The following is a 72,089-nucleotide window of genomic DNA, read 5'->3' on the forward strand; positions in this document are numbered from 1 at the left end:
TTTGAGCACAACAACTATATGCAGAATCCTAGCATCACTCTCACCAAAGCTGTATAGAGAGATAAAATAACTTCTTCACTCCTAATCCCTGCTGCCCTGTTTATTAATCCAGAGATCACATACCATTTTGGCATAGCATGGTGTCAGGAGCACTTCTCCTCAGCACCAGAGGGCAGAAAGAAACAGAGAACACACCATCAATCAATCATACATTTATTTTCATATCAGTCACATCAGGTCATGATGAATGAACAAATAGACAAGGCCCAATATTGTGAGTCAGCTTGGCAGCTGGTAAGTAAGTATCCTAAAATGAAGAACCTGGAGGTTCTTCAAAATGGTTCCCCAGGATCATAAATAGTGCATTCTAGATGAAGCTTAAGCCACTTAGATACTAGCCCATTCTACACAAGATGCTGACTGTGCAGTAGCCTGTGACTACTGTGCAGCAGCATCACGTGGCAGAAAACATGACACAACACCAGCATCACAAAAAAGTCACTCAGCAGCACTACTGTTCAGTAACTCCAGTTACGGCACAGTCATTTAGCTTTTAAGTGCTCTCTGGAACCAGAGCATGGGGGATCAAGAAAATATTTCTGGCCAGACTAGAAGAGAAAAAGAGGCAGAGCTGAGGATCCTTTTATACAGAAGCCTATTATAGTTTCTCCCATTAACTTCACAAACTGTGTACATTGAAAAAGAGAGCTGTTAAAATGGGATTTTGCAGGTCTCCAAATGTGGGACGTCCCAAATGAGAAGAATGGTTACCCTTCTACAACCCTCTGATCTTTCTTTAGGAATGAGGGAAGGTTGTCTTCTGTCAGCTTCCTGGATTATTGTGGAAAGAAGTTAAAACTCTGCACCTAGATATAGGAAGCTTGTTGGCAATGGTGTAGAGGCCCACTGAGCACAGTAGTGTTATACTGTGTAACTGCCAGCAACAGTTGCCCCACTGTTGCTGGAGTTAAAGTTCTGATCACATTTCCATGATAAAACTTGTATTTTGGGTATAGTAACAAAACCAAAAAATATTTGCTTCAAGTTGAAGTGTGCCTTTCAGGACTGAGAGTAATATTCAATGTGTTCAGATGATTGAATCTGTGGTTTCTATTAATATGCATTGATATTGTATTTCTTTAAAATTCTATTCAGCTTTTGTGCATGTTACTATAATGCACATAAAAAGACCTGCTCTGTCTGATGTTTGTATTCCTGTTATTAATTAGCTGTTGTGTGCATGTAGAGAGGAGAGGTCTTTGGATCTTCATTGTCTATTCTAAATTAGATTATTGGTGCTTTTTTTCTTTTCAAATGCAATAGAGTTAGAATATGCAAATAATCTGACAAGGTCCCTATCAACAGCTTTTATGAAGTTAGGTAGCCATGGGAAGGTCCACTCATAGGGAAGGTCTACTCATATATTAGAAATTGGTTTAAAGATAGAAAACAAAGAGTGAGTATTAATGGTCAGTTTTGGGGATGGAAAGAAGTAAACAGTGGGTCCCCCAGGGATCTATGTTGGGACTGGTGCTGTTTAACATAGTCATAAATGATCTGGAAAAGGGACTAAATAGTGAGGTGGCCAAATTTGTAAATGACAAAAAATTATTCGTAGTAAAAACTAAGGCAAGCTTTAAGGAACTACAGAAGGATCTTGCTTTATTAAGGGAATGGGCAACTAAATGGCAGATATCAATAGTTACACTATAATAGTTATACCTATACTATGATGGCCTCTACATTAGCTGTTACCAACAGGAAAGAGATCTGGGAGTCATCTGGGCCAGTTTGCTAAAAACTTTAGTTCAGTTCTCAGCACTCATCAAAAAGGCAAGCAAAATGTTAGGGATTATTAAGAAGAGAAATTTAAACTAAACAGAAAGTATTATTATGCCCCTTTATAAATCTATAGTGTATCCAAACCTTGAATACTGTGCCCAGTTTTGATCCCCACATCCTAAAAAACGATACAGAAGAACTAGAAAAGGTACAGAGAAGAGCAGCCAGGATGATCAGTGGTATGGAAGGGCTTCCATATGAGGAGAGACTAAAGAGGCTAGGCCTATTCAGTTTAGAAAAAAAGATGCTTGAGGGGAGCATGATAAGGGTTTACAAAACATTAAACAGCAAAAAGAAATTAATAGGGTTTAATTTTTCAGCTCCCTTACACTACAGGAACTAGGGGATCACAAAACGAAACCAGTAAGTGGTAAGTTTTAAACTAACAAATGAAGTTCTTTTTCACACAGAGTGTAATTAAAGTGTGGAACTCATTGCCACAAGATGTTGTGGAGGCTGACAGTTTAACCAGATTCAAAAAGGGATTGGACAGATTTGGAGGAAAGGGGCATCAGTAGCTATTGAACATGGGAGTTATGGGTATAGCCTCTGAATCAGAATTTCCAAACCTCCAAGGCAAAATCACTCAAACCTATGTGGGTTTCTGTAAGCAGCATAGGTTAGATTGGGATTGAATATAACATACTCAAAGAATCATAGAAAATTAGGGTTGGAAGGGACCTCAGGAGGTCATCTAGTCTAATCCCCTGCTCAAAGCAGGACTATCCCCAACTAGATCATCCCCACCAAGGCTTTGTCTATCCAGGTCTTAAAAACTTTTAAGTATGGAGATTCCACAACCTCTCTGGGTAACCCATTCCAGTGCTTTACTACCTTCCTCATGAGAGAGTTTTTCCTAATATCTAGCCTCAACTTCTCTTCCTGCAACTTGAGACCATTGCTCTTTGTTCTGTCATCTGCCACCACTAAAACAGTCTAGCTCAGGGGTGGGCAATTACTTGGTCCTGCAGGCCACATAAGGAATTTTGGAGAGCTGTTGTGGGCTGGGTCAGCACACCTGCTCCCTCCCCCTACCCCCCCAACAACTCACCAAACCTCCCTATGTGAGATGGGGCTGCAGGTGGAAGGGAGCTGGTGTGGGTATGGGGGGGGTGCATTCTGGCTGCCCTTCTACCCCAAGGAGGGGTTCTGGCAGATGCCCCAATCCCCAAAGGGAAGCTGCCACCTGCATTCATAGCTGATGCTGGTGCCTACCTGTTGCCCACAAACCAGAAGCTAGTGTGAGCTATGGGGCCATGCTATAGGAGCAGAATGGTTGGTGGGGGGAAAGGGAGGGAAGGGGGAGACAGAGAGAGGCAGCCCTGCCCACAATGAGTGGGTGGCATGCTGGACATCAGGCAAAAGCAGTACCTGGCAGTGGGCCTGCTCACCACTTCTGGGGCCCTTCTTGCTGCAGCTGCCCAGACCCCATGCCAGGGCTGTCCAGCAGCTACTCCCAATTGCTGCCGCCACCACCCAGTGAGCCCAGAGCAGCCTGCAGGTGGTGCAGGGTGGCAGCAGTGGGGATACTGGTCTTACTCAGTAAATGGCAGTTCTTATGTTCTATTCATAATAAGAATTGCCAATAGGCATTTCTTATAAATTTTTCAATAGGAATAATCACTTTAATGTGATGATGCTGTGAATCATTGCACTATTAAATATGTATGTCTAGGCTATAACTACAGAAAAGCTGTAATGTTCTCTTAAGATAGTTATCAGATAGACCAGAGATATGGCTTGCCATCTGAAATGTGCACACATATCTGCCAATGCATTTTACCCCTTTTGCCCCTTGTGTGCCTATGATTACTCAAGTCTGACAAGTAATTTCACACAATATGGTCAGTAACATAGTGGGTATAGTTATATACAGGTATCTAAAGGAAAATAATCTACCATCCAACCGTGAAATAGTAAATTGCAAGAAACTTTAAACCAATTCTACTGTGTTTCTGTGACCCACTCCTGTGTGTTCTTTTCTATACTGATCTCCTATAGCTCTGTGCTGATCCTCTCTTGCCCTCTCTCCCTGTCTTTATGATGTCTCTTTCCATTTATAATCTCTTCTGTGTGAATGTAGTACAGCAAAACTTACTAGAATTTTAAAAGGTCTATTCTAGCAGGTTTTGCTTTGCTGCTCCCAGATTAACAACATTAACTAGAGCAACAACAAACAGCAAACAGAGAATGTGACATAATGCTCTAAAAATTCACCCCTCAAAAATAAAAAATGTGTAATTACAGTCTATGCCTGCCTATGTGGAGGAGTCAAACTAAAAGTGTCCCATTCTGTTCTGTCCTGTAGATTGTCTAGATTACGAGTCAGCAACCCCTGGCACGTGTGCCGAGCATGACACGCAAGGCCATTTTGCTCGGCACAATACCGCCAGCCCAGGCTCTAAGCAACTGCTGCCAGCCACAGAGCCCAGGCTGCTCCCAGCAGGCGGCTGGGAGGCTGCAAGCCCTACTACAAGCAGACCGGGCTCCGTGGGCTGGCTGTATCCGGGAAGCTGCAAACAGCTGCTCCGGGCTCTGGCACATCGGTGCACCTTCCAAGTTAGACATTGTGATTTTTTCAGCACTCCATCCAAAAAAAGTTGCCTACCTCTGGTCTAGATAATATTTGTAATAGATGTGTGCCTTTGTATTTGTGAGCCTGCTCAGCAGATAGATTCAGTGACTTCCCCTAACATACACTATTATTGCAATTTTTAAAAATTCAAATTCCATTCAATTTTTTTGCACTATAATAACCCACATACAGATTTGATAAATTAGCCTGATTGGTGACATATACATAACAATGTCCTTGGTGTTATGCAAGACAAAATGTAATCACTAGCAGGATGAATTTTTTGTCTAACAAAACAAAAACAAAGAAAGCTAGCTGCAACATAAATTCTCTAGAGAAGAGAATCTTTTTCTTTTCTTCCCTTTTTTTCTTTGGTTCCTGTGGTTTCAATTGTTTGTAATAATATATTGAATCTTTTAATGTAGGCAAAAGTGGCCCCTTTACAAAAGTTCTCTACAGGAGAGATTTGATGGATGAGACCTTGCAGGTTTTTTGGGTTGGAATTCAGAATAAATTGTGTGGCTGGAGCAGTGGTTCTCAACCTTTATAGACTCAAGGCACCCCTCATTAGACTGAAGGCATAATTCATTAGATTTGAGGCATGCTTTGGAAATGGTAGCCTTCATGAGTTTTTTAATGTGTGTCAATTCAAAGAATAACATGTGACCCCCTACCCCACACACACACTGAAAATGTAGCATGCTAAAATATGGGAGCTCCTGGTGATGGAGAAACTACTTCAGACATTACAGAAGAGACAAAAGAGGTACAGATACTTAGAAACATGGATTCCATTACTGACCCATACAGAGAACAAAAGTTCGCCTGCCATTAAGCCAGAATCACTGGCCAGATTCTTTGAATATTAATATATATTACTGAATGATATCTTTGCACATATAAATTATGATATCAATGGTAGAGTTAACAATTTGTGAGAATGATTGCATTTTTTGTAAAGAGGTAATAGCTTGAATCTCATACAGTTCCTTTATATGTCTTATATTTCTCCTGTATTAAACTCTTCTTTCTATACTGAAAAAAAGGTTTTAAAAAAAGAATTGGTATACAAATTAGCACAGATCTTGAGTTGTCTATCAACTCAAGGACAGTACCCTATGACTAAAGAATAGCAAACATAGTGCCCTTTTTTATAAAAGGGAACAAGAATAATCCAGGCAACTTTAGGCCTGTTAGTTTGAGTTCAGTCATATGAAAAGTCTTATAGCAGATACTTGAAGGAAGGAATTATCCAAGATATAGAAGTAAACAGAAAACAGGACAAATGATAACTAACTTTGTGGGCAAGGGAAATGCAACAAATTTAATTTTTCTAGATTAAAAAAAGTTACTTATTATTGACCAAACTGGAGAGGACAGGGATGAGTCGTAATTATGAGGTAGATAAGGAGTTGTCTTTAAGGACACTACAGCGCCTATGTTGAAAAGTGGATTATCAGAAGACAAGCAGATATCATTGATGTTCTTCAGGGATCACTCTTTGGCCCAGTTCTTAACATAGTTTAACATTTTTCATTGTAATTTTGGTGCTGGAGATAGATGAGTCCTCATGAAATCTGCAGATGACATCAAACTGGGAGTAGGAAGTATTGTCAAGAGAGAAGAGAATTAATTTACTATACGGTACAACTTAGATAATCTTGTGGAATGGATCATTAGAGACTGTATAAAGTTTAACAGTGTTGCACTTAGAAACCAAGTTTTTAACCCAGTGATTTATGAATTGACACAACATTCAGTTGATGAATAGCAGAAAGGTTTGTCTTAATAACTACTAAAAGCTACAAAACTAAATGACAGAAAAAGATTCTTTCCCAATATAAAATGAACTATTAGTCCTAGTGTTGTCTTAACTGCAAAGAGGTCTTTATTAGGGCTGTGCAAAGCTTCGGTCACTGATTCAATTCAGCGGAGATTTGGCCCAATTCAGTGGCTGAATCTCTGAATCTAAATCAAAATTGGAGACCCTTTCATCTCTCCAAATTGAATCAGAACCCTCTGAATCAATTCAGAGAGATTCAGAAAGATTCAACAATTCAGACATAGACACAGCTTTAAATGTTTTTTCTACATACCCGAAGGTAACAGGCAGTTCGTGAATGCTGAGATGCTTGAGCGCATGGAGTGTCCCATAGGAGCACAGGGTACTCCCCAGCATGCTCAGCAGCAGGCCCAAAAGTGGACCAGAAGCACTTCCAATTCATTTCTGGGTCTGCTGGGGAGCCTCCCCGCACTTCTCTGGCTCAGCAACTGGTGCCTCCTGGGTCTGGGGGGGCACCTAGGGTCCTCCATGGCCACTCACCAAGCTGGGAGGGAGCGGGGGACCCCCCCAGTGCACTTGGTGGCAGACTCGGAAGTGGACTCCTGTGGGACACTGCAACTGCCCCACCATCACAGCATTCACAAGCCGTGCCTGGTACCTCAAAGTATGTAGAAAAACATTTAAAGCTGTGTCTGTGGCTGAATTGCTGATTCTCTGAATCAGCATCGAATCTTCAGATTTGGATACAACCAAATCAAATTGGGGACAGTGATCTGAATTAACAAATTGAATTGCTGTCCCCTACTCAGGCTGAATCTGAATTGAATGCACCCTGTTTCTCACACCCCTAATCTTTATCCAATACAGGAGGAAGCAGTTCTTGCACAGCCTCAAAGGGTGGATCCTTTACTTGTTGGCTGAGTGGCAGGATGGCTTCTTGATCTTTTCTGGACTGCACGCACTTTGCTGGCAAATCTGTTTAGTTCTTATACTGTTTAATTGTATAGCTTCAAAGTATATTTTCTTGATGGGTTGAAGATCAGGGTCTGGACAAAGCTGACAGGATGGAGGGTCATTGTCCTTTGGTTGTGTTGTAAATGTTAGCCTTTTGAATCCATCTCTGGTTGTTGTGAGTGAAACTGATATGCACAAAAACCCTTGATCGCTCTGGAGGTTTATAATTTGCTTAATAATAGTATGACTTGATTGCTCAAGCCTAACACCCTAAACCGGAAGTATACTACTTGATTAATTGCAGTAGTGTTTAATTACTTGAATTGAGCACCTAGACCATGAATTGTAAGGCACTATGTAGGTCATTATTATAGGGCAGATTCCAAAATATTTTCCAACTGGCGCAGACACCTAGATTGGTGAGGAATGTGATAACAAGGGAAAGGCAATCACTTTGAAAGAGGAACTTATTCATAATCAATTTAGAATAGATGGGCATGGAGTGTACTTGATACCAAAGCCAGAGATGGGATTAACTATGTTGTTATGTTTCAGGTGGTCCCGGGCACAAGTTTACATTTTTGTGCAAAGGCACTGATATTATAATTTAGTCATTTAAGTTTTGCACATAAGTCTGGGCAAACTATGTGTCCAGCAACAGCATGATGTGCACTTTTGGACCAATAACACGGAATCTGACTATAAGATGGGGGGCATGTAGACTGAAGACAACTGAAGAAGAGGCAGACCTGGGATTATTGGTTGATTCTAAGATGATCATGAGCGACTGTGATGGGACTGTAGAAAAGGCTAATGCAATTCTAGGGTGTGTTATGCAAGGTGAAGTCAGAAAAGAAATATTTTCAAATGTATAACCCATGGATTGCCTTTCAAAAAAAACCCTTTAATTCAGCTGCAGTCTGGGTTATCCTCCTGTGCAGCTAGTGCAAGGGGGGAAGTATCAAACATTTTTCTGGTTTTGCTATAGAGCCATATACAGAGGCAGAGTAACTGAGAATTTACTTCTCTGGGAAAAATCATGACGTGGAAAAGGGGGAGGAAGATCAGCTGTATTTCATTCTGAAAGCAGGATGTAAGTGGTTCCAAAAAAATTCTACATGCTTAGGTTTTCCAGCTGAATTTATCCTGAAAATTCTAGACTATGCCTTACAACATGGAAATCATGCTTCAGGGCAAGAATTCAGGATAGACAAAAGCTATGCTCGTGATTTTTGGAAATGAAAGATCAGTTGCATAAGCTACCATGCAGGAAGTGTGGTTGCTAGAAAGGTACTGTTAAGTGTACTCAAAATGAGATTAAGCTGACAAGGAAGGTGCTGTCACAAAGTCAAGCTAGTATCAACAGTAATGACAAACAATATCAATAGTAAAAATTCAGATGAAGGCACAAGAAATAACTAAAGAAAACATAATCAACATCTTTAAAGGTGGCCCAAGCTGGTACAAAAAACAAATATTGAGGAGGGATATGATCACTCTTTACAAATACTTTCAGAGTCAATGTTAGGAAGGGAGAAGAGCTTTTTAGTTTCAAAAGCAACACTGGCACAAGATCAAATGGCTACAAACTGGCTATCAATTAATTTACACTGGAAGTTAAGAGCAGATTTATATCAGAGATGCAAAGTTCTGGAATGAGCTTCCAAGCAAAGTGTTGGGGGCAAGGACCCTGAATCACTGAACTGGACAAATTTATAGAAAAGATGTACAATTAGTAGGTGTGATATGGAGTCATATGTTTGTGGTCTCTAGATAAGGATAATACAGTCTCACAATGTAGAAGGTGGCTGATAATTCCATGCCTCAGGGCATTTGCTGGTGGGGCCAGGAAGGACTCTTTTTTCTTTATTAAAGTTACTAGCTGCTGGAGGCTTTTTTTCCTATCTCTGAGGCACTGGACTGATGATGATAGCTAAGGTTGGGAGTTCTGACTGGGTTGTGTTGATGCTCCTGCCGTTACTTAGAAAAACACAGATGTTCTTGTCTAAAAGTCTTGCTTGCTCTTCTGCTCAAGATCAAACCAGCTGCCATGTCTGGGGTCAGGAAGGACTCTTCCCCTAAGCTATATTGGAAAGGATCATGGGGGGGGTTTGCCTTCCTCTGTTTCAAAAGACATAGTCCTCTTCCTATGACCTCCTATGATTATATATTAACCCATTAGCCTCCTGTCATTGTAGCAGCAGAACATTGGCAGTGCTCTCAGTCTTCATTGCTTTTATCTATGACATGTTATAGTATGTTCCTAGTGTTTCAGGTCTTTCCCACTTCTTGTCAAGTGGGAAAGTTTGAAGTGGCAATTATGGCAATTCATTGCACTAATGATTTCCTGTGAACAGAGGGGACTGGATTTAATGGCTCAGGATGTTCTTCCCAGTCTTTTGTTCCTAAGCTGTTTTCCAGACATACTCATAAAACCTCAAACCAGCAGTTAGAACAACCTGTCAGAAAAGGTGGGGAACTTCCATTTGTTTGTCACTCGGATGACTGAACACCCTAATGAACACCCTAATCAACATAAACTTTGCATAAACTGATTTGCACAATATGGGCAAAGTTCTCTTTGTTTTGGTGCCCCAGTGACATAACCACTGATGAAATGGATAAAAAAAGGCATTTATATTGCTACTACAAGATATGAGAAAACTTACTTTATAGTTGTGTTGCATGGTTCCATTTGTGGGAAAAAAAGTTCAAACCCATGCTCATTCTCAAACTCAAAACGATGGCTTGTAAAACCCTGCTAAAAAATGTTTGTGTGTCAGTTAATGAAAAAAGATGGATGGATGATGTTCAGCGGGAATGAAAGTTGTTGGAGTAAGCATCTTAAGGATGTTCAATCCTTATGTTGAATTTTAGGACTGTCATATCCAAGATGATGTCAAGGAAAAATTATGCAGAGTTGGATCTAAAGTGGTTGCTTTTCCAGAAGGCCTGACAAAAGTGCTCAAACTACCTCACATAGCCATTCATTAAAGTTTTTAAAACATAATCTACCAAAAAGGAGAGGAATGGATGCAGGGAGTGCTGCCTGAATACACAGGAAGCAGCATAGTGAAACACGCGACTTTCGGAGAAGGGCTCATTTGGGTTAACAGTCCCTAGAAGTCTCTCATAGAAAACTATATCAAAGCAGATTTTGATTGCATGCTGAGGTCAAGATTGAAGACCCCACCAACTACTCAGAAAATAAACTGATGAAAACCTAAATCTATCTCCAAATGCTAGCTCCAAATCAGAGATGGATGAAAGCAATGCAACGCTCTATGCAACATGTTGTGTATGTTTTGCAAGAACACAGTGATGACTCCAAGTTCAACATTTAAGTGAAATGTTGAGTAATTCTATTGTTTTTGAAAATTGCATTCAATTGTACCTATTTGGTAAGTAATGATTATAAATATGACTCAGATTATTCTTATTTTTTCGTTATGATTTTTATGGGTTATCTGAGTGGGTTTTTTTTCAAGGACCCATATCTTTAAAGTAGTGAGGTTTATCTGAGAGGCAGATTATACCTGTGGAAACACCACAAGGCATTGTCAAGACCACATTTAGATTACTGTGTGCAGTTGTGGTCAGCAGTGTTTAAAAAAGTTTAAACTAGAACAAGTATAAAAGAGGACCAATAAGATGTTTAAGTAAATGAAGACTTTTTCTTATGAAAGAAGATAAACGATGTTTGGCTTGCTCAGCTTTAAAAACAAGAAACTGAAGGGGAATAGGATTCCTTTTTTTTAACAAACTGATTCGTGAGAAGAATTTTAAGGAAAGCAAAGTGATTTTTAAGCTAAAAAACACTACCAGCATAAGATCAGATAGCTGCAAACGAGCTATGAACAAACTTAGACTGGAAATTAGAAAGAGATTTCTAACTATGATAGGAGTAAAGTTTTAGAATGGTCTTGCAAGCAAAGTAGTGGGGACAAAGAACCTGAATTGCTTTAAGCTTGAATTCAATGGGATTATGGAAGGGACAGTATGGTAAAATGGGTCTTTGTTCAGCACTGAGTGTGATATATGGAGCCAAGTATTTGTATGCTGGGGCATAAAGGTAAGTAACTCAGTGGTAGGTGTCTGGTAGTTCCATGCTTCACGGTTTTTGCTGCTTGCCTGCAGGAGCCAGAAAAGAAATCCCTCCCCCACCATGAAGGCAGCACTAGTACTACGTACAAGGCATTGGTAAGACCCATTTTAGATTACTGGAGGTGGGGAGAGGATAGAGAAGGAGGAGCAGGACAGGGGAGTTTATTATCTGAAGCATTGGGATGTTGACTACAGATAAGGCTGGTGGTTTTGACAGGGGTATACTGATGCTCTTGCCCATTCTTAGAAAACCCAAAGGTTCCTAACTAAAGAAGCTTGCTCTCCTACTCAGGGTGATACCAATCACCACACTAGGGCTCTGGAAGAAATGTTTGCCCTTGATCAGATTGGAAAGGGCTATGGGCCTTTTTGCCTTCTTCTGTAACATAGGGTAGAGTTTCCTTCCTTTAGCATAGATTAGCTAATTAGTCGTCTATCATTGCAGTGACAGGGCATTTAACTTCCCAGTCTCCATCTATGGCATGTTGCAGCGTGTTCCTATGGTTTCTGGATGTTTCGTGCCTCATAGTTGTGCATGAGGGTTTGAATTTGAGGAAATCCTGGGAACACAGGGGACTGTACTTGACAGCCCAGGAAGCTCCTTTTCAGTCCTCTGTTTCTACATCTTTAAAAGGCAATTTCAGCATCAGCCATAGCACTAGGTGATACAGCCTCCCAGCTGTATCAGACTAACCTGAGGGGGTTGGAGTCACGAATAATGCCTGTCATTCAAAGGTGTAGTAATGCTGTTGTATATAGAATTAAATCATGTCTCTCAGAATCACGTATGCCTTGCAATTTCACTGCAGACCAGAGCAGGCATTTAGCGTTTTTTTGGTTTTTGAGGAAATAGAATTTCCCTCCTTAAAGGAGCTGCCATAAATCATGTCTGTCACTCCATTTTCATCTATATTATTTGCCATGAGAAGAGCCAAGCCATTTATCAGCTTGATGGTCTGAAACCTCAGGGAGTGAAGGTTGCTAGTGTCTTTCTTTCCCCTCACCTGCTTGGTTGTTTCCTGCATTTTTGTATGTGCTGCTAACTGTGGTTGGAATGTGAAGCTTCTGGCTAGTGAGAGTCGCGAAGAAAGAGAAACACTTCATTTTTTCTACATCTCACTTTGGCTGGTCCCGTTACATTTCATCTTTGATGGCTCACCCACAGCATTGCCAAAACAAGGTTGGAAATCTCCTTCTGAATCCTGCTCTAATCATTCCTTCTCAATTACTGTCCCAATCACTCCTATGCAATCCTTTCACTCAGGCTTGCAACACTGGAAAAAATGTCTGCTCTTCACAGATTCACAGAAGTTTAGGGCTGGAAGGGACCTTATGAGATCGTCCAGTCCAGCCCCCCTGCTCTGGGCAGGAAAGACTGTTAAGGTCCTTTCCCCTTTTCTCTTCACATCCAGATTAGTACAAAATCCTGCCATTTATTCACCTACCACAAATCTAAAACTCCTCCATTTTTCTTTCTGGCAAATAGCTCCATCTCCTGCCTAGGCTTTTCTCCCTTGACTCCTGCCAACCTCACCAGTTGATTTGACAATCATAATGTTTCTTTCCTTCAGAAGCAGTATCTAAAATCCTACTACCTTCCTTGATTATCTCCATAGATTATACTGGACAAGGATTTGAGCCCCCAGACCCGGTACTTTGTGCATGAAAGCTTGTCTTACATTTCCCAGCTCTATAGTTGGGAGAATAAAAGATACTACAGAAACACTGTTGTCTCTCGTGCATTTGCAGAACCACTGTGGCTATAACAATGCTCCTACCCTACTTCATAGACCATGTCACTCCCCATCTTTGAACGCTCTACAGCAGGGGTATCAAACTCAAATCAGTTGGTGGGCCATATTTCCTGCCAGCACCCAAGAGGGGGCGGTTAACACAGCTGCTAACTCTGTTTATCCCTGTCAATGATTGCCACAGATTTTAATTGGAAGTAGTGATCAAAACTGGTAAAAGTGAGGATAAGAGAGTATGTACTTCTCTGCATAGACCCACTGGGTATGGACATAATGAAATAACAGCTGTACTGAGAAGCCCTGTGGGCTGGGTGACCCACCTCAAGCCAGTTTGCCACCCTTGCTCTACAGAGATGCCTATCAACTCCAGTTTTGTTTTTATCACATATAAGACCCTGAATCACTGTCCCTGTCTGCCAGAATCCCTTCTGTCCTGTCCACTACACAACTGATCCCAGGTTTGAAGTTCCCCATCTTTAATATCCTTCTCCCACATTGTGCCTTCTTCCATTCTATCTTCCAGTACTTAAAACCACCTCCCATTCATCACACTCTTACCCTTTGTGCCTCTTTGAAATCTTGCTCTTATACTAGCATCTTTCAGAAGTAAGTTAATGTTTTACACAAAACCAAAACTTTCTATGAGATCCAGTTATTCACAGCACAAGCCCAGGTTGCAGCATATGTCCAAATTAAATCACCACATGCTATGCTAACCCTGTTCTTCTCCCCCCCACACACCTGCATCTCCCTCTTCTGTTGGTGATCTCATCATTTGTTTACTGCAAATTATAAGGTCTTTGGTGCAGGGGACTTATATAGTTACATATTTCTGTAAATCACTAAACATGTGTTGAGACGCTATAAAACACACCTTGGTAATACAATACTAATTATAATTGTATACAAATATATAGTTTTGTTCAGTCACCATGCTGGTATTGTTTACAAAGCCTGTTCAAATACTCTTATCCAAATTGAGGACCAAGTGTACAGTATTTTTCATGTTGATCCCACAACAATCCAATAAATATAAACAGTTATTAAAGTAAAAAGCATGTGCTAACTTAAAACTGACAAACAGCAAGCAATTCCTATTTAAAGTTTACACTTAAGTATTAGCTAACACTGTTAGCTTTAGCATCTATGGGTGCTTGTCCACTTTACACAATACCTAGATATACCTCACAAAAATCGCCATTTCGCTAGCTTAATCACACCTGAAAATACATGTTTTGACCTGGTTTTATTGTGTTAGTTATTTTTTAGCATGGTATATGTCTCACAAAGAAATCTTGCAAAATAGGTCTGTTCTGTCTTTGATTACACCGAGCCACTCAAGTGTCTCAGTAGGGTTGAGTTCAGTGTCTTTGTATGGGCACAACTCAGGGTAGGATTTACCCCAGGGCCTTGAGAATGGACTGAAAATCTTTACTGTGAATTTCTTTGTTCCAGTTAAAGTACCATTCTTATTGATGTTATTTTAAATAATGCATAGTATTCAATTTCATCTCCTGAATATTTGAGTTAAAAGATTGAAAAATAAAATGTTTAAGACCTGCTATTGATGGTGAGTTGGATATGAGGCTATTTCAGACCCAGAAGAGGAATGAAGCAGTGGGTTTCACACAGAACATTCACAGAATATATGAGACACTTCTATTGATACCATAATGGCTCTTTTGGACACAATAAAATGTCAGTGCCAGCATTTCAAATCCTTCATTCAAATAATATTGGATTAGTAAATCCTTCAGACTTGATACCCTGCCAATAAAGCTGTCACAATTCGTGCATTCATAAACACTGCCACTGAGATTCTATCTTCCCCTTTGTACATCCTGTTTATATTAAAACAAATGTATCACTTTAGGGTATGCAAGTACATCCAGCATTGCATAATGTTCATGGAATTACTAAAATGCTATCATAACATCTTACTGATGTTGTTCATAGGGCAGATACAGAGATTACAAAGCATCACTATTGCCAAGATGTAGTAACTTGACCATTTAAGAATGTTTTTCAACAGCAGAGCATCAATCTATGTTCAGGATTAAAGCTCTACAAAAATTCCAGCTTAAAAATAGTTTCTTAGTTTTTCCTATGGCCTCCCACACAATTCAATGTGACTGTTGCCTGAGCAAGACCTATATAATTAGCCATTTAGAATTAAAAAGTTTTAAAGGCACCAGAATATGTTTCCTTCCAAATCCAAGTAAAGTTTTAAGTATTTTTAGAGCTGGATCCTGCAGGAAGTAATCAAACATTAACCGCCTTCTTCCCATCATAGAAATAGGAAGATCGCAGAAATGGGTCTTAGAAGAAATGCACAGCCAAGGTGAAATGCTAATATAAATGAAAATGCCTGATTTCTGAATCCATAAAAAATAATACATATTTACAACTCTTTGGAATTTTACAGGAGCATAATAAAAGCAACCCAAAGAAAAAGTAGACCTTGTTTCAAGCCATGCAGTGAGAATAGCAAATGCTATTGACAATAAACAAAATGATCTAGTATTGTTTAGTGATTAATTCTGACAATATTTCGTGGTTTTTAAAACAACAAAGTAAATGTGATTTTTTTTTTTTTTTTTTTTGCTGGCATTATTTTGCTACAGTTTAAAATGGTAACTGAATTATTCTGAATTTACACTACAGGTATAAATGAGATTAGGATTGGAAGGTCCAAATGACATAGCACAAGGGTTCCCAAACTGTGGCAAGACATCTCTGGGGGGTATGTGGGATAAATTGTGTAATAGTTGATTTAATTGTCATTATTATTATAAGTGACATTTAAGGGATTAAAATATAAAGCCTATGGTAAGGGTACACAGGCAACTGGTAAATCCGGAAGGGGATACACAAGAAGAAAAAGTATGGGAACCTCTGACTTAGCATTATGCTCAGATTCATTTTATTAACCTAAGGTTTTTAACCACTTAAGGTTTTACCTGGTATCATAAGCATATTTTACAAGTGTATTCTATCATATATTGCATCACCAGAAATGGTGCTCAGAGCTGTCTTTATTTTATGCAGTTCAGCTCAGATAATTGGAAGCTAGAGGTTTGGTCACAGGTGGCATTCTATCCTCTGGCTAGAACATAATCACTTCTTGCTATATAGAAGGAGCACCTCATTAACAAGGTAAACCTTCTATTTGGACAGGCTGAAATTATCAGAAAGTTTAAACTGTACCATTCTGGAAGAGAAATTCCATCAAAGGGGGATGATCTTGCTATCCTTTCTCTCATATACCTGCCATTCAATCCAAAGTGACCTGTTCATGTGTGAGAACCATACTATTTTTTATTACTGACCATTGCAGTCTCTCCGTGCATAAACCAAGGTTATTTGATTTATGAAGGAAGTTCTGTCTTCAAAAAGGCAAAAATATTTCTAAAGGATTTTTTTTTTTTGCATAAAAGTAGTACTGCGAGCATTCTCTAGAAAAATCAAATTGATTTCCCTCTTAAGTGGAAAAACTAATCAAAGAAAACAGATATGTCTTAACCAAGCATTCATTTTAGAGAGTTTGGTTTGCTCAGTTATTTTGATGGCCACTGTTTTGGGTGTGTCCATCTGTCTTTCTACAGGGGGACGTGGGCACTGGCTGGAGGTTCTGCCACCGCACAATATATGCCACTGGCCTCAAACCTGCTCCATCAGTTCATCCTTTATCCTTTCCCCAGTCATCCATGCAGCAGGGTGCCAGAAGGGCTATTACAAGCAAATATGAATGAAAATGCCTGATGACTGAATCAGGGCTATTCAGAACAGAAGCTCATTGTAGTTAACAGGACTCAAAGGTTCTGCTGCATACTTTCTTAACCCTGTCAGAGGGGCCATTGGAGGCCACATGCACAAGGGTATATAATGATGGCATGGCTGGAGTTATGGGACTAAGGGACTTGCACGTGCATATGGGCAGATATTTGTAGGGTCATATGCTGTGAGCTGTGCCCACTTTGGACTGTGCCCAGTCTTGTAAATGAAAAATATGGTTGAGTGGCAGAAATGACAGATCTCAATAGATTTTTGAATAAGTTGTGCCTTCCATTCTATACATTAGGAGAAGACATGGGCCACAGAGATGGAAATCTCCATTTTCTATCCTTACTGATACTCTGAGCCATCCAGTTCACCTTGAGACAAATCTGGATTTGAAAATGTGAAGAGTGGAAGATAAAATTTTATTCTCTTTTAAGGGCCCTGGCAGACGTTACATTTAAGTCATGATTAACTGGTTAATCACATGTTTAGTATAGTAATCCAGCCACACATTAATGCAATTAATGGCATGATAAAACAAGGAATAAGGCACAAACTTCTTATATAAAATATGTATAATAGCATTAGGCATTTTTACATGTGATCCAAATGTGGCACTATGCTTTTAATTAGCTAGCCGCACTAAATAAAGACACCCGTGAGTCATGTGTATCAGCACAGCATGTCCCCGCACTGAGAAAATGAACTAAAGTACATCAGATATGTTTTATTTCAAAGCACACCGCTGCCATTTTCTCAGCCCAGAGATGCACTGTGCCACTGATACACATGACATGCGAAGTTGGCAGAGCACAGTTTACATGCTCCAGCAGACTCAATTAATTGAGTCTGCTCCGACGCACTGGATTTCCAGTGCATCAGAGCAGGTTCCCCACATGTGCTTAAGTGCTCTTTGTGGCTGGTTTGCCTTGTGCCTTAATTTACATCAGCTTCCAGCCTGTCAGGAGGCCTTGACACAGCTGTGCCTCAAAGACCAGGTGTGGCAGCTGATCTGTACTCTCAGCCTCCAGGGCACAATGAAGCCCTTGACTTCTCTGCACCAGGGAGGCTGAGAGAAGCAGCTAAGGGACTCCCAGCCCCAGGGGTGTATCAAAGTCAAGGGCTCTGGTGCACTCTCCAAGGCTGGGAGCAGCAATCAGAGTCCTTAACTCCAACATGCTCCTGAAGCTGGGAGTGGGGATCAGCTGACTGGCTTCCTACATGTTGGTGCAAGGGAAGCTCAGGATTATGATTCCAGGCTCACCCTGCACCAGCAATATGGTGCAATGGGGATCTGATCCCTGAACCCACAGTTCCACCCCCACCATGAACATGTAGTATGGCTAAAAGTGCAATTGTGATCATTCATCAGATCCCATGGTGCCTTTAACTGAACATCTGCCAGGGGCCTAAGATCTCTCCCTACTTAATTTAAGCAGGGACCTATTTAAATTGTGATGAGACAAAGGGTTTTCATAGCCCACTCATGGCGTGTAGAGCCAAGTTCATGGGCATTTCATGGCAGCCCCAACCTGGTAAGGGGGAGGAGAGACAAAAGGGCAGCCACCATCTTAATTGCTGCCCTTTGCACTACCCCAACAGCTGGCAGTTTCCCCTTCCCTCAGTGAAGACCACTGGCTCCCACTGAGGAGCTAGCGTTTTATTTTTATTAAGTTTTTTTGTTCTGGATTTTGTGGTTTCCGTGAAATTTGCAAAATGTGAATTCCTACCTATCACCTTTCAAAACGAACGCTTCTGTTGATGCCCTGGTTCATGCAACACCATTCCTTGACTGTTTACAGATCTAGTGATAAATAGACTGGCAAAATACATGGAGAAAATTGCAGAAAAACCTCAGCTTGTGAGAAAGCAACACTCTTGTGGAAACCATCAGGCTAGTGTTACCAAATCAACCTAGAATCAGGGTAAATTATCCTGGACAGAATTCTATGCTGCAACTGAGGTAGCTCCTTTAAACCTAGCTTTCACATCTCTACACTATATTGCTGTCCAAAGTGGATACACACTTTCTGTTGCAAGTGGCTTATATAACCCCATGCAAATAAAAGGGAAGTAGGAAAGGCAGAGAAGGGAAGTTTGTTGAGCAGAACTGTTGATAGGAAACCTGTAAGTAGTCAAGCCTAGAGATAAAAACTGGATTTTAGGCTGTCATCATAAGAACCTTTTGTCAATAAAACCAAACCCCAGGAAAAGGACGTGTTTTGATTCACTGCCACTGGTGTGCACTGTGTTTGAAGAAGTGTAGAGATGCCAGGAAAAGTATCCTCATGCATTTTTCCCTGCACCCCACAGAAGGCAGAATTTCAACCTATAAATATATGCAAATTGCAAGCAGCACTGTGAGGGCATTGTGAAATATGTAAATCATCCTTGAATTTTTGCCCAGGCAGGCCATTTAACTGCCTGATTACTCTAGCATCATTTTTTGGAAAAGAGATATGTACCATTTATAATGGTGAGTACAGCAGACCTTTACACTTAACTGTTTAAGTAGGCTGAAAGTAGAGATTTCATTAAAATCATTTTAATGAATATTTTAAAAATAAATATGCAAACTAGGCATGCTAGTTATGTTTCTTTTTCTATCAAAGTCTTTTTTTTTTCCTCATTCATAATTTGGGCAAAGCAAGAATTATCCTTCATTATCTTGCTTCATTCTTTCCGTCTCTGCCAAATTGCTCATTTGTGACACTAATAGGAAAAGTGACATTGTTTTGAGTATCCATTAAGAAAATAATAAGTTTATACAGGATATTTATATCCATAGTAGAGTAAATATAGAATGTGTTAAGAAGAAAAAACTAATAATAAAGCATATGAGGTGTGTACAGAAGTTGCTTTTTTTTCCATTTAAAGCACTTTATTGCTGTGACTTAACAGAAATGCATGGTTTTACAGCATTTTAAAAATGGGTACATTGCCTTAAATTAACCCTTGTTAAATGAGGTATTAAATTTGAAGTGCTGTATTTTACAGCACTTTACCAACCTACAGCGCTTTAGTAACTTCTGTATGCTGGTCAAATTTCTGACTAGTAGAAAAGCCCCAGGATTCTGCAGATCACCCCATGCCTCCTAGCCTGGAAAGTGCAGAGAGGCTCAGAGCCCACCCCCTGACCAAACTTAGAATTGCACACTTCTGTCATGTTTAAAAGCACTGTAACTTCATAGTGCTATAAAAAGTGTTCTAAATTACAGCTCTAAAATGTGCACAGAGCACTTCTGTACACACCTCTAGTCTTAAACAATATCCAGTAAACCAGGTAGACAAGTAAGTGTAAGGATTCTGTGTTGCTGCTTTGTAATATTTAAAAGTTTCATTTTATACTCATTTTGTCCCAAACTCTCTCTAGATAGGTTTACTAAGCAGATTTTCAGGAGAAAATTATCAGGCTTTGCGGATTTTTTGTGCTTTAAATATGCTTATGTGGTCCACTTAGGAGTAAAATAATCAGGCCACTAGGTATCAAGTGTGCTTGAGGAAGCTTTGCCCTCAAATCTGAGACTCATGTTCCTTGTGGCTTCCTCTCAAAAAGATTTTGAGTCTACCATTCATTAAGATTTCCTGTCTGTAAGAAATCACTGACAAGTTTCCAGGTCCATGCTCAAGAAGCCATTACTTTGTGTCTTAATAACTACCAGTCAATTTCTAAACTTCCTCAAGTATGTAGTTCTAAGATTGCAGTAAGACACTATGATATATTTTTTAATTTTAACCAGAATCTGGCATGAAACCTGTACTAAATTAACCAATAATGTGTCTCCTATTGGCTACAGGCAGTGTTGTTTATGATTAGACCTTTCAAAAATCTTTAGATCATGGACCAGCAAGTCTTGCTGATCTTGACAAAGGTATGCTTTGTGATGGCTTGAGTGGATCCATTCTTTCCACTGAAAGGGATCCTGCCTGTTAAGCAATTGTTTTTCTGCCTTCCTAGATCACTGATGGAGCTCCTCCCTGTGGGGTTCTTTTCTGTGGCTTCTCCCATTCAGAAAACACCAGAGGCTGCTGAGAAAGGCAATAAGAGGTTCTGGCCATGAGTATGGGAAGACAGACACCTCTACACCACTTTTTCATATTTCTGGTACAGTCTTAATACCAGGGCCTGCTGAGATAGGGATGTGGGCAGGACCAATGGTGTTAGGCTCCTGTCAAACAAGATGAAAGCAGAGATTGGGAATACTTTGAAACATCCAGAATGTGTGGTGATGGGTTCTCTGTGCTCAAAATCTAAGGGTATTCCTATTCCAATTTTGATTTGCTCCCCATGCTGTGTCAGCAATTAGAACTACCCTTTACATCTGCATTGACTAGACAGTTTCAGTCATCTCCTTGCATTGCTGGACTCACTACTGATATGGCCTCTCTGACCTCCAAATTGTTCTGTGGCAATATGCATATCCTGAGGTTATTTTTGAAAATCACTGGAATGCTACAACCGGTTGTGGCTTCCTGCTTTCTTAGTGATCTGAAGCCAGTTTAATATGGGCTAAAGCCTGTTTTCTGAACTCTACATAGGCTATTAGTTCACTTCCATAATGTTTCTATAATGCTTTACATGGTTTGTGCATAGGTTACCAAACAGACTTCTCCTGTATGCTCAGGCACTGGGACTTCTTTTCTAAAGTACCTTCAGTAATAGATTTGCAGATCTAGAGACTGGTCTCAGGGCTTTTCCAGTGTTGGGCTTTTGCCTCTGTGTTTCACCTGCTGTTTAAATCAGACTGAGATTCCAGTTCACCTTTAGTATACCATGGAAGCCTTTTTTTCTCCTTTGGAATTTGTCTGAAAGAGTAAGAATGAATAGTATGCTGAGCAATTGTCTAGGTGAACTCTATGGAACTAATGTGTGTTGGGCATATTTTGATTTTCTTAGTTAATTATGTACATGCTCCAAGGTTGTTGAATGGTCACATCTGAGAGAACTAAACTGTGATCCTACCTGTTAGCAAGGGTACAGTTCTACAGCTGAATTGTGCTCAGTGCCTCCCTGCATTGGCATCCAGATAGAAGAGACATATGGAAGCAACCTTAGGCACAATACATGAACCATCCCTCAAGCCCCACAGATGTAGTTTGAAATCCCTCCTCACTATCATAGTACCAGTGACATCACTGGAAAATGAAGTCAGAAGGAGATGTATTCTCTCTTTCAATGCCCTTCAATGGAGATCAGTTCTGCTAGGTGACAACAAAGTGGTCCCCTTCCTTTCCACCAGTCAGCTAAAGCTCTGAAATGACTGCATTCCCATTTATGCAAGCTATTATTGAAAGAGAGCAACAAAGTCCTTTCCACCACAAAAGCCCATCCCTTGAAATGGGGCTCTCTCTGTATTTTCCACAGTAAACTGGGCAGCCTACGTAGTTCAGTGAATCTGCTCATGTCTTCAGGAACTAGCATTGTAAGAAAGAGCTTGCAGGATTAAGACCGTAGCTTGGCCATCCTTCATCCAGCTCCTGGAAAACCCTAAAATTAAGTACTCCAACAGGAATATCACATAATCAATTCCAGTCAATACACTATCGTCAGCTGAAAGTAAGTGTTCATTGCAGTAGTAATAAAGAAACTGCAGTGGGACTGCATATCTTTAAGTGTTGACATGGCTTGAAAGTTTAACAGCCAGGCATCATTTTCCTTGCAGCAGATCTGCAGTCCATGTATTAGTATCATACATATAATTCATCCTGCAAGGACTCTGCTCTTCCTTTGAACTAGTACTTGTACCCAAAGCAATACCTGATTAAGTTAAAAGGTTGTCTCTGACTGCTTTCCTTGGAATATCCTCTTTTACTAACAGCTCACCATGGGAACAAAACCATCTGGTTTCATTGCTAAGTAACACACTGGCTAGGCACAGAAGTTATACATAAACCTGTTTAAGTGATCAGAAACCAGTTTAAACCTGTAACAAAACAGTTCAGGGAACATAAACCAGTTTTAAAATGGCCAAAACTGGTTTAAGATAAACCTGGTTGAATGCAATATCAGACTTAACTGATTTAGGTCAAATGGATTTATGGAACTTCTGTCCCAGACCCCTTCCTGTTCAAGTTAACTCACAGTCCCCCAACATCCCAAGATGCTTTGCAGCCCTGAGCTGGGCTGGGCTGGGCTGTCTGCTCCAGCAGAACAGGGTTGACCCCACCTCTCTGCTCCCTAGCCAGAGCACTATCACTCCTCTAACTAGCTGAGAAGGGGCTGAGGGTGGGAAGCCTGGCTCCAGATCCCAGCCAGATTCTGCCTGGCAAGGGCGGATCAGCCCCTCACAGGCTTTTCCCCCACTCCCCACTGGAGTGGAGGGGGAAGGTAGGCAGAACCTGGGCCAGGCCAGTAGAATGAGGTGGGGGGGTGGTCTTTAAGTGCCCTCTCCCACCCACACAGGACCCCAGCTCGGATCTGCTTGGCAGAGATGCAGTAGCCCCTGCCTGGCTTCTCCCCACTTACTGCTCAAGCAGTGGGGGCAAGCGGCATGGCCAGACACCAGTCCCGGGTAGCACACTGAAGTGGAGGAGAGGGAAGGGCATTTAAGCCCCCTCTCCCAACCGCACTGGACATTATCCCTGCCCTGAACTGCTCCTGTTGGGAGAAAATTTGCTCCCAATGAGCACACATGTAGATGCTCTCTCAGGGAAAGCTTACTGCACAGTATTTTACTATGCAGTAAGCTTTCTACACATTAATTGCACATGTAGGCTTGCCCCTTGAAACTTATTTACACCAGTTACAAGGAAGTCCCAAAGCTGCCTTTCTAACATTTATATCTGTATTGTTGAAGAGGAGTCCATGCTTCTTTACAACATAAAAGTCCATTGCAAAAGATTTAATTCTATTTCTGGGGTAATGCCAGAGTGCTGTAGAACAAAGGATTTGTAAAATATAATTAACTTAAGTTCAGCTTTTACGTTATTTACATAGTTTAAACACTTTAAAATATCCTTTAAATATTATTTAAATGGCTGAAATTGTTCTAACATATTTGTCATTCATAATTATTTGTGCTGTAGAAATGTTAACAGCATCGAGCTATATTAAATAACCGTTCTTGTGCAATTTGTTTGCAAGCAGTTTTCCTGATATATAAAATCCAGGAGTCTTAGTTATTTGAAAACATAAGACCCATTCTATGTTTCTTATCTCTTAGAATCAAGTTTCTATTGTGAATATTATTATGTCCTTTCTGTGAATATTTCATCAGTTGTTCACTTGAAGTTTACCATTTCTATGTAGGTTTTTGGCAATAAAGTTGTACACTTGGATATTTACAGAAAGTGGGCAAAACTTGATTGCTGCAAATTAGTTTAAAATTTTCAATGTAATTATCACAAAGCAATGGAAATCAGACAAGTCCCAACAGAAAAGATCACTAAAAACTATAATGGACTTCAGAAGCTTCAAAGGACATCAGTGAAAAGTTTGCTCATAGACTGAAAAAATATTATAAAAACTAGAAGGAAGGCAGGGGTCTCTGGACCCCTGCAGCCTGTTTTGATCAGGGATTAGTTCTGATACAGTGTTATTTTCAGTTTTTTAAATTTAATCAACTGTACCCTGAAGGTCTGGACTAGAAGATACTTTGATGTGTCATTGAATCATTTCTGGTTGGAGAAACAGGCCAGTTTGTCTACAGAATCTTCTGCAGAAATTATCCCTCATTGTCCCATTGTGGAGAATATGCCTTCTTCTCCCCTTCTCCCATGCCTTTAGTGACATGAATGTCCTGCACACTCCTAGTACTTCTGGACCTTGACAAGCCCAGTCCTATTTGGATCTGCACTGGCAGGGTTCCATTCTGTCCACAGCTACCTCTTGGACATCTGTGGAAATGTTAACATAATACTGAGCTATTTTAAATTTTCTCTGTCAGTTTTATGGCTAATCCAACCCCTATATCTCCCCAGCTCACCCTAAATTATCTCTCCCTTTTCATGGACTCCAAACTATACTTAAAGGACTCTGCAATGTTGGGAGTAGGAGTGATAGACAGACAGTACAATCAGAGTAGAGACACAAATGAAAGGAGATCCTCATACACTCTACAATGTACAAATGTTAGCAGAAACAAACTGGGCCTCTTTAAAATTAAAATCTGGCAGGCAGAAAAGAAATTACTATGATATTCCTTATAAACACATTTCAGTGCTCAAATAAATACAATTTCAAATGAAAGTTCACATAATTTTCTGTAGTACTGTCCTATCCCTAGGGAAGGCATCAGCTCTAATTAGTTTATCCTTCATATAAAAACATAGCCAGAATTTTTCCATTTCATCATTAGTGAAAACTTGGGTGGCAAAGAAAATGTGTGAAGTCTATGAAAACAGGGCTTGCTAATGCAGTATAATTCCCATCAAGGGTCCCATATACTAAGGGACCATCAAGAACCTTTGAAGCTTAAGGCAAACTTACTGGATTGTTCTTATATGGCTCCTCCTACATTAAAAAAAAACACGAAAACAGCAACAACAACAGGTGTTTTTGGTAACATGAATACCAAAAAAGAACATTCTGCAAGAGGGTTATATGTCCTAATTACAATCCAAGTTAGTGTCCCTTCACTGTTTTTACATTTGGGTTTCGGAATCATTCAAAAGCTGGGAGGACTGCAAGGGAGGCATGCAACTTAGCTTTATTCCCGCCTCATTAACACAAAGTACTAATATTTTCCCCTAAATTACAGCATTCCAATTCCATTTCTAGAAAGTTAACTGAAAGGAGAGTATGTCCCACTTTTTCATAAGCCAAATGTTGGCATATTGCAAAAAGAATTACTTTGTCCTGGAAATGTTTTTTTAAAAATGCTTTGTACATAAACTGAAGTTCTGTTCTTACATATTAATATGCCCAGATGGCTTGATTATTTCCTAAGGTATCCCTTCTTCCTCAACTGAAGCTGTTAAGATTGCATGAGAAATTAGTCAGGACAATCTGTCCAGGACTTTTCAAAATGGGCTTGTTGATACAAAGCCAAGACTGAGATAGTTGCTTCATGAGTGGAGGTTTATGTTCAAATCAGTTTATTTCATAATATATTAATGTTTAGCCTTTTGTAATTGAAGTAGCTACAGCTCAAAGAAACACAGAAAGAGAGCAGAAAAGGACCTCAGGAAGTCATCTAGTCCACCTGCAGTTCAAGGCAGGATCATCTTGAGCTAAACCATCCCAGAGAAGTTTCTCTAACCTGCCCTGAAAAAGCTTCACTGATAAAAAATTTTACATCTCAATGCTTCTTCCCATTTTCTCTTCCATTGGACAAAGGGCAACAATGCAAATTCTAATAAGTGATTGGAACAGAAAGCCTTCATAGAAAAATATTGGTAAACTCTTGTACCAACATGCCATTTGAATAATTACTTTCTATTTTCCTTTATACGTTGCTTTTACATTATGGTGGTACTTATTCAGCTAAAACAAAAATACGGGACTATTTTGCTCATGAATCTGTGTTCCAAAACTGAATCAAAATGAAAATGAATTTTACTGAGATAAAAAACCCCTGTTGTTCTCAGTGGGTCTGGCTTTCATAGTTTGCAAACGGGATACAAGAAGGTCTAGAAATCTCATGAGTTAATCCTCGTGGCTCCATTGAACTGAATGACCAAACTCCCACTGACTTCCATATTTTCAGTATTTCAGTATTTCACCTTATGTCCAGGCTGAGTCAGGGATCAAATATCTCCAAACTTTCAAACTGTCATCATTCATCACTAATTTCCACATTAGAGAGGGGCATAAACTACAGAGTTCCGATCTAGAACAGAATTCAAATGTCCTAAAATGTCAGGATTTTCCAGACCTTGTGGGTTGTTGTAAGACCCTCTCTTTGCAAAATGAGACGCTCAGAGGATAAATAGCTCCGGTGCTATAGCTGTAGATCAGGGGTTGGCAAAATGTGGCCCGTGGGCCAGATGCAGCCCACCGGGCCATTCTATCCGGCCCACGGGGCCACTAAAAAATTTAGAAAATGAATATTTATCTGCCCCCGGCTACCTGTTATGTGGCCCTCAGTGGCTTGCCAAAACTTAGTAAGCGGCCCCACACCTGAAATAATTGCCCGCCCCTGCTGTAGATGCACAAAGTAGAAGGCATGTGGTCTTAGCTGTCTGTTAAAACAGGAATTACAACATCACTTTTCACTCCATTCTGGGATTCTTTAGAGCTCCAGGCCAGAAGATGTACCCATCACCTAATTTCTATTCAAACCTTATTTTTGAAGTCTTAAGCAAAATCTGCAGTTATGCTAAGACGTTGTGTGGTTCCTTCCATGCTCAGGGAAACTTCTACAATGTTATCTTTTTTACCAGGTCACCCTTCTGAAACCAAATATATATAATATCCTACTAGCTTTGTAATAATTCCAGGTTTAAAGACAAATGACTGACACATCTGTAGTTGACATAATTAAACATTAATGTACCTAAAAGAAATGTTGGAAAGCTTTTTATTTATTTATCATTATGTATCTTTTCAATTCATCTTCTAGAATCAGTGTCCCGCAGACAGCACAGTTATTCTGAGAAGAACTTCTGAAGGACAGAGTCTGGAAAAAAGTAACAAAGCACCAGATTGCTACTTAAATGAGCATGCCAGCTAAAAAAAATATTTTTCTAGAGAAAAGAATGGTAAATCATTGAGCCTGTTCCCGTGAGTAATTGTCTCATTTCTTTGTATAACATAATGATATCCCTTTTAAAGATGCAATTTCTATTGTGAAGCACATATTCATATTATAATAGAACATTCCTCTTGATTTCAGAGCCATAAAAGGAAAGCTATCCACAGTGAGAAAGAGGCACAGGGAAGGGCTACCAAATAACAGTTGTCAAATGCAGAAAAAGGCAAAAGCCCAAGTAAATAGGGCAATTAAATTAAAGTTGTTCAACAGAAGGAAATAATTATTGCTGAATAATGTTTGTTTGCTATCATTTTACATTCAATTTTTGGTCCAGATCTTTACATGGTGTCAGTTGGTATTAATCCATTGAACTAAAAGATAGAGAAAGCAAATCCTTTGTCTTTTATTGGTTTCCTCTAAAGATAAAATTAAAAGCCATACTTAAATTTGAAACAGTCATCAGAACGTTCCTGTATGAGTTATTTTATAAATGATATATGAGATAGAAAATCTTTCACTGGAAATTTTGTTTAAAAGATTCTGATTGCGTCTGTGTTTCTCAATTATGAAACAGTCTAGTCTACATCATTCTAGACAGTTGCAAGATTTGTATGTGCATTGTGTTAGCCTCTGTCTGGAGCTAGGGGAAGTCAGAATATTATAAAGGGGGGCATTGTTGTTTCAATAAAATATGCTCCAATATGCCTTCCTCTTCTACTTGGTACTCAGCATACAATCTTAAATATTGGAATAATTTAGAAGCAGTGTATATTACATTGTTCTATTTAGAGGTAATAGGCGATACTTACGTGTGTATAGGCATAAAGGATGTGGGAACTATGCTCAAGCCAATAGTATAACTAGGGGTAGGTGAGAGAGGCACCTGCCCTGAACTCCAAGTTAGGAGGGGTACCAGAATTTCCCCCATTGCCACAGAGTCCACACTCTGGCAACATACCAATGCTGGGAACTCCTAAATTGTCTGCTGCTGCTGCTGCTGCTACTTTAAGAGCAATAGCCGGGGCACGTAAAGCATGTAGCTCTTTTCTTCAGGGCTTGCCCTAGGCACCAACTCTACTTGTTATGCCACTGCTCAGAGCTCATTTAAAATGATAGTTAAAGATCTCACTGCATAGATACAAAGCAAGATAAGTAATGCCTTCCCTGTCTCTACCAGGTACCTTTATAATGTCAGAAAAATAAGTATTACTCATAGGGTGCACCTACACAGTGCCCTGCAGTGGCGTAGCGAGGTGCTACATCATTGTACAGCACACTATGGCGACGCAGTGATTACATGGATCTAAAGTGCCATAAAACCATCAATAAAAGGGCAGTTCCTACCCAATAAATTATTATATGTGCTCTTTGTTATGTATCCATTAGTAAAAATACATATATAAACCTGTAAACTGCATATATGGCAGATTTTGTTTTCCATGCATTTTTTTCTTCAGCTTTCTTTGAAGGTTTAACCTCCCCCCCCAACAGATTTCTGTGCCTATACTAGTAATAGTAATTTTTATCATGCAAAGAATTACACTCAGGCATTTTCAGTGTCACTTACACATTTGACTGTAAACCAAGAACAGATCGATATGCCACGTTCTGTTACTCTAGTGCAGAGTCACAAATTGATTAGAGCCGACAGGAAAATGATCATTGTTAAAAGCTGTCCAGAGCCAGCAGAAATGTGGCATGAAACAGGATGCAGCTGCCAAAGCTTTTGAGTGTACTGTATACAAATGTTGGGGATAGTAAAGCAGTTTTTTTTTATTTTAGCAAACCATGTAGCACAAGCTGAAAAAATCTAGTGAGATGGTCACTTCCTGCTGAGTCACAATGCCAGGGAGCTGGCTGAATACAAATGTGCTGGTCTACAGATATATTATGGTTTTAAATTGAAAGTGCAGAAGTCACTGCACATAGGCGCTGACTTTTATTTTTGCCGGGGAGATGGGGGGATGGCCTAAGATGATGCTCCCCAGCGGCACAGCCAGAGCAAAACTGAGTGAAGACCATGCCAGGCAGGGGAGAATGCAGGCTGCCCAGTGCAGGCTCAGGGCCCCAACTCCACACCGTTGCCCCTGCTGCTGCTGGGCAGACAAGGTGTGTTGTGCCATGGTGATGTAGCTAGTGCAGGGCTCCTGTAGGGAGGGCACTAGGGTGGGCATCCACCCCTGCCCCATGTACAAATCTGGGGGGCACATGCCCCCCACATCCCTCCTGGGACACCCTCCCACCATTTTGGGACTGTCCTTTCCAATTAGGGACAGTGGTCCCCCTACCCTCTTCCCAAGAGGGGCCAGGGCCCTTGGGCCCCCATGTACTCAGCATCTATGTCGCTGCAATTTATTTGGAAACTAGAAGTTTGGAAAACTAGAAGTGATTAAAGATCTTCAGTGGGATGTCTGAAGGAAAGTATGTTGATCCCTTTTCTTTTCTTTAAGGCCAGGACACCTCTAATTCTTTCACTTTTGTAGTTATTAAATAGATTTCTGTCATCTATGAAAGAACTGTTGTTGAAAGAGGTGTTGATAAGCAATGTACATGTAATTGGCATATAGTATTTGAAGAGCTCTAAAGCTGACTACAAATCTTCAAATAAGCATGGTTTTTGTACTTAAATATACATTGTTTTAGTAAATAGGATTCCCCTAATGTTAATGTATACTAATATGGACTGAAACAATGACTTATGGGTATTTCTATTCAAATCACTGAGGGATATTAGTTCCTCTATTTAAAACAAAACAAAGCTAAAGGTTTCCCCAGCTGCCATATTTACTTTACCAACTGTGTTCTCTCTGGTCTCTGACCTCTTTGGTCCAGGAATGAACCTTCACAAGGATTTTTTTTCCCCAGGTGACATAAGTTTCTCCATGTTTATAGTCCCTGTAGTTGGTCTCTTCCTTCCTCTATCTTGCCCTTTATTTAGAAGAGAGAACATCCTCAAATAAGCACTCTGGTAGACCACTGTAGTACATTTCTAACTTTATCAGTGCTTGCTGCAGTTGGTGGCAGAAAGAAAAATAAAAGATTGCATCATCATTTAGAAGTGAGGTGAAACCATTTAAGCAATTTTTCATTTAATCAAGAACCAACGTATAACGAAAATGCCATGAGGACACACTGCTATCCACAATGAAGGATGAAAGGGAAACTAATGTTTTGTTGATGGAACCAGTAGTTTAACAGAACTCAATTTAGTTCTTTATGTAGCAGATACAGGGCCTGCTCCCAGTCCCAGGTCAATGGGAATTTCAAAACCAACTTAATTAGGAGCAGATCCATATGATGATATGCAGTCATGACTACAATTTAGGTAAGAGTTATCATATAATTTTGGAAAACAAGGAGGTATTGGGTGAAGGCAGCAGTCTGGGTCCATGATGAAAAGAATAACATAATTAGAATTCACTGTATAGACCTGAAGTTGATGTTTGAGAAATAAGAATTAAAGTTCAAAGTCAAGATTAAATGTAGTTCCACTAGAAATTCTCCAATTCCTCTGGTCTATATTACATTGATTAAGGTGGAGAGTTTCACCATATTTACAAGAGGGATAAATTATGGTTTGAAGGACACAAAATATCTGTATGAAGAGATGAGGAATAAAGGAGAAATGGGGAAGACGACACAGAAACTCCTAAGAAAACAAAGCAATCAATGTAATGGAAAGAAAAAACTGATAAAATAAGCAGCAAAGTTGATGTTATCAAGAAAATGTTATCAAGTAGAGAAAGCAGTAATGAAAAGTCTTGATTAAAGAAAAGTGTGAATTTTAATTCTAATTGGAAAAGAAGAAGTAAGTGTAAGAATAGCAAGAACTAAAGGCAGTTGAGGGAGCATATGCATATAGAAGTTCAGTATCTTAGGCTTAACCAAATCCTACTAAGGAAAGTAGAATTACATGGAGGCTTAATACTGATGAATATGTTTTAAGGCGATTGAAAGCAACAATGAATATCATTATGTCTTTCTTCTGAATGTATGTTAAAGTAAGTTTGAAAGCAGTTGATAAAATGGACTTTGACAAACTACTATGAGATAGTTAATCATTGGCAGAGCTACTATAGAACTGCAATGTGTGTTGATAATAAAATTAATGAGCCACGTTTACTACTTTTATCAGTGACTTCAGTGAAGTTATGATCATTAGTACTGAATTTGACCAAACAAAAGGGAAAAAATTTGAGCAAAACTCTATATTTTTCTGCCACAAAAATTGCCAGATATTGGCAAAATGTTCATAGGGGAAAGCAATAATATTAGAATAGTGGGTTTTCGTCCTGTGGAAATTTTCAACCTTCCACTAAAATTCAAAATATTTAGACCTCAAACTGAAAATTCTCAGCTTCTTTGTTTTCAATTAAATGTCAAAATTTTCCATGGAAACGGACATTTTCAGGAAAAATCTGGGCTGTCAAAACCCAAATTTATATAAAGACCAGTTTTGATGGGCCATTTTTAGTCAGCACATTTTACAAGCAGTTCACATGTCTTTGCAGGTCAGTTTGTTGCCTCCTTCTTTGAAGGGAAGCTTGTAAGGTAAATTTTTCTCTCTCTTTTTTTTTATATGTAATTAAGACCTACATAGTTTTATTTTATTTTAAGCAGCTAAAACTCAGCAGCTAAACCAATACTTAAGCCCCTTGTTTAACTAGAGTCCATAGTGAGGAGGAGTTTGCTTGGAAACTTTCTTTCATATTCTTCATTGTAAGTTTGCTGAGAGGAAAGAGGTTTTCAGGGAAAAGGGAAACTTTCAGGTCCAAAGAACAGCGAACAGGCCAGCTACAGAGGAGTTTGCTAGGTAAGGTCTGCTTGGAAAGAGAGGGAGAAAGTAAGAGGCAGCAGATTAGAAGACCTAGAGAGATGGCTGGAGGACATCACTATCCCAGATCCACTGCCACTTCCAGCTCCAACTCTGCTTGCACCTGTGAGGTGTCTGTCCTTGAAGGACTGCACAGTGTCAAGGCTTCCACCCAAGTCCTGGTCTGGTGCTGTGCAGACTGCATTTTGCAGGTTCCTTCCATTGTCAGCCAGGTGGGGGAATGCCTGCCATGTGAGCAGTGCCTTCTGGTGGTGTCCCTCAAGAAGTAGGCAAGAGAGCTACAAAAGGAGGTAGCAAGGCTCTGAAGCATCCTCCACCATGAGGACTTCATTGATTTCACCCTGGAGGAAACCTCTAGGACTGTGGAAAAAGGACTGCCAGAGGCAGTGCAAGAAAAGGAAGAGAGCATGGGTTTCCAGGAAGGTGAAAGTTGGAAGCTTATGACCTTTAGCAGCAAGAAGTTGTCATCCCCACCTGAAAGACATATGGAGCACATTCTGTTGGTGGAAGAGGCCAGGCCAGGAATCCCCAAGGTGGGGTGGATCAAGACCACTGCCATGAAGAGGAAGCAGTGGGTGTCAGTGGTTGTAGACTCCTTTCTGTGGGGGACAGAAGGATCCATCTGCTGGCCTGACCTGTTGTCCCAGGAAGTCTGCTGCTTGCCTGGAGCCCAAATCCAAGATGTCATGGAAGGGTTACAGAGACTCATCCAACCCTCTGACTGCTATCCCATGCTGTTCATCCTTGTGGGAACCAATGATACTGTCAGGGGTGATCCTGAACCTATCAAGAGTGGTTACAGGGCTCTGGGTGCAAGGGTGAAGGGGACAAGAGCACAGGTGGTATTCTCCTTGATCCTTCCCATCAAGAGGAAGGGCCTGGGCAGGAGTAATCTGCATCATCCTGGAGATCAATGCATGTCTGGGTAGATGGTGTTGCCAGCAAGGATTCAGGTTCTTCAGCCATGGGATGTTGTTCCAAGAAGAAGGGTTGCTAGGAAGAGACGAGATACACCTCACGAAGAGAGGAAACAGCATCTGCACAGACAGGCTCAGTAACCTAGTGAGGAGGGCTTTAAACTAGATTTTCTGGGGGATGGAGACCAAAGCCCTGAGGTAAGTGGGGAGGAAAAGACCCAGAGAAAGCACAAGGAGGAGAAGGCAACAGGGGAGGCCTCCTCATTCTTACTGAGACAGTAGGGCAATCAGCTAGTTACCTCGGGCATCCGTACACAAATGCTCGGAGCCTGGGAAAAAAGCAGGAAGAATTGGAAGCCCTTGCACAGTCAAGGAACTATGATGTGATTGGAATAACAGAGACTTGCATGACTTGTATGGGTGGAGCACTGTCATGGATGGATACAAACTGTTCAGGAAGGACAGGCAGGGAAAAGGAGGAGGAGTTGCACTGTATGTAAAGAGCTGTACGATTGCTCAAAGCTCCAGTATGAAACTGGAGACGGACCTGTTGAAAGTATCTAAGTTAAGGTCAGGGGGAAGAGCAATAAGGGTGATGTCATGGTGGATGTCTGCTGTAGACCAGTGGTCTCCAAACTTTTTTGATCGCGCACCCCTAACAGTAAAAAAATTTTGAGCATGCACCCCCAGTATATGTATATTTATATAACTATAAATAGAAGTTCTAATATTTTCTTCCCACACCCCAATGGATCATCTTGTGCACCCCACTTTGGAGATCACTACTGTAGACAACCAAACAAGGAGGATGAAGCAGATAAGGCTTTCTTCTGGCAACCAGCAGAAGTTTCCAGATCACAAGCTCTGCTTCTCATGGAGAACTTCAATCATCCTGACATCTGCTGGGAGGGCAATACTGGAGTGCACAGGAAATCTAGGAAGCTTTTGGAGAGAATTGGGAACAACTTCCTGTTACAAGTGTTAGAGAGACCAACTAGGGGCCATGCTCTTTTTGACCTGCTGCTCACAAATAGGGAAGAATTAATGGGAAATGTATAAGTGGATGGCAATTTGGGCAGGAGTGACCATGAGATGATCGAGTTCTGGATCCTGACAAAAGGAAGAAAGAGCAGCAGAGTATGGACCTAGGATTTCAGAAAAGTACACTTTGATTCCCTCAGAGAACTGATGGGCAGGATCCCCTGGGAGGAGAGTCTGAGGCGGAAAGTTGCCCAGGAGCACTGGTTGTACTTTAAAGAAACCTTGCTGAGGGCACAGGAGTGAACCATCCCATTGCACAGGAAGACTAGCAAGTATGGCACAAGATCAGCTTGGCTTAGCAGGGGGCTCTTCAGCGAGCTAAAACAAAAAAGGGAAGCTTACAAAAAGTGTAAACTTGGGCAAACAACTAGGAAGGGGCATAAGAGTATTGCTCAGGCATGCGGGGATGAAATCAGGAAGGCCAAAGCGCAACTGGAGTTGTAGCTAGCAAGGGACGTGAAGGGTGAGTCAGCAACAATAGGAAGGTCAAGGAAAGGGCGGGTCCCTCACTTACCGAATGGGCGAGGCAATCTAGTAACAGATTTTGTGGAAAAGGCTGAAGTACTCAATGCCTTTTTCACCAGAGCCTTCACAGGCAAGGTCAGCTCCCAGGCTACTGCAGCTGGGAGCACAGTTTGGGGAGGAGGTAAGCTGCTGACAGTGGCGAAAGAACAGGTTGGGAACTATTTAGAAAAGCTGGACATGTACAAGCCCATGGGCTGGATACAGTGCACCTGAGGGTGCTAAGGGAGTTGGCCCATGTGATTGCAGAGCTGCTGGCCATTATCTTTGAAAACTTGTGGCGAATGGGAGAGGTCCCAAATGATTGGAAAACAGCAAATATAGTGACTATCTTTAAGAAAGAGAAGGAGGATCTGGGGAACTACAGACCAGTCAGCCTCACCTCACTCCCTGGATAAATCTTGGAGCAAATCCTCAAGGAATCCATTTCTAAGCACTTGGAGAAGAACATTCAGCATGGATTCAACAAAGGCAAGTAATACCTGACCAACCTGATTGTTTTCTATGATAAGATGACTGGATCTGTGGATGTGGGGAAAGCAGCGGACATGATATACCTTGACTCTAGCAAGTCTTTTGATACAGTCTCCCACAGCATTCTTGCAAGCAAGCTAAGGAAGTATGGGCTGGATGAATGGGCTGCAAAGTGGACAGAAAGCTGCCTGGATCGTCAGGCTCAACAGGTAGTGACCAATGGCTCGATGTTTAGTTGGCAGCCAGTATCACGTGGAGTGTCCAGGCGTCAATCCTGGGGCCAGTTTTGTTCAATATTTTCCTTAACTATCTGGAAAATGGGATGGATTGCACCCCCAGCAAGTTTACAGATGACACTAAGCTGTGGGGAATAGTAGATATGCAGGAGGGTAGGGCTAGGATTCAGAGTGACCTAGACAAATTGGAGGATTGGGCCAAAAAAAATCTAATGAGGCTCAACAAGGAGAAGTGCAGAGTCCTGCACTAAGGACAGAACAATCCCATAATGCCACTGTAGGCTTGGGACCAGCAGCGGCTCTGCAGTAAAGGACCTGGGGGCTACAGTGGACAATAAGCTCAATATGAGTCAACAGTGTGTCCTTGTTGCCAAGAAGGATAATGGCATACTGGACTGCATTTGCCAGCAGATCAAAGGAAGCAATTATTCCCCTCTATTCTGCACTGGCAAAGCCACACCTGGAGTACCATGTCCAGTTTTGGGGCCCCCACTACAGAAAGGATGTGGACAAGTTGGAGAGGGTCTAGCAGAGGGCAACAAAAATGGTGAGGCTGCTGGGGCACATGACTTCTAAGGAGAAGCTAAGAGAACTGGGCTTATTTAGTCTGCAGAAGAGAAGACTGAGTGGGGATTTGAAACAGACTTTAACTACCTGAAGGGTGGTTACAAAGAGGATGGAGCTAAACTGTTTTCAGTGATGGCAGATGACAGAAAAAGGAGCAATGGTCTGAAGTTGCAGTAAGGAATGTTTAGATTGGATAATAGGAAAAAAAACTTTCTCACTAGGAGAGTGTTGAAGCGCTGGAATGGGTTACCTAGGGAGGTGCTGGAATCTCCATCCTTGAAAGTTTTTAAGACCTAGACTGACAAATTCCTGGCTGAAATGATCTAGCTGGGAATGATCTAGTTGGCTTTGAGGAGGGGGTTGGACTAGATAACTTTCTAAGGTCCCTTCCAACCCTAATTGTCTATGATTCTATGATTTGTAAATGGGGGTTGGACTAGATGACCTCTAGAGGTCCCTTCCAGCCCTACTTCTGAATGATTTAGAAGCTGAATACTCTAACTCACCTCCAGTCCAAAAAATCTATATGAGATTGAGGCCACAGCCTAGAGTTGTGTTGTTTCTTTTACATTTTTCAGTTGAACTTCACATCCCTGCAGGTTGGCCCATCATATTAGTGTTTCCATTTTTTGGTTCGCAGTATTTGGGTAGGTTGGGGCACCTATACACGTGATGGAACTCTGCTCCAATGCATGGTAATTAGCGTGCATTGAAACAGACTATATTAACTGAGTCTGCTGCGAGTCTGCTGGAATGTGCTAACTATGTACTCCAGCAACCTTTGTGTTGTGTGTATTCAGTGTCCACACATTTCAAAATGGTGGCAGGGGTGTTTTAGCTAAAGCTCATCAAATGAGCTTTAGTTAAAGCACCCCCGCCACCATTTTGAAGCGTGGGACACTGAATACACATGACACCGTGGGTACTTTAATTACAGCAACTCTGAGAGCCGCTCTAATTAAAGTGCCCCCCCCACCTCCACCCCGGAACATTACCTTATATGTTTCTTGTTTATAGTCACTGTATTTCTTTGCTGCATTGTTTGAAGTATTCCATCAGGTTTTAAATATGTTTAAAGTAAATTTTAAAAAGCTAGAAGTGATGACTAGAATGCACATTGCATGTTAGGGTTAAGTGTAGATGAACAGTACAGAATAATGTATTTTCTCTCATACAACATGTCCTTTTTCCCAAAATTCAGCTGCTGGAAATCTGGTGTGTTGCTGGCTGTGGATTTTGTTTCCTCCCTGGTAGAGGCTCTCAAGAAAAGATGTGTGTGGGTTTTTTTTCCTTTTTTACATTCATCATGACTTTTAAAAACAAGGTGCATATTTTATTTAGGATCATGTTATATGCAAGAAAATACAGTATTTCAAGTACATTAGCGACAAGAGGCCCAAGAAAGTGACATTAGGGCACTGAGAGATAGCGGGCATCATTTATTGACAGAAGAGGTAGAATGCTAAAAGGAGAGAATTTGCTGCCTCATTGTTCTCTGAGGACAACGATGCAAACATACTGAATGTAAATTTCCCAAGAGAAGCAAAATAAGCAGTGAAGGAAATGAGGAACTTGGCAAAACTAATGATCAAGAAACAGAAAGTTTAAAGATAAATAAATAAACTTAGCCTATGTTGGAGATGCCCATAACACTTACCAGGAACAGACAGTAGTTATGGTTTTGTGAACAGTAGTCAGCATTAGTTCACATGCAAGAAAAATGAAACAGATTTTAAGAAGAAATGAAGAAAATGGGAGTAAAGGGGATATGAGTAGGTTGCATCGTACCCTGGCAATCTCCAGATGTTTGAATCACCCTTTGGAATCATAAGTGGCTGGACCCAATTTTGAGCAAAACTCTAAAATACTCTAAGTTACACTAAGAGGACAAAGTGGTCTCTGTCCAGCCCCAAACTGGGCAGCCGCAATAGGAATATAAAACCACCTTTTTCTTACTCCCTACTGTCCTCCTGTTACATACTAAGTACAGTCTAACTAGACAATAGTCCTGGCACCAGAGTGGGTTCCTAGCTCTGAAGCTCACTCTTTTTGTCAAAGCATGGATTTGATGGCCTTTAAGGCATATTGCCAAATTCACATTTTTGACCAGCCAAGTGCCTATATTGGGGGTAAATTCATTCCATCTGGCAGATTACTATGTTTTGGTTTTAAATATAGTGTATGTAGTGCCTAGAACATATTTACTCTTGCCAGCACAACCTAGGGTACAGGGTCTGGTGGTAAAAGCATCATGCAAAACAACAACACAGCAATGCAAAATCCTCCATGACCCACTCTCTGGATCCCTGCCAGTGGCTCCCTCTTTGTCATCACAGCAAAGAAAGTCACAAGGACCAATTACAGGGGACAGAACAATGGGGATATTCACTGGTTGGGTTCTACCATACTGTTAGTACATTTTTCTGGGGCCCTGGTGGCTGCTAGATAAACCCACACTCTCTTTTCCTTTTGTGCTTGGCTAGGAGATATGATGGAAACAGGTGCTCCTACTTACTACATACAAAGCAAGAGATAAAACAGGTTCCAATCAGGAAACAAATCTATCAGAACCAAGATGCAGTGAAGACTTCAAGAGCCAATGTGTTATTCAGGAGACTAAACATACCTACATGTGAAATGTGGTATCATGTTTTTTTCAGTGCGACTGCTGTGTATATTTCAGGTGACAGAGAAAAAATTATTTTAGTAATGGCTTTAGAGAATTTTAAGAAATGTTATTGGAAAGATAAAGCTGTGAAAGATTTGTCTTCAGTGCCATGCTAACAATGCTAGACTCTCTTTTTCCTCTACAGAAACTCCACGCTGTCTTTTTTATATGGCACACAATGAAGGAACAGTACAAAATCATTAACAGAAGCCAAAAATGAATGAAGCTCACTGGTACTTTTGATACTGTCCTCCCTTGTTTTTCTGACTGATATGGGTGATGTGATAACCAGAAAGAAGCCCTAAAATTATCTTGAGTAAAATACTTCCTCTCAACTCCCATCATCTCAACTCTACAAACCACTAAAAGAAATGACCAGTCAACCACCCGAAGATACTGTGGAGTCCCAGAGCTCAGATGAGCTTGAGTGCAAGATCTGTTACAACCGCTATAACGTGAAACAGAGAAAACCAAAAGTGCTAGAATGTTGTCACAGGGTATGTGCCAAATGCCTTTGCAAGATCATAGACTTTGGGGACTCTCCTCAAGGAGTCATAGTGTGCCCATTCTGTAGGTTTGAGACTTGTCTGCCAGATGATGAGGTTAGTAGTCTTCCCGATGACAACAACATCCTCGTGAATTTGGCTTGTGGGGGAAAGGGGAAGAAGTGCCTCCCAGACAATCCAACAGAACTGCTGCTGACTCCCAAAAGGCTGGCATCTCTTGTTAGCCCGTCTCACACTTCCTCCAACTGCCTGGTTATAACCATCATGGAAGTGCAGAGAGAAAGCCCTCAGACTCTGAACTCAACCCCTGTGGTGGAATTCTACAGGCCCACAAGCTTTGACTCTGTTGCAACTGTGTCACATGATTGGACAGTGTGGAACTGTACATCCTTGCTCTTCCAGACCTCCATTCGAGTGCTAGTTTGGTTGCTAGGTTTGCTATACTTTAGTTCCTTGCCTTTAGGGATCTACTTACTGGTATCTAAGAAAGTCACCCTTGGAGTCGTTTTTGTCAGCCTTGTTCCTTCGAGCCTTGTTATTCTCATGGTTTATGGTTTTTGCCAATGCGTATGCCATGAATTTTTGGACTGCATGTCATCTTAATAACAAATAAGAAATAAGACATATTGCCATGTTGGTAGCATAGTTAATTTATGCTCTCTTTGTATTTTTATTTATTACTGTAGTCCATCATGTTAAATGGAAGCAGTGGCCATAGTCCATTTTTTAAAAATGCTTCAATATTTGTTTTTTTAATTTGTTCTACTTGTTCATTCTACTAAGCAATGGAAATAAAATTTACATGTTAATTTTTTTAAAGATTAGGCTAAGAGAAAAAAGCAAGATTACCTAAATCAGCGGCTGACACTGCTGCCCTTATTCATCTATATAGTCACTTGTCTTCAGCTAGATTAGTCATATCTGTCAAGGCTGCAGGATGAGGCCCAGCAGGCCATTGGCATATAAGGCAACATCCCAGACAATGTGTATGTTATGTTCTGTTTTGTAATATCTGTTATGCCAGTAAGTGATTTCAATCTCTTTGTGAATTAATATTGTAAGAAAAGCATGATAAGTTTACAGGTCTCACCAGCCTTTTCTGTAGCTTAAGTCTTTGTGGGAGGTAACTGATTACTAATTTCCCTTTACATTCCTTTAGAGGTAACACAATCCTGGAGGGTATTGAGAAATGGAGAGAGAATCTACATGTTTTTTCCTCTGGTAGAAACATAGCCTCTGTACTCTCCCCACCTCAGAGTATCCCCTCCAGCCATCCATGAACTCCTCTCCGTGGTTGCAGCCCACCTTAAGAGACAGCCACTTAGGTTTATGTGCACATTTAAGGGAGTAACCGTGTATGGCTGTCTCTTACAAGCAAGTTATTCCACGTGCACTCATTAAGATCCCCAGCCTCTTGGACTCCCTTTCACAGTCATAGGTTTTCTGACCACTTCCTATTTAAACCATCCCACTTGCTGTGTATTCCCTGCTGCAATCACTATCCCCAGCCCATTAGTTCCCTCAGCAAAACACCTGATCAGTCCCATGCCCTCTATTATCCTCCAGTAATTAGAGAGTTTCCCTTAGTTCCTTTAGCTGGAGGATGGAGTTCTTTCCATCCCACCAAGATAATCATGCTGTAATGCAAATTTATGAAATAAGTTGACATGGGTAATTGCTGTCTATTTCTCAAATTCAAAGAACGGATACTGTAAGGACATACTGTGATCAGGATTTCATTTAGAACTCAGTCCTGCAAGATGTTGACCACCCTCAGCTGCCTCTGAGTCCAGTGGGAATTGCTGGAGCTTTGTAATCAAGTATTTACGCTGAGGTAACTCCACTGACTTTAGAGGAGTTACAGGTGATTTACCAGCATAACTGCAAGCAGAATCAGACTCTATAAGGTATGTTTGTTTTCTATCAGCTTACACTTGGAAGTAATGGAAGATTGCTATATATACATATATCATTTTAAAAAGGAATGGTTTTATATATTTAAAAAATGAAAGGGTAATGTCAACATATATAAATAACTAGTTAAGAGCATACCTAAGTAACTAAGGCTCTGTTTTCCTATTTGCACAACAGAGCCAAAAACTAACAAGAGCAGTATCTTAGTTCAAGCCTGTTTTTTGATTACATGCAAAGTTAAGGTAACATAGAGATGAAAGGAGGAAGCAGTGCAAAAACCAAATGTACTGCCTGATAGGCCTTATTGCAGATCTATGCAATAAAATAATGCAAAGCTGGGATAACAAAAGGAAAACACGCATGAATGTGTTGCTAGCCCAGGTGATATGAAATTAAGTCAGTTCAGTTTGAGAAGATTCAAGTCCCTTTTACTGCCCCATTCCTATTAAAGACACAGAAAAAATGAGACAGTTAAAATGTATCACTTGACAGCGAGGAAGTTTATAATAATACATGTGTTCATGAAGTATGGATATAGCAATTTATAGTTTGCAGCTATGTGATGTTACAGAGCTAACTACTGAAAGGTTAAAATAGTCATTCCAATAATTACTTGATCATTAACATATTTTCAAATTTTTTAGAATGTGGTATTACTGAGTTCCTTATTTTAATGCTTGTAGTAAAATATATGTTGTCAGATGAGCTGGCAACTCCAGCACAGGTAAACCCCAAGGTGTCACTAATCCACAAATCCATTAGTTTCAGTATCCAAACAGAGGCAAATGGAAGAAATGTACAAAAAAAATCTACGTGGTTTTAAAGTACCCATGCTTGGAAAAGATGTGTGTGTGGTGTGAGAGATCCATCTATTTGTAGGGTGTTTTTCTGTTCAATTTGTCTTAATATCTCTAATAAATGGGTGGCTGACACAGGAAGACATTTCTGTAAGTGCATGCCATCTATGCATTACCTCTGTACAATGTGTCTGCAGTGTTGTGTCTGGTGTCTTTCCCTGTCTGTTCTTTCTTTTTTTTTTTTTTAATTAGCTTCCAGTTATCTCAGCTCCAGCATTGTATTTAATACTTTGGTTTAAAACATAACCGAATGTCATCTCAATGACAACATTATTTGCATACCTCTTTACAAATAAAACACCTTGACCATAGTGCTTCAGCATTTAAAGCACTGCCAAAAAGGGTTTAGCATGGCTTTTAAATTATATTCCTGCAGAATGTAGAAATCTGAGTACTTTCACATCCAGTTTAACTTACACTATTATTTGAGGCCATATTATAATATTAGGTGACTCAAAAAAGTGTGACTATGTAGGAACATTAAATAGCTATTCTGCTACTCAAGTGAAGCACATTATTGCACCTGAGGTCTTGTAATATTTGCAATGTGTCAAGTCAGAGCATCAGCACATTCTACATCTCAGTTTCTGGAGAAGGTTGGTGGAGCTATTAGCTTTCGAATCAAGGTGAAAAGAATACCAGTTGTTTACTTTTCCTTTATGCTCTACTTTGTAATACCTCAGAGACACTGGCAGTTGAAAACACTGCAAAATTACTGGACTAGATGACCTCATGTGGTCCCGTCCAGCCCTACTTTCCTATGATCCTACTGGGGACCTAGTTCACTGTAACTACAATGTCATTTATAGTGGAGTAAATCAAGAGCGACTCTGCAGAAGCCAATGATGTTACACTGCTGTCCCATCAGTTTACCAAGAAAACAGCATCAAAGCCCACTTACCTACCTACCAATTTTATCTTCCATATCACCAATATTAATCTTTCTACAAATGCTAATTTCTGCTGGAGCTGCAGTTAACATGGTTTTTTGTTTACTTTCTGCTGTGTACAGTATATTTGTCAACACCCTGCTGATATTAAACTTTGTTAGCTACTGAAGCACATCCAACAGGAAAATTTGAGTTTCTCTGCTTAGATCTGCCAAAGATGGTGGGTGTTATTCTCCACTGCCTTTCAATACGTGTAGTTTTTTTAACATCTGTGCATAAAGATATTGTAAAATGTTACCAGTAGGTAGAGAATTCAGACTTGTTAGGGCTGTTTAACCACTTTGCACAAGTGTAAATGACTATACAAGGCAGTAGAGCATTACTGCTACGATACTACTGTCACTACTATTTCGTTTTTTATTTTCCAAGTGACCAAAGCAGTTAACTTTAGAATTAAAAAAATATTTAGACTTGGAAAGATTTCCTACCTTGTTGGAGTAATTGAAAGGCATTTTACGTGACATTGAGGCCTAAACTGTATTGTAATGCCCTTTACATAGGAATGGTAAAAATGGAAATTGAAATCTTTGATTTAGCCACAAGGGAAACTGACTTATTTTATTGTGTATATCACAGAAAGGTGTATATGCTAATGGAAAATCAATATCATGTTTACCCAAATCTAACACAACTCTGAATTTAAGATGATTCCCCCCAGTAATTACATTCTATACAAGGAAAAGTATTCCATTTGTTTTAATTTTCCTTTAATAGAATCTAGTTACTGGAGGATCATCTTAAATTCCCCCTATTGCTGCAGTGGTAGGAGGGTAAGCAGTGGGGGTCAGGTGGTAGGGGGGGCATTAAGGGGGGCAGGCAGTAGGGGGCAGGTGATGGAGTCAAGCAGCTAGACCCATGCTGCCTGTCCCCCTACCACTTGCTCCTCCTGCTGTCTGCTCCCCTATGCCTGCACCCCCTGGCACTTGTCTTCCCCATGGGCCTCCCTGCCTCTCCTCCCCACCCCCACCCACCCCCCAAGTCTCTGCACACCAATTTCAGAGTTGGAGCCACAACTACTGCCTGCCCCCCATACCACCTCTGGCCCCACTACTTATCCTTGCTCTGGTTCTGAGAGGAATCCAGCCCTGCTCCAGCCTGGGGCATGGAGCACATGTTTTGCTGTGGCCCCAGCCCAGGTCCATAGCAGCAGCAGTGGTGGCAGCAACTCTGGCCTGGGTTCCAGCTCTGGGCCTCAGCCAGAGGTGCCATTGCAGCAACAGCTCTTGTCAAGCTGGGCTGCAGTCAGAGCAAATGCATGCTCCATGTCCCAGGTTGAAATGGAGCTGGAGCCCTGCCAGAGCTGGAGCAAGCAAAAATGACAGGATGGGGGAGAGGCAGGACAGCAAGTGGGGTAGGCAGAGACAAGTGAGAGGGCAGAAGCAGTGGGGTGCAGGCAGGCAACAATTGTGGCTCTGATCCTGGGTCAGGGCAAGAGCCAGAGCTGGATCCAGAGCCTAAGCTGCAGCAGCTACCTGCCCTTGCTGCCTGTGCTTGAATCCAAGGGGCTTTTTTCCCTGTGTTCAGTGAAGGGAACTTTGTCTTAGATCTGAGTAAATACAGTTTATAAGTGAAATTCTGTCCCAAATGAAGTCAGTAGCAAACTTCAGTAAATAGAGTTACTCCAAGATCTGGTAATCTAAAGGTTGAAATGAGTCCCAAGGCTACAAAATAGAAAGGACAAGTCCCATACAGTCAAACTCACAGTGCTAATCAACCTCTGAGGCGGGGGGGAGGTGTAAATCAAAGAAGAGGGATTTCAGAAGGGGTAAGAAAGAAGAGGACAGTTGTCTATCTAAGGTGGGATGATCCCTGTCTTGCCTGCTTTCAGGCATGGGTAGATCCAGGATGTACTAAAGTGGGGTGATGGCACACCATCCCTCAAACTATGGGGCAAGGTGTGGCTGGAACCCTCTGGGCCCACAAAGAACACTGGGAGAAGGGAGAAGGTTCAAGCAGAAAAGAAACCTGCCCACCACTGCTGCTGTCCCCATATGAGTCAGGGGAGGGAGGAGCCCCAGAGTTGAGCAGCTGAATAGGGTGCTGGACTTGGCTGAGGGCAGTGGCAGCAGCACACAGGTTCCTTCTTCCACTGCCTGCCCCACACCGCACACCCCATACATCACCCCCAAGCCAAGGGTAGGCATCTGAAAAAGGAATCTGCATGCTGCTGATCCCAGCCAAGCCCAGAATCTTGCATAGCAACTCTGCACAGCCCCTGGCTGGAGCAGGACAGGAATGACTCTGGGGATACCCCTGTGCCTGCATCACCCAGGGTCAGTGATGGGTGGGCTCCTCCCAGCTAATGTGGGACTTGGAGAGGGCAGGGAGCATGTGCCGGAAGAGAAAACCAGCCTGCGGTTGCCACTGTCTCTTATTGAACTTGATACCCTACAGAACCACAGCCTGTGGCTGGAGCAGGGCAAGAGCAGCTCTAGGACATCCCTGTGCCTAGGCCAGCCAGAGGCAGTAACAGAAGAGGAGCACATCCTCACCACTACAACCTCCCAGACCTGCCCCTGTTTTCAAGGCACTGAACCATTGCTTATAGTTGTTCCCATAGGCTTCTAATAGTCATAGTCCTCAGGCAAACAAGAGTCTCACATATATGGTGGTGATCATACAGGAGAGTTTGTTTGTCCTCTGTCCTCTGTTGATATGAAACCCAATGCCTTTATGTCCTCTATTTATCTCTTCAAGAGAGGACAACAGAGGACAGAGTAGCAGAAAACTGGAATGTCCTCTATGATGGCCACCCTACAGTCACTTAACTCTAGAGCACTTAAAACCGATAAGGTAGTAGAGAGAGGTAGGCAGACTTGGTCAATGGTATTCTTCTATCATTACAAAAATATATACAAGTTTCCTCAATATTTATTTTAAATGGAGAAAATGGGGGAAAGCAACTTTCACTGGGGAAGTGGTAGAACATTGGGAAATTTTAAAATCATTAAAAAATTCAAAAGAGTATAGCAATTTGTTCTTTTTATATCCCCTAGTTCTTTCTTACTTTCAGATAAGCAAATCAGGCATTAACTTTTGGGCAGTACTGGAAATTTCATACTTGGTTTATAATTCTGTCAAACCCCTAGCAAAAGTCATATGTCTTTTTTCCACCTTATATGGAAGTCATATATTATGCCTTTTCTCCACCTTATACCGTATTCCCTGACCTTTTGCATCAATTGCCCCCTAAAATTTTGAAGTCTCACAGTTTAAGGAATACCCATACAGGTAATAGCTATGTTAACATCTGTAACCAGGCAAGTATTAGCCAAAACATGAAAAACACAGCTGTGTCAATCTAGGACGTTTTTATGAATATACTGTTCAGTTTTTTCTAATGTTGAATTTTTATATTTTTCAACAGCAGTTGCACAACAGTGGTTTTAGTCACTAATCAATCTTGGCAGTCATTTTGGTATTGATGTACACTGCCTTAGAAAGCATTAGCTGTTATTCTGTAAACAAAGGGAAATCATCTTACAATGTGAGTTGCTAGCACAAATTTCATTTGGTATCATTTTATATTAGGTTTTATTGTGTTTTGCAACAGTACAGCTGAAATCCACTTAGTGTATTTGTGCTTCTTCCATAAATTGCACAAATAGGGCTTGTATGAACAAATTTGCCAAATTGTAGAAATTAGAGATGAGAAAGAAAACTATTAGACGATCTTGTTCATTTCCTCTGCCAGTTCAGCATTTTTTCTACTAAAGAGACAAGTACTTTATCTAATCTAGTTTTAAATAACTCAAGTGATGAGGCCCCTACCTTCTCCCTCCAGAGATGGTTCTGCTATCTAATGGACCATAGGGCATCAACTCCATGGGTACTCCAGGACTCAAACACCCACTGAAAAATATTAGCAGGTGATCAGTACCCATCAGCCACAGCCATTTTGTTTACAGACATTAAAAAAAATTACGCTTTACCAGAAGTAGCGCAATACTTCAACCCAGCTCTGCAGTGTCTGTAAAGAATTGAACACTTCATCAGGGCTTTTGGCACTTTTACCTAAAGCTGATTCAATCAGCTACTAGATAAAAGTGACAAAAAAGCCCCACTAAAGTGCTTGATCTTTACAGATGCTACAGAGCCAGGCTGATGTAACGCGCTGCCTTTCCTGGGTATGTGCTGGGCTCGGCACAGGAACGTCCCAGGTTTAAAGCGCCAGTTTTGGGGAGGTTTTTACATCTGCAAGCACCCACTGGCAAAAACCAAAGTTGGCACCTGTGTAATGGACGTTAGAAAATATTTACCCAATACCAGTCTTCCTTTTCCCTTTGCTCTCAGTTTCACTCTGCTGGCACACGGTTTTAACTGATATGAATTCTATGCATGTGTCATATTTCTCTCTTTCATATGGTGGTTGAATAATTCATATTTTTGTTGTGATTTTGAGGAGTATCAGAAATAAACAGCCAGTTAGTATACAACAACTAATTCATGGAGTAGTTATGCTATGTATCAGTTTATAGGCTTCTATATTTTCTGGCAAGTCATGGCTGACACGTCTCTTCACATTAAGGAGTGGAAAATGTCAAGTGTGTCTAAAGGGGGATATGCCCTCTTAAGGGTATACACAGCAATCATCCTGAACATTCAGGAGACTGAGGCAAACTGCTTTGTTCTAGTATTCCTCCTTTTAAATGGATAATTTTAGTGGAGATCCATATTTAAAAACCAGATCCTTTTGATAAGTAAATTAAACACACTTGGCAAAACTCTTGCTTCTATGAAAGATGGAATGCTTATTAATTGCCACTCACTATCAAATGTTTTAAATTGACATTATAACCCAGATGGGAAATGTTCAATATTAAAAAGGGCAGTTTTAATGTTGTCTTGGCAGCTATACCTCTGAAATCAGATCTTTGTATAAAATATTGATTCACATTCTGACAGTACCTTGTCAATTTAATTACAATTAATTATGCATTAGACAATCCTAGGTACATTTTGAAAGAAAGAAACAAAAACATATGTGAGGAAAGTTTAGGTATTTGCACTAATTAGCCAGGTATTACAAAAATGTAACTGTACACATTCTAAAAGCAATAACTAAGGCATGAAGTCATACTAGACACACACACACACACACACACACACACACACACACGCACGCTTCTGAGATTGCTGAGAACACCTATTTTTGTTATCAGTACCTAAACTGCATCTGCCATGTGTGACTGCACAGCATAACCAATCATTATATATGTTACTGTTTACTTAATACAATAGCCACAGTAAGCAAATGCAGGACAGACTATAGGACTCAATATCATTGTTAGTATACATTATATATATTGTGTGTAGCTATCTAAGAAGGCCAGTTCTAATAGGTGTACACATCAAGGGAGATGGGAAATGTTTAATTCATTGGTGACATAGATGATGTAAAAGTCAGCTCCGTGAAATCTATGGACCAGGGTCACTTTATGTTGTACAAACAAAATGCTGCTGGACTTGGAAGACTCTTACCACAACCAAAACAATATCTCAGCTGTACATTGCAAGACTGACCACTAAAGGAAGTCTCAAGAAATCATCTTGTCACCTCTCACACCAATACTTTGTGGGGTCTTCCAGCTTTCCAATTCATGCTGTTCAGTTAGAGTGAGTTAAGGCAATGACTCCCTTGTATGGCTAAAGCTCAGGACAATCCTCTGAGATTTTAATAACCTGGCCAGCACTGAAGCTGGACTGTGACAAGAATTAAGTGATGGAAGATGTCTCCTCTTTCTGTCATTATGGTGCCTCCACCACTAATGCTTACCTTTTATTATCCCATCCCAAACCATAGAATAAAGGAGAGGATTCCCCTAAATACAAGCATATTTTTAACTGTTTGTTCTATCTGTTTTGGTGGGGTTTTTTCTTCAAGCCTCATAGCTTTTTTTTTTTTGGTCTCCTTGGCAGACTTCAGGAATGGAGCTGTCAGCCAAGGAAAAGCACAATGCAGGCAGTTATTCATTTAAATTTGTTTCCTTTGTCGACTGGCATCTAATCCAGCACAAGGAGAAAAACAACCCCTATTTTACCTGTTAGAAGCCTGAATCTTTTTGTGGTGGCTGATTACCTGCAGCTCCCACTGAAGTCCTGGGTGCTCAATAGCTCAGAAAAACAGATCCTAGGTCAATCCTGTTTGCCAGACTCAATAGACTCTCTTTACGCCCTTTGGAGAGTTAACTAAATGATGAGGAATGGTTGAGCATGTGAGGCATATTTAGCTTGGAGAAAGGGCAATTAAGAGAGGGACCTGACATTCAGGTCTTCAAGTATCTGAATAACTGCCATAAAAAAGAGGGACAACAACTATTCTCCTTTGCTTTGAAGGCAGGCAGGAAGCAATGGCTCCAAACTGGAGAAAAGGAGATTTAGATAAGCTGTTGGGAAAAACTTTTGGGGCACGTCCAGATCAGCACACACATGCATTTCCTGGGGGACAAATAGCAGCAGCACATAGTTGTACCACTGCTATTTGTCCCCAGGGAATATTTGTGCATTCATGCTCTGGAGTACAGCAAGTTGCTCCAAATGGGGAGAGGAGGCTGGGGCCAGCACACAGGCTAGCCCCAAAAGCCTTACCTGGGGTCCTGAGGTCTTCCTGAGGCTGCAGTGGCAGCAATCCAGCTCACAGAGCCTGGCTGGCACCTGGAACATGGCTCCAGCCAGCCAGGCTCTGGTTTCGGGTGGCACATACTGCCACCAAATGCGCCACCCCACTTTTTTTCAGGCACAGGGTTTTTTGACACCAAGATCTGCTGGCTTCAAAAAAACACACCATACTGCAAATTAGCAGTGCAGCGAACACCTGCATGTGTGGCACATACAGTTTGCAGTGCCACAGATGGATCTGCAGTACTGTATACCACACATACGCACTTATCTGGACATGCCTTTTGAGGGTTACAACACTGAGGCAGTGGAATAGACTCTCTAAGGAAGTTATGGAATTTCCTTCACTGGAGATTTTCAGGAAGAGGCTGGATAAGCTTTGGCAGAGATGCTACAGGAATAGTTTTCCTAAATTCCTTCAAGGAGTTGTACCAAATTCCTCTTCAGGGTACATGTTCACCACTTCCAATCTATGATCACACAGCTTATTTTAAAATTGAACTAACTGGGGTTACTTTAAGATGCATGGTCGTAGATTGGGAGTGTCTTGTGCATGCTTTCACTGGTGTCAGGAGCCTGATCTAAGTAACTGGTGGCAGGGGGAGGGGCAGGTGGGATCAGGAGAGGGGATAGCAGGTCTGCAGGAATGGGGTTGGTGGGTCCATGGGGGGGTTGCCCATCCGGGAATAAGGAGGTTGTCCATTTGGGGATGCAGTGGTTGGGGAACTAAAAATAGGCAACTTAGTATCTGGGGGAAGGGGGAACCTGGAAAAGTGCAGCCATGGGGCTGCACTCTGAACATGTACAGACATTCATTAGATCAGGCTAACCTGTTCCTGATCTAACTTTGTTCACCTTCTCAGGTGAACTAATTTAGATCAGGCCAGCCATTTTTTGCTTAATTTAACCTCCCCAAATATCTGCACAGATTAACACCTAAATCAACAGGTGTGTAACATCTACAGGTACCCCAAGGTCCCTTGCAACCAGCCCAACAGTTCTGTGTGGCAATGAGGGAGGTGAAGACAGAAGCTTTTTTGCTGAAGATAACCCCATCCTTGAAACTGGGGATGCCTGTAGAAAGCCTAATTCAGCATTCCCCAGCAACTAGATAAAGACATTTCTTCTCCTCTCTGACTCTAACCCAGGGGAATCAGTGGAATTGGTGAACCACCAACCAGGTTCTGATAATTAGGTTCATATGTAAAATAATCACTAACTACAACAGAGTCACCCGTGCTTTATAAAGCACAAAGGTTAGCAGTTAAACTTTGCATGACAGGCTTTACAAGTTAGAGGAAAGTTGAGCAAAACGGAGTCTGAGCAAACACAAGCAGGCTTAGGTGACAAGAACAGCAGGTAATGAAGTCAAGCAGGTGGGAAGTAACTTGACAGTGGAAGAGGTATTAGGAAACAGCCTGCAAGAACAATAGGAGTGTTAAAATAAATGAGCAAGCTGTGATCGGGGAAATAAAGACAAGCTCACTTTGCTCTGTTTTACTGTTAGAGAAAGTAAACAAATTAGAAAAACAAGCCACAGATCACTTTAATTTACACGCTGAGTCATGAAATCCTGCCTCCTTCACCTTCTCCTTGTCAGCTGATAACTGTGACTCTTTCATAGGAAAGAGCACTTTGAGGCTTATCAAATTAAATGCAAAACAGGTGCCTGTAATTCCCAGAAGCTTGCCTTCTGTGGTTTTCTCCTAGTTAGTCTTAGGGGGAAAAAAAGTGTCTTCTATAGTTTTGTGGTTATTTTTGTAATTTTTTTTTTCAGATGTGAGACAATGAAATATTAATTAGCCTTCAGGATCATAAATTGTAATACAGTAGTAAATGGCAAATTTATTAAATGTTCCTCTTTCAAATTATCTAGTTCTATTGTAAAAGTAATTGTTGCACCCAATAAAGATTTAATTTTCCAGTAAAGATCCATAGAAGAGATGTGTGTTTCTGATGAGTTGGGTAACATGGTCTTTCATATTAGCCTGTAATTCATTGTGTCAATCTAGGAAACAGAATAAAGGCCAGTGGACTTTAGTATTGTTCTAACATTTTAGCCAAGCCAAGCAAAAAATACCTACTCTTGTTATGCCAGAGTGTACAGTATGCGGTCTATAAACAACACCAAAGTATAGACTACTTAGATGGTTACTCAGCCACATATTTTAAATGTACTGAACAATAAAGCACTTGTCAGAGCATAGCTTCATAGGGTTGGAAGGGACCTGAAGGATCATCTGGACAGACACAGGATTTGTTGTTCCCAGATCATCCCAGACAGATGCCTATCCAGACTCTTCTTCAGGAGAAGACTCCAATGAAGGAGGTTGCAGTACTGCCGTAGCCAGCTTCTTCTCTTAGCCTGCTGTTTTTAAAGTTAGGAAGAAATGCATTCAAGACGACAGACATGATGGTAAGAGTGAAATGCTGGACTAGACTAGACCTAGTAACATGCATTTCGCATTGTAGAACTACATTTCTGGATGTTATCTTCATGGCCATGTGAAAAACATAGGACAAAGACCTGATCAGCACTGAAAATATGTACTTGCCAGGAAATCTTCAGTATGGACAGTAGCTGAAGCATATGGTAAAAGATTATACCAATTTTTATCTCCTTTGGAAAGCCATGGAGAATGTGCAGAGACCAATGCTGGATCCCTGCAGAGATGTGAGTGTAATCTACACATGTGTGCCCACAAGGAAATACAGTAGCCTAACCAAAGCAGCGTGCCTTGTGTAAAGTATGTCTGTATAAATTATTCCTTCTCTTAGCAAAAACAGATTGTGAGCAAGTGCAGCCCATTAAACCAGCTTCAGGCAGAATATGGGTAGATCTGAACGCTGCTCTTGCAGTTGATATGTGTCCCCTTGGTAACGGGTGAAAATATATTACTATACTATACTAGTATTAGCTGTTATATGGCCACTGATTCAATTACTTTCCTGTAACAGTAGATGCTATCTTTCGTGCATATAAAATTTGTAGCGTAGGACCCTTATTTTTAAAGGAAAAATTCCTAATTCCCCATTCCCTTCAGCCCCTGCTTCTCCTTCTTTATTAAATGTAGGGATAGATGCAAAAGTCTGATGTACATCAGGATCCCAGATATCCATTAATCTTGCAGATGTTTGAATTGAGAGTTTTGGCACCTGAGGAAGGCTGAAGTGGATTTCTGCTGTCTCTACTTCATTGGTGCATAAATAAACCCTGAAAATAAGCTCTTTTTAAAAATAATTTGTCAGCATCTCTCTAACACAAAAAACTGAAGAAAACATTGGGAGACAAGAGAGTTGTTAAACATTCAAATCCCTCACCTTCAATTTACAGTTCAGACGGTTCACAGTCCAAACATTTGAAACCTTCAGTGATTGCCCTTGAAAAACCTGAGAAGACCAGACTTGCTACTCCTGATAGTTTGTTGTGTCAGAGTTGGGGTTTTTTTCTTTCTTTCTTTTTCTTCTCTTTTGTTTTGTTTTTTTGCGTTAGAAATATCAGAAAAAGAAAACAGAGGCAGGGAGAGGGAAGGAAAAAGGAACCTCAAGGTTTGTTTTTTTTTATATATACACGCACACACATAAATTAACTCTAAATAATTTAAATGCAACTTGCTCTTGTGGTTACTTTTACTGAAGATACCAGGCTTTTAAACTGAGTAGCCTATTTTGTGGTAAGGAAGACATAAGTGATTGGTGTCTCCACTATATGTTTGTAAATCTCTATAGCAACAAGGTAGGGAGACCTGGGGAATCTGGCTCTCCTAGGTGTTTGAATAATGATGACATTTAGAAATACCTTATGAGAGATGCTACCTACCAGCTGTAGGTGTTTGTATGAAATGTAAAACACTGCTGTGTCCCCCTTGACAAATGAGATAGATATGGATCATTTCGTGCTAGAAACTAGCATGCAATCTTCCTAGATAGTAAAGTACTTTGTTTTATAAGCTGTGTCTAGAGGTGTGAAACAGCTTCTAAAAGGGAAATGAGTAGAGCAGCCATGCAGATATTCTGGAGTATGTTTTCAGCCTAGTGCCAAGGGAATTAGTCCTTTGTTCCCATTAAAGTTAATGGGAGCTCAGCATTTAATTACCGGCATACTGCATCAAACATTCACCCTAAATTTAGCAATTTTATGTTGCATTAATCATTTGCCACTGTGCAACACTTACTGACATATTGGGCCAAGTGCCCAGCGGGTGTAACATTGAAGCTAGCAGAATTGTGCCAGCAAAACAACCATCCCATCAGGTACCAAATATTTTAAACTTTTCTCTGCTACAGTATATTAGGCAACTTTCTTGAAACCAGCAGTGCTGGATGGAGTTTGGCAGGGGTGCATTTTATCCCAGTTGCCACTAAGTAAAGCGTGCTGGAATCCTGCAAATTACCATAAAGGAAACTGACCCACCAGTGGGGTGGAGGATGGGACTATAAAAAGCCAGAAAGGTTTGTCGATTCATTGAGCTGCATTAACATTTGCATAGAATTTGCCATCCTTTTGTGGCCTGTGGAGGATTTTCTACTTCCCCATGCAGTGCCTGTTTCATCATAATAAATTCAGGATTAAAGTTGTTGCCAGCACTTAGGGGCCCGGTGTTACTTGGACTGGGAGAGAGGAAATCCATTACCTCAAAATGGCACTACAGAACCAAATTTGGGCAGTCTTTCTTTCCAGCATCTACTCAGCTTCCCTTTCTCAGTCCAGTATCATTCTTCCCATCTACTTCCTGCTGCTAAATCACGTCAGGTGCCCAAGGCTCCACTTCCCATTTTTATCCATCCCCTATTATCTTTCAGATCAAAAAGCATATGAATCCATGTCTAAAACTTTACCCCTCGCCTGTAACTTCCTAGGCCAGGGGGTGGGAACCTTACAGAATCAGTGAGCCAGAATAATGCAGCTTCATCTGAGGCAGGTTGGCATGCCCAACCTGGCCACTGCTGCAGAATCACCCCCACTGTTGAACACGCCCACCACCAAAATACCATCAATATCCAGGCTGTATGGGGCAGATGACATTATTTTGTGGGCAAGATCTGGCCTGCAGGCCAGAGGTTACTGGTCCCTGTGTTAAGATGTATTTTATCAATAATAATGTCCTGCTACCTGCTCTAGACATAGCCTGCAAATCTATGAACAGTAACTGAATATTATGATTAGTGTTAGGTGTATAATGGAAATATAGAATTGATCAGATATTTGGAATGTGAACTGTGTTGCTGATCCTAGTTGATTTCTTTAAAATGGTACCGTTGTTTTTTCCTTGATTAGCTGAGCGTCCAAGCACTGCTAACATAAATACTTGCAACATGGAAATAGCTGTGCACAGAACCTGGAAATTTGCTTTTGCATAAACATTTGTGCTAGTAAGCCTCAGCTGTTCTAGTGATCAGGGAGAATGAATGGGGAAAAAGGGCAAAAACATTGTCAAAACTACTTTATTTTAAATTTGAATGAAGATTTATTCACATGCTAGACTCACCATTTTCACAAAAATAGGAGTCCACGTCTTAAACAAGAAAACTCATTCCAATCATTTTTAAAAGGAAAAGCCTTTTCTTCATTCTGCCTTCCCAAAGCAGGGTGTGTATTTTTTTTATTTGGGGGTGAATGGTAAATATGGTATTTCATGGGGAAAATCATTGCATTCTTCACTAAGATCTAATTAGAATGCACATGGAATCCACTGGTTTCTGCATCTCAAGGGCAAAAACTATCAGGCATCTCACATGTTGTTCATATAGCTGGTGATGCCACCCCATACCCGAACCACTCAACTGGAGTGCCACACATGCCAGTGTTCCTTGCTTTTCTGCCTTCAGGAGAAATAGCAAGTCATCAAGCAGGCTCTCATCCCCTGCTGTTACTGTTTCTGATGGAATCCAGGTCAGAATAGAGTGTCACAAATAGGGAGTTGGTAGCTGCTGCTTGCAGCTGCCATGTCTTGCCAGCCAGGGAGGTGATAGGGGCAGCAACTGAAGACCAGGTAGAGTTGCAGGGGGTGGTATGGGTCATGGGGACTGCATGGGGGAAAGAGAGGGGGCAGTGAATAGAGGAGTTAAGGCAGAAAAATGCAGGAAGAGGCAAGTGAAAGGAAACCACTGAGTGGCAAAGACAGAATAGGAGGGTCTGGCCCATGGTCTCCAAGTCAGGGGCTTCTAACCCTCCCCCATTTCCAGCAATCTCCACCCCGTCAACCTCTGTTTGTTTTCTCAGAGTAATAAAACATGCTTAGGTTAAGGGCCTGAGATCTAGTCCAGAATTTGCAAGTTCTGATTTATACCAGCAGAAAATCTGGCCTGCTGAGTTTGTCTACTATGAGCATAATGCTCCCTTTGCCAGCTTTTTGGTTTGTTTGGGGTTTTTTATTGGCACAGAATGTTGAGCAAAATTTTAATGGTGGATTTTGGAGTTCATCAGTTCATTTCTATGCAGAATGTTAGTGTCATTGCTCCACTCAAGGCAATAAAGTCATTGTTTCAACTACCATTCATGATGCCCCCCCAAAATCCCAAAAACATTTTGCCAAAATTGAATTATTGATAATCTTGTAGCTCTGATAAGACAGCAAGCTTTTGTACATATATGTCACAAATCTGTTAGAGTTCGCTCTACCTATCTACCCACCTATCATATTAAAACTTGCAGGCTTCTGCAAATCAACTGAGCTTTATTTTGAATCTGATCATGTTTGGACATTTTAAGAAATCAAAATGTCAGAGAGATTTTTCTCATGGAAGATTATTCTATTACTGCCAAGACTGCATCAAAGGAGTGCTTAATGTTCATTGTCTTTTGTCTGTCAGGGAAGGATTATTTTTAGATTGCATAGTACAATGAGACAGGGAAAGTCAAAATAAATTTGTACTTTCAAAATTACTCATCAGAAAGGTAATTCACCTGGCCATGCATAGTGTTGAGTTTTAAAAGGACATAGTGAGTGCATCTACACATGCCAATTTAAAAAGTGCTGTAGCCCAATTTAAGGTGCCTTAAAGGTGCAATCCTGCATGTGTGTTCTCTTAATGTGCCTAAAAAATGGTGATTTTAGGCTATCAGTGCCTGAATTTGATACCTGCAAAAGAAGGTATCAAATTTAGTTGTGAATAGCTAAAGCACATTAGCACATGTAGATGCATTAAGATGCGTTAATGTTGTGTAAGGACTGACTTGGGACTAACTTTAGTCCCACGTCAGTCTGTGCACATGGCATTAATGTGCTTTAATTCATGCACATGTAGACGCGAGCCTAAATTGCCTTAATGTTCATTAAGCTAATGCTCATTACAGTTAGGCATGCCAAAATGCATGTGTAGACATGCCCAGTGAGACCATATTCGATTCAAATATTAAATTTTGTATAAAATATTTGTAAAAGTCACAAAATATCTGCGTACTTTCAGATTCTATCCTGAAAGTTCCAATGAATTAATCACAGAATCATAGAAGAGCAAAGGTGGAAGAGCCCTCTAGTGGCCATTTAGCATCCAGCCCCCCGCCAGAGGCAGAATAATCCCTATCCAAACCATCCTATACAAAACTTTGGGTAACCTATTAGTAAAACTACAGAGTTAACCCTGACACAACCAAAAGACCTAATACCCTAACATGCTACAGATGAAGCGCGAGGACAATTTTTGGGTCAGTCCTGCTACTTCAAGAGTTGTTAAAATATGCTGGAGAGATTCAAGGAAGAGATGAGGTTAGATGAGATGAGACAAAATGAGCAGCTCCATTGAAATCTATGCCCCTGTGTGCATCAACAGCAGGGAATTTGTTCTCTTATAAGAAATGTTTCAATGAATCTGAAACAGCAGTGTTTGCAACCCAACCAGTCCTTGTCCAAGAAAACCTGGAAATTAAATTGGCTAGAAACTGCCTGTCAATAAGTGCCCAGCTAGTTCATCTATTTTTATTATTTAATCTAAAAGAAATATAAAGAAGAAAACCTACAAACCAACAAAGGCCAGTTAACCTTTTAAAATCCCTTCAGTTTTAATACTTTTTAACGTCATAAATAAAACATTGTTTTTCAACATTTAATTTTTTTGACCTTGTAACATCCTTCTAATGTACATAGATATTTCTTCTTAAAGGGAATGGTGTGAGAACAATATATTTTCTCCTGTGCTGGTTTTACTATGGACTTTTGCCCTTGAACTCCTTTAGCTGATAAAGGTGGCAGAGTAAGTTAGTCCACCTCTGCTATTAATCTGATTCTATCACTTTAATTATACGCTTTAAACAATAGCTCCATGTTCAGTTTCCATGGATACAGATGGATCAATAATATATCTGAGATGCCTTATTTGTGGACCTATTTGGGCTGCATTACATGAAATCACTAGGAGAACAATGACTAAAACAACAGTGCCAACACAGAACCAGTGTCAAGGGACCTCACCATCCCTCTTCCATTTCATATCCTCTGTGTCAAACTCACCCAAATCCTCCAGGCTGGATCTGGACCACATGGTTCCTTTCAGGCTGAAACCAGAAGCAGTGGTGGCAGTGGCCATTGTCACTAGCCCCCCGATGCGGACGTGTACCCCAACCCCCATTAGAAGCTTCTCAGGCCAGACAACACCGCTCCACAGGCTCCTGCAGGCAGGACATTTGACACCCCTGCTCTACAGGATTCTGATAGAGACAGCTACTCCCAAGAGCAAGACTGGCAAGTTCAGCACCCTCAGGCTGCAACTCCAAGTGCTGGGAGGCATTGGGATAATAAGGTTCTATATTGTTCTTTGCTGTTCTATATATGCTCTTATGCACCAGATGCATTGCCATGGTATCTCAGGACCTTTCAGTAGTGTTTTAAGTGATGTGACTAACAGCTGTCACATGTTGTTTATTCTCACATCTCCTCAGGGGGAGTAGAGTGTGCAGTGACTTGTCTTGTTTTGGTGAGATGATTTTTTATATACATACATGTTGCTAAATATTTACGTTGGGGAAGGCAAGGTCAAAAGAACTATACCTCATACTCAAAACAGAAAGTAGTGAGGTGAAGTTTCTGACGGCCCTTTATTTCCTGAGGGAGTTTATTCCACCATCTCAGACCAGCCTCTGAGAGGGCTGTGCAACTCCTACATATGAGCTAACCCCAGGCAATCCCTGCACAGTCAAGGTTGATGTCGTCCATGATTGTCTTGTTTGTGGGCCTGAAGATGGCTGATGAGACCGATCTGGGATTGACAAACTCTTTTGCAACTTGGGCAAGTGTTTGCAAAGTGGGTGGCTCTGGATTCTCGTTTTGGTCTGTGAAATGCTGTTTCTGCTGCTCCCACTTTTCCGTCTCCTGTTGTCATTGTAAGATTTCAAAGTACTGAGATCCTTGCAGCAGACTCTTCCTTACAGCAGACTCTAGTCTCCCACAAGTGGTTATTGATGTTGCATTTTTTCAAGTTAGCCTTGAGGACATCCTTGAAGCACTTTTCTGCCCTCCTCTTGAGCATATGCCTTGACTGAGCTGGGAGAATAAAACTTGCTTCAGGAGTCTAGAGTCAGACATCTGGATGACGTGGCTGGCCCAGTGAAGTTGATGTCAGAGGACTGTTGCCTCAATGCTTGTGGTGTTTGTTTGCAAGAGGATGCTAATGTCGGTGTGTCTGTCTTCCCACTGGATTCAAAGGATCTTCCACGGGCAGCCTTATTGGTACTTCTCCAACGACTTGAGGTGTCTCCTATATGTTGTCCATGTTTCATCTGCACAGAGTAAGATCGGGATTACAACTGCTTGATAAACCATGAGCGTGGTTTTAGATCTGATGTATAAATCTTTGAACATCCATTTCCTCAGGCATCCAAAGGCTGCACTTGCACGTTTAAGGCAATGTTGAATTTCTTCACTGATGTCATCTATGATAGATGACTTTTGAGGTATGGGAAATACTTCCCCAGAGTCTTACCATGAATCTGAATTACTGGAGCTGGGGGCTTCTCATTAAGAGCATGTTGATGGAGGACCTTAGTCTTCTGAGTATTAAGCATGAGTTCTATTTTTTGTATGCCTCAGTAAAGACATCAACCTGAAGGTCTGCTTTCAAGCAAGCACACACTACAACATCACCAGCATACTGGAGTTTGATGATTGAAGTCAGTGTGGTCTTGGTTCTGGCTTGGAGTTTGTTGAGATTAAACAGTTTACCACCCATTCAGTTCTTTAGCTCCACTCTGACTAGAAGCTTTTTGGAGGTCATTTGTAGCATCACGGTAAGGAATATTGAGAAGAGTGCTGGAGTGGTGATACTATTTTGCTTAACTCCTTTCTTAACCTCAAAGGGATCTGGAATAGATCCATTACTGAGAACCACTCTTTGCCTGCTCCGTGATGGTATGCAAGCAATATTGATGAATTTCGGTGGGCATTGATACTTCAGAAGGATCCTCCATGTCATTTCTCTGTTGACAAAGTTGAAGGCTTCTGGGAGGTCAAAGTAGGCCATGCAGAGAGGTGTATGCTGTTCCCAGCATTTTTCCTGCAGCTGATAAGCTATAAAGACCATGCCAGTTGTGCCTCTCAATGCCCTAAACCCGCACTGAGATTCTGGGAGGAGCTCTTCAGCAAGTGGAAGGAGACAGTTCAGTAGGGTCTCCTGGAGCACATATGCCCCATCAGGAGTGCCTACACCCTGACTCTTGATGCTGTCAATGAAGCCAAGGAGGAATTCTATGCCAACCTTGACCCGTCCTTTCTGACATTCCAGAGGGAGACAGACTTATTCTTCTCAACACTTTCAATCCCAGAGTCAGAAAGGACTACAACCTCTGGAACAGAAAGAGTGGAAAGGTCTACCGTATTTTTGCACTATATATATAGCCCGCACACTGATATAACCCATGTCAATGTATAACCCACGGAAAATTGTAATTTCGGAAAATAGTCCATGTATAGACTGTACCCATGTATTCCCCGCACCTGATCGTGTCGGTGCTGGAGGCGATTTTTAAGCCTATTAAGTCTGAGAGGTGCTGGCCCCAGCTGTGGGTGCTCGCTGCCGGCGTGCAGGGACCGGGCTCTCACCGTCTGCCTGCAGCTGCCCCCCGAAACATAGCCACAAGCCCAGGCTCTGCTGGGCATGGCTGCTGGAGCTGGAGCTGGAGCTGGAGCCAGCTAAAAGTGGTTCTGATTGCTGCAGGGGAGGGGAGGGATGAGGAACATGGACTCAGCATGACCATAAAAACAGGCACAAGACATCATGGCAACACCCACGATCTAAGCATTGGCACCTGATTTACTATGTTATTGTTCATGCCAAGGATTGCAAAGATGTCTGTATCACCCAAGCTATGCCAGGAGCTGGCGATTGCTGGACTGATCACTGACTTATCCACTCGGTTATGTCACTCAGACTGGCTCCCAAACAATGGCTGCAGCAAAAGCAATGTCAGTGAAAGGTCAGCGTCGAAGGACTCAGAGTCACAATCAAGCAAGACCTCTTCCACCACTGCCTCAATGAAAAACTGGTCCAGTCAACAACTAGAGAATATTGGAAGTTGGGTGCTTTCAAGTCCACCATCATTAGCACCTGCAAAGAGACACTTTGATTATGTACCAGGAAACACCAAGACTGATTTGATAAGAATGACTGGCAGATCCAAGAGTTGATCAACTGCAAGCGCAAGGCCTTTTTGTGCTTGGCAGAAGGACACCACCTCCAATCAAAATAAATTGAATCTCCAACAAGCCAAGGCAGAGATCCAAAGGAGGACCCACAGTGTGAAAAACAGGACATTCAACATCTTGCTGACATCAATGATGACAGTTTTTTTTTCAATGCCTCTAAAGGCATCTATGGTCCTAGCACTCAAAGACCAACCTACTTGAGACCTAAGGATGGAAGAGACCTACTCAAGGAAAGGAGGAGCATCAACACACATTGGAAGGAGCATTTTGAAGACTTTCTCAGTCAAGACTCTGTTGTTAACAAGGGTGTCCTCAACTGTATCCCACAACACCCAGGCAGGGACAATCTTGGAATCCCCACTGAAATCTTCAAGCAAGGGGGAAAGGATCTCACATTACAGCTTCATGCCCTCATCTTAAGGATTTTTAATAATGAGGAGATCCCAGATGACCTCAGGACACCATGATTGTGACAACCTTCAAAAAGGAGACAAGCCAAACTGTAGAAATGACAAAAGGGTCGCCTTTGCCATCCACCACAGGAATATGGGTTAAATTGGGGGTGTCCAAGTCATCTAGCCCCAAGGGCCAGGTGACTAGCATGAAGCCAGGATGCAGGCTGGATCTAGAGCACAGATCCCTGTCAACTGGCCTGAGGGGCTGCCTACAGGGCCAGAAATTTGGTGGAACAATTGACGGCAATGTTAATTGCTGCAGCTGCAAAGAGTAGGTTGAATATCTGTTTTCTGCATATTACTTATACCTCCTGAGTTCACACTGTCTGATCATTAGTGGCTGCTTGTGGAAGCTGCAAAAAAACAGAGAAAGAACTGATCAGTGGTGGACTCCAGAAGTAAGTGATCCAGTGGTAGAGACAAAGTTTTCCATTATTGTTCATTGGCTGTGTCAATCCAGGAAGAAATAAAACTATTTCCTGGCTCCCAGTCACTTCTCTCAGGAAAAAAATACCTACAGTTTTAATGCTGCAGAAGATCCAGCAAGATAAGGACAAATGTCTGCCCTCTATCTGTTGACAGGAAGAGAGCACCCATTAATGTCACTGTTTCAGTTCTATTCTGCACTCTGGCTTGATTCTAGATTTTGCTGATTCTAAAATACTGACTCCCATTAAAATGAGCTTGCAGCACATAGTTCACTAATTTCTCCATGAGTTTCCTCAAAAATGGGAGGTTTATTCAGTTCTTCCTGTTGTTCCCAATACAGTTTTGCATAAACTTATTAATGAGGATTAGAAAATACTCCAGTATAACATGTTTGCATCCTTTCATGTATACTCTTTAGTAGCAAGAAGAGCTGCCTACAGGATAAATGCCCAAAGCCAAAAAGAAATGTCTGTCTCATATATTCACATCAATGTGTTCAAAAAGGACTTCCTCTTGTTGCTCTTATGCCACCTTCAGCAATGGCACAGCAGGAGCCTGCATAGTTCTTAGACAGCTGTCCCTCAGGGTAGGTGTGGGTTTTATTAACCCTTAACTAATTCTGAAATTGTCCAAGCAGCTTCTCTTTGCTCTGAAAGGTTATTTCTGCAGTGATGTGATATCTGGGAATTGGGGGCTAACAGAAGCTTCTACTGAAAAACTGTCAGTCTTTGTTGGTTTTTTTTTTTCTTTCATTTTTCTTTTTCAAAATCAATGCATGCTCCAGGAAAGGCAGTTCATTCATGGTCCCACAAATAAAAAAAATCTTTCAGTCTGTTAGTCCTATCTACACAGAATCTGAACCATGTTCTGAAGTGAACTGTCATACTTCTGCCAGGCCAACTTTAACTACAAAAACCTTTTTACTAAAAAAATTCCTGTTAACAATATGACCCCTTTGGGGCCTGATCCTCTACTCCAGTGGTTCTGAACCTTTTCAGATTTGAGGCATCCCTTGCTCAACTCAAGGCTTCATAACTTTTGTGAATTGAGAAGCACCCTATTTCAAACACTAATTTATTTATTACAGGGCTGACCTCCCTGCAGAGGGGGCAAACAGTTGGGGCAGGGGAGCAGCCATGCAGAGAGAGCCTGAGGGTTATTTAGGGTTACCATACGTCTAAGTTTTCCTGGACGTGTCCTCTTTTTGGGTCCTCTGATCTCCGTCCAGGCAGTTTTTTGAAATATGTACAGATGTCCAGGACTTTGCTGGTAAAACTGTATTTCCCAGCTTCCATGTTTACCAGGGATCCGGGTTTTCTGTTTTGCTTCAGAAAAAAAACTGGATTTTTTTCTTTAAAGGAGAAAGCCGTGGGTTTCCCTTTGCAGACTGTCATCCTTCCAGTCTGCACGGAGCTGCTTGGGGTGATTGGAGGCAGGGGGCACCACACACGTGGCAGGCATACAGCCAGGTAAGGTGGTGAAAGCAGCCCCAACAGCTGGATGCAGGTAAGTCTATGGGTGGCAGGGGGTGGAGGGCCAGGGCTTGGGGACTGTCCGGGGAGTGGGGGGTGGGGGAGGTTGTGCATGTGCACATGGCAGGGTATGGGGTAGTGGGGAGGTGCCTGCCCCTCCAGGCAATAACACTTATTATTTACTGTAACATTTAGAAACTTCTCCCCACCCCCTGACAGGTATCCTCTGTTGGAAATGGAAATATAGTAACCCTACCATACCTGCTTATCAAAAATTGCACATAAACTGGTATAAGTAATCAGAAACCAGTTCAGATCTGTTACAGAACAGAAATTCAGTGCACATAAACTGTGAGCACTAGCCGGCAGCGCCTTTTTGTAGAGGGTGCACCACCATGCTCAGGGGGTGCACGTGTACCCATGTGCACCCCCTACGCCTCACCCCGGGAGGCAGACAAGGAAGAGAGGCAGGGCTGTCCCTGGAGACTGGACCCCAGTGCTGGGGGCAGGCAGGGGAAAATGGACCCCCACCCTGGCCTTGGGGTCTGCTTGGGGGGGGTTAAAATTGGAGGGGTTTCCCTCCCAGCCCAGCCCAACCTGACTTGGGACTTGCCAGAGCCCCAACCCCTGCTGGCCCATCTGTCAGGCACTGGGGTTGGCTGGGACAGGGACCCACACCCTGGCCCCCCCTGCTTGGGTCTGCTGTGACCCTCATGTTGGGGGCTCCCCCTAGTGAATCGCTATCTGAGCCCAGTCCAGCAGGGAGCTTGTTGGAGCCCCACCAACCCAGGAGCTCAGGATGGGCAGGGGGAACAGACCCCAGTCTCAGCCCCAGGCCCCTTGCGTGGGTCTTCCATGGGGGCCCTGTGGCAGAGGGTTCCCCACTACAGCCCAGCCCAGCCCTGTTGCTCTGCATGAGCCCCCCAGGGATGCCTGCTGCAACCTACTAACTGTTGCTGATACCAGGCTCTGGGGGATGCTCTGGATGGCACCAGAGGCTTGTGCCAGCCAGCAGGGCTTGATCCTGCTCTCTGTGGGGTGTTCCCATCCCTGCCACCTGGTGTAAGCCCCCTGGGCTGCCTGGCACCAATAGCAGCAAGGCCCGATCCTTCTTTTTATGAAGCCTGCCTGGGTAGGCAAAGATGAGCAAACCCTTGGGGCCCAGCCCCTCCCTTCCCCCTCAGCTGGAAACATCCTAACTCGAGGGGGAGCCAAGACCAGAGTGGGGGGGCTTCCCATAACTGATGTGCCCACATGGGGGGAAAGTCGCCACCCCCCACAGCTGGGCAGACCAGGGCTCCCTCCCGCATGGGCAGATTCCCACTCAGAGTAGGCTGGGGATGGGGAACTGTTTCTCCTCCCTGCGGCGGACAGCAGGCGGTTGGGGATATGTGCTGGCCAGCCAACTTGGGATGGTCTGGCTGGCCAGCAGGCTTGGAGGCGTGTTTTAACGCCGTCCACCTTTTGGCCTGGGCTAGTGCAGGCATCTGCCTGCCTTTCCCAACTGAAAAGTCAAGTCTGTTGTGTTGTGTTTGGTTTTGGTTCAATCTATTCAGCTTAGAGAAACCTGCATAGACTGAGTCAATTCCACCTCAGGCTTTCTGACTATATGTATTTAGCCTTCCTGAAGCAACTTGTCAAAGAAAGATTTGAGCATTTCATCACAAGCTGTTGAAGTCAATGTAAGGTAAGCACATGCAAAATTTAAGCAAGTATTTTGAATGCTTTCCTGAACATGGACAGACCAAAACGCTTGCTTTAGTGCCCTCCTTGAACTGGAGTCTTTGTCAATAAAAATCAATTGGCATGCTCCCCAACCACCTTTTTTTTTTTTTTAATCCCTTATAACAGCCTGTAGAAGGAATATAATTCAATACCATTTAATGTAAAACATACGTAGCAATGGTATCTGTATATAATGCAAACATTTCCTCCTTTGAAATCCATAATGTGTGTACTGCTGTACTGTTAATTATGGCTTGGTGCAAGCAAGCTCCTTCAACTGAATGCTTTTTGTATTCTCCTAAGCTCTTTGGTGTTACATAAGCATTTCATAAGTATTAGTTGCTGTTGACATTAAAATTAGCTAATATTTTTAGCACAATACACTAATGTGAGGACACTAAGCCTCTTAATGAGTCTTTAGGGGACTTCCTTAGATCATCTTAAAAAAAAAAAAAACTGCAGCAGCAACACAAGGCACAGTTTCCTTCCACAGGTGTTTTAAAGGTGGTTGTGTCCTCTGCTGTAGAACAATATACTCCTTGCACATCAGTCAGTAAATGGAGAAAGTAGCCATAATACTCTGATAAAATAAATATACCTGCTTTGGCTGGCATTCCTATAATGTTTACATTTCATCAACAAATCTTATGCATAATGGATAAAAAAACAAATGCTTTCAGCAGGACCCGGAAGTATGTCCACAATCCTTTATTAACATGGATGAAGGCAAAGGGAATGGGTGTAAATCCCCTATAGGTTAGTGCTCATTATGAAAAGTTTTAAACATCATAATAGATGCCTTTAAAGCATTCAGCATAGTCTAGTTCAGCTCAGATAGAAAATAATCTGTAGATGTCAGTAGCATCAATGATTATGTGTTGTAGTATGTGGAATGAAAATAATGGAAAATGAAGAGCAGTAAAAAGACAGTCATCTATACTCTCTTTAGTCTGGAAAAATACACTCTGGATTACAGATTAAAAGTCTCTCCTTCCATTTAATTTCTATAATAATCTGAATGTTGTTCATCTTCTACCATATTGCTGGAGACTAAAAAACGATAGATCATTAAGGAACTAAAAGCAAGGGGAAGAGTACAGGGGAAAGAATAGCGGAAAGATAAAAGGCTGATCAATGGGACTTTGTTTTGTTACTTTGCTTTTTTCAAATGGATTTCAAATGTTTCTTGAATTGCTCTCTTATCATTGCCTCAGTAACGATAAAGGGGATTTATGTTTTAAGAAACTGCCCTAGCCATTCCATCAGATTGACTAGATTTTTATGCAGGGTTCTTTAAGGTCTTTTGCAATCTATTATGCACAGAGCAAAAGCACAAAATCACATCTCTATGAAAAACTAAGAAATCAGTAAAACACAAACGTCTTGTATCTTCCTTAATAGTAAAGAGGAGTTACCTTTTACAACTAAGAACAGCTTTTGGGCCATTTTTAATGCTATTTTCTAGAATAGTTATGACAAACATTTCCAAACAATATCAAGCAGGAATGGTTTGGATGCTGCCATATGAGATTCAAAACTGTTTGCATTATGAAAATGAAATAAAGTTTGCCTAAAGGATAAATTCTTTATAAATTTAAAAAAGGCATTATGAGATGCCTGCTTAGAGACTATGACTGTTTTCAGTCAAATTTCCATCTTGGATTTGGCCAGTGACTCTCTATAGATTTATATCAAAGTAACTGAAACTAGACTTTGGTTTCTTTTCAGCAACACTAGAAAGGGAGCCACAGCTCATGATAAGCCATTCAATTGTGATTCATTGAGGTATGCTTCTCCCTTGCTAAAATAATCCACTACCACTGGCTCAGTGATGGGGCACAGTGGTTTCCCCAAGAGGAAACAAAATGATTTTCATTGCCAGCCCTAGACAAGTTTTTCTGCTGTCTTCTTTAAAAGGCCAGCTGCATCAACATAACAGCTAAGGAGACAACCTGATCAGTGTTATGATTCATTCTCCTCAAAGCTTTCCAGGATGGCCTGGTTTAGAGGCATCTCTACCTGGTTGTTCAAATACTTTACTCATACTGTGACCTTGTATTCCTAGCTTCAAAACCAGACACTCTGCTTCTCCCCTCCTCCCTCTCCAGCATGCTCAGCTGTGTCTGAGCTTCATCTCAGCTCAGTGATAGAGTGCAGGAAAGTAGAGAGTGCAGTTAAAGTGGTCTTGTTTTAAACACCTCTCCTAGGTGTTCTACTAAGCCCAAAGTGATGAGACACCCAGAACAGATAATTAAAATAGAACTGTCCTGGCAAAAATAGGATATATAGTCACCCTAGCTACTCAGCCACACTTCTTTTGACTCATTTGAGTTTCTATATATTGCTTTTAAATTTATGTAACTTTGATGGATAAAGTCCGGGCAAAAATTAGGACTGGACTGAAAATATAGTACTATTAAAATGTGGTTAGTTATTTTTCTCAGTATCATCCCATTATTCCATAGTACAGTAAGACCTCTGTTTAAATCTTTAACATAAGCTTATATAATTTCCATTTAACACTCTGCATATCACATAAAATGGAGAATAATTTAGAAGTAATGCCCTGCAACACTCCCAGAGGGTTGTTATGTGTTTCCATTGAAACACCGGTATGTTGGGATTTAGAAAGCCTATATTGTAACAGAGAAAGCAAATCTTAAGCACAGCACAGATGGTGGTCACTTGACGATTCAACTGGCCAATTCTTTCCAGTCCTACCCACTTTAGTACTACAAATAGAGTAGTCCTTCAGCTGTTTCGGCAGAACAGCTGAAGGATAGGAATTCATGGATCTGGACCATAGCTGGACAGCTCCCAATGCGGAAAGAGTTTCCTAGGTAGTGGTAAAGGCTGAAGTGTAAGTGCCTTGGGCAGAAACGGGTAGAACATGTTCCGGTAAACATGTTGCCAAGGACTATATACCTTGGCAAGCAGAGGTAAGAAGTAGGCCTGAGGAATATAGTAGTGAAAGTTAAGTAAGACTACTTAGTCAACCATCATCACAGGGCAGGGTCTTGGCTCTGGACTCAGTGGAACAGGATGGACCTGACTCCCCCTATCTCAGGCCTCTTAATGCTAGAGAGGCAATAAAGGTGTCATTGTATTGTGGCCATTGCTGCCATCTGTCTGGTGATGAGTGATTTCAGGATCAACTAAGGTAAAAAGCCAAAAGGTTTATTTCATAAAACAGAAAACACATCAGCAAACAATCATTAGGTTTGATAGACACACGCTCTTTCTTTTGCAATCCCTTGCAGTCAAGGATGATTGGGCTGATGAGACCTATCTAGTTGGACATGTGTTTCTGTGTGGGGTGGGTACCTCTGGATTTTTGGTTCAGTCTGTGATGCACTGTTTCTGCTGCTCCCTCTTTTCCATCTCCTGTTGTCATGAGGTTTCAAAGTATGGAGATCCCTGCAACAGATTTTCTCCATTTGGAGCAGTCCTGAGCGATAATCTCCCACAAGTTGACATCAACGTTGCATTTTTTTTAAGCTGGCCTCAAGGATGTCCCTGAAGCACTTTCTCTGCCCTCTTCTTGAACCTTGGCCTAGCTGGGAAAATAAAACTCGCTTCAGGAGTCTGGAGTCGGACATCTGAATGATATGGCTGGCCCACCAAAGTTGATTTTGGATGATCATCATCTCGATATTCATGGTGCGTGCTTGCAAAAGGAGTCTAACATTAGTGTATCTGTCTTCCCACTGAATTCAGAGCCTCTTCTTCAGGCAGCATTGATGGTACTTTTCCAACAAATTTTGATGTCTCCTATACATTGTCCATGTCTCAGCTCTGTACAGCGAAGTGAGGATCATGACTGCTTGATAAACCATGAGGTTGGTTTCAGATCCGATGTCATGATCTTCAAACACCTATTTCTTCAAGCATCCAAAGGCTGCACTTTCACACTGGAGGTGACGGATTTCTCTGTTGATGTTAGCCTTTTGCAAAAGATGGCTTTTGAGGTACAGGAAATACTCACTGTTCTCCATAGCCTCACCATGGATCTGGATTACCAGATCTGAGAACTGTTCACTAGGAGCTTGTTGGTGGAGGACCTTAGTCTTCTGAATGTTAGGTGTCAGTCCCTTTTTTTTTTTTTGTATGCCTTGGTAAAAACATTGACAATTGCCTGAAGGTCTACTTCTGAGTGAGCACAGCCTGCAGTGTCATCAACATATTGGAGCTCTATGATTAAGGTTGGGGTGGTCTTGGTTTTGGCTTGGACTCAGCTGAGGTAAAACAGCTTACCATCTATTTGGTACTTTAGCTCTACTCCAGCTGGAAGCTTGTTGATGGTTAAATAGAGCATTGCAGCAAAGAATATTAGGAAGAGTGTTGGAGTAATGATGCAGCCTTGCTTAACTCCTGTTTTAACTTCAAAGGTATCTGTGATAGATCCATTACTGAGAACCACCACTCACATACTGTCATAGAGCAGGCAGAGAATGGTCACAAATTTCAGTGGGGAGCCTCCTGAACCATCCTCCTGGACTGTCTCCACTTGTTGAAAAGCTCCTCCCGGAATCTCAGTGTGGGTTTAGATCATCAGGAGGCACAACTGACATGATCTTCACAGCTCACCAGCCGCAGGAGAAATGTTAGGAAAACTATAAGCCTCTCTGCATGGCCTTTTTTGACCTCACAAAAGCTTTTTACTGTCAGCTGAGAAATGTTGTGGAAGATCCTTCTGAAGTATGGTAGACAGACATACAAAACCAGAAACAACTCCTTGCTAACTTCTGGCTGAAGATGTTTCTTGGTGCTTCCTATGCTTCTAGCAGAAAGTAATCCTCTTAGCTTGTTGGGGAACTTCTGGCCTCCATGACTAGGTTCCTTCTTTCCCCTAGGGTGGGGGTCAGCAATGGCCCACAGATCTGGAGCCATTGCATCTGGCTTATGGATGAGGGGTCCAATAGTATTCATCAATAGGGGTTTCTCCTGTGCCATGGCAGGAGCTTTCCCCAAGCTGCAGTGGGAGAAGTGGTGGCAGCAGCAGTAGTGGATGGATCCTAGAACCTGCCTATGTCTCATCCAAGCTGGGTTATTTCTGTCTGCAGTATGAAAAGGTTTCCAAACACTGCCCTAAGGTAACTTCCTCCTTTTGCTCCTTCCAAAAGTACAGAAAGGTAGTTAGCCATGACTTTTCCCTCTTAATTCCTCTCACCATTATCTCCTAATCTCTGATTCCTCATTACACTTTTCAGTGCTGTATTTATTTTGGTAGATGCAAGAGCCAAGCATTTCTTAGGGTGATATCTTTTATTGGCCCAACTATGTAGTTGGGATAAAGGTAAACAAACTTTTGAATGTAAGGCATTCTTCCTCAGGTCTCTGAACACTGGAAGATAGGCACAGCAACTGAAGCACAGCATAGGAGAGGGGCTGAGAAAAATTCTCAGGGGTAGCAGGTGCACAATTAGCTGAAGAAAAGAAGCTGATTATTGGAAGGTCATGGCTTATCAAAAAGGAGGGAGGGAGTCAATCTCACCTTCCTTGTGTGGAAAGAATTCAGGAGTTGGGTAAATTACAGTGGGCCATAAATTCCATATCACTGTTTAGTCCTTGGTTCCTAGTGTCCAGCCAGCTTATGAATTTTTGTTCCTAAATTTGTCTCTTGAGCGTGTTAAGTAGATTCCCCTTGAGCACAAGGATTGAGAAGTCAGAGGCAGAGTGGTTCTTCTGTGAGAAATGTATTCCTAATGGTGAATGCATGTTTCCATCCTTTATATCTTTTTGCTGTAAGAGTTCATTCTTGTGCTTAATTGCTATTTAGTTTCACCCACATAGTTGCCATGAGGGCATCTGGTGCATTGGTACAGCACATTTTGAGAGAGGCATTTGTAGTAGGAATCCTGGATCCTGATGATTTCTTTCTGGGAGGAGGGTGTTGATAGTAGAGGCAATGGAGATGTGCTGCCAGGTTAAGCATTTCTTGCCAAGGCAAGGCTGTCTCTCACTTGATTTCTTTTGGACAGTGGAGCATTTGCTTCTGATGATGAATTGGGCAAGGTTGAGGGGCTGTTTGAAAGCTAGGAGCAGAGGGGCTGGGAATATTTCTCTCAGTGTCTGGTCTTTGTTGAGCATAACCTGTAGCTGGTTGATGATTCTTCTGATCGGATCCGGTGTAGGGTGGTAGATGAGTTGCAGTCACCGGGGGTTTCATTTTTGTATTATAGCAGATTACTGCAAGGTATTCGGATGGCTATTTCTCTACTGGAGTGTCCTTGTTCTATAAAGGCAGATTTTTAGGTTGGTCAGGTGGGCATCCTCCTCAGAGCAGATGCAATGGTATGTGAAGGCCTAGCTGTAGATGACATCCTTTTTGCTGTGCTTCGGATGACTGCTGGTCTTGTGAACACAGGTATTGTGTTCTGAGGAGGGGAGGGGAGGGAAGGGGAGATATATATATAGTGGTTTGTAGGGTGCATCCTAGATGTGGAATGTGGTATTTAGAAAGTTGTTGTTAGTATAGGAGTATTCCAGAGGAAGTTTGACTAAAGGGTGATGATTGTTATGTCTGTGATGGAAGTCAATAAGTAAGACCAGGTGTACAGTCCAGATAATGAAAATATCATATATGTAATACAGCTATAATGCAGGTTTGGTGGTGCAGTTTTCTATAAATTTTTCCTCCAGGTGGCTCATGAAGTGGTTGGCATATCAGGAGGCCATCTCTGTACCAACAGCTGCATCCATGGCTTGGAGGAAATGATGATTGTTGAAAGTAAAGGCCTGTTAATTGCACTAGTGTGTTCTTCTTTGATATGCACACAGCCATTGTTTCAGAGACATCCTGGTCCAGGTAGTTTTGTTCCTTAGCCATTTGATGGATGTGCTAT

At 41.5% G+C, this 72,089-nt stretch overlaps 1 protein-coding gene across 1 annotated transcript; it reads left to right on the forward strand.

The window, feature by feature from the left end:
• Positions 1-27,295: 27,295 nt before the first annotated feature.
• Positions 27,296-43,023, forward strand: RNF182 (ring finger protein 182). The gene is made up of 2 exons (XM_019543700.1): positions 27,296-27,452; positions 38,828-43,023. The coding sequence occupies exon 2, from the start codon at positions 39,054-39,056 to the stop codon at positions 39,789-39,791; it is 738 nt and encodes a 245-aa protein (XP_019399245.1). The 5' UTR covers positions 27,296-27,452; positions 38,828-39,053; the 3' UTR covers positions 39,792-43,023.
• Positions 43,024-72,089: the final 29,066 nt, after the last annotated feature.

This window comes from Crocodylus porosus, unplaced genomic scaffold (genome assembly GCF_001723895.1).
Source record: "Crocodylus porosus isolate Cpor-Errol unplaced genomic scaffold, CroPor_comp1, whole genome shotgun sequence".
In the NCBI taxonomy this organism is placed as follows: Eukaryota; Metazoa; Chordata; order Crocodylia; family Crocodylidae; genus Crocodylus; species Crocodylus porosus.

Bases quoted from the DNA above. Each gene is read 5' to 3' on its own strand.
- RNF182 (XM_019543700.1), top strand. From the start codon at position 39,054: ATGACCAGTCAACCACCCGAAGATACTGTGGAGTCCCAGAGCTCAGAT.